The sequence below is a fragment of the Xenopus tropicalis genome, chromosome 10 (assembly GCF_000004195.4).
Source record: "Xenopus tropicalis strain Nigerian chromosome 10, UCB_Xtro_10.0, whole genome shotgun sequence".
Classification (NCBI taxonomy): domain Eukaryota; kingdom Metazoa; phylum Chordata; class Amphibia; order Anura; family Pipidae; genus Xenopus; species Xenopus tropicalis.
The window spans coordinates 10,275,628-10,336,575 of NC_030686.2; the positions used below are offsets into that span (position 1 = coordinate 10,275,628).

General features: G+C 44.1%; 1 protein-coding gene across 2 annotated transcripts; it reads left to right on the forward strand.

Annotated features, from left to right (window-relative positions):
• The first annotated feature begins 20,530 nt into the window (after nt 1-20,530).
• On the forward strand, nt 20,531-60,531 carry stac2 (SH3 and cysteine rich domain 2). Of its 2 annotated transcripts, none has more exons than XM_031894716.1 (11): nt 20,531-20,707; nt 20,807-20,896; nt 46,333-46,430; nt 50,245-50,326; nt 52,225-52,343; nt 53,010-53,082; nt 53,493-53,545; nt 53,677-53,780; nt 55,052-55,103; nt 57,152-57,289; nt 59,514-60,531. In XM_031894716.1, exons 2-11 carry the CDS (start codon nt 20,890-20,892, stop codon nt 59,613-59,615), a joined length of 828 nt encoding a protein of 275 aa, XP_031750576.1. In that variant the 5' UTR covers nt 20,531-20,707; nt 20,807-20,889; the 3' UTR covers nt 59,616-60,531. The 2 variants fall into 2 exon arrangements, with proteins under 2 accessions (XP_031750576.1, XP_002940986.1); XM_002940940.5 differs by lacking the exons at nt 20,531-20,707; nt 20,807-20,896 and adding exons at nt 27,638-28,926; nt 45,885-46,188.
• The last annotated feature ends 417 nt before the right edge of the window (nt 60,532-60,948 follow it).

A 60,948-nucleotide genomic window follows, 5' to 3' on the forward strand; every position in this document is an offset into this window, starting at 1 on the left:
GCCGATCGGCCAGGTTAGAAAACTTTGATCGGGCGCCATAGAAGGCGCCTGACCAAAATTTGCCGTCAGGGCTGAATCGGCAGAAGGAGGTAGAAATCCTATTGTTTCTACCTCCTTATCTGCTGTTTCAGCCCTGACTGTGTGTGGTGGATCTGACCATGTTTCGTGCGACCGATGGTCGCACCAAATATCGTCAGATCGCCACGTGTATGGCCAGCTTTAAGGTGCCCATACACTATAAGATCCGCTCACTTGGCGATGTCACCAAGCGAGTGGATCTTCACCCGATATCCCCACCTACGGGTGGGCGATATCGGGTAGCAAGTAGCTTAAAAAAAAAAAATCCGATCGTTTGGCCCTGGTGCCAAACGATCGGATTACTTTTGCGGCCATGGGGCAGTCGGTTCAGGGACCGCATCAACGAGCCGATGTGGCCCCCGATCCGACTGGATTTTATAACCTGGCCGATCGATATCTGGCCAATTTCAGGCCAGATATCGGTCAGCCAGGCCCCTCGTTTCTGCCCCTACACGGGCCGATAAGCTGCCGAGTCTGTCCAAGGGACCCATATCGGCAGCTTCTATCGGCCCATGTATGGGGGCCTTAAATCAAGCTCATTTGGGCAGAGCTTCATGGGGTCAGTCAGTAACAGCAAATGAACATGTCCTGCATGCATTTAAATGTAATGGTCTCATATACGTTCGTATATTTTTTGTTTTTACAGATCATGGTTTTTAGCACTAAAAACTGTGAATTATACTAATTACATGAAAATTGCATAATTTATGAAATGGATTGTTCTGACACAATTTGCAATTGGTCTTCTGTTTGCATTATTTACAGTTTTTTTTAAATAATTTTGTTTTTGTTCAGTGGCTTTGCAGTTTGGAGTTTCAGCAGCTATCTGGTTGCTCGGGTGCAATTTACCTTAGCAACCAGGATGTGGTTTAAATAAAAAGACCAGAATATGAATAGGAGAGGCCTGAATAGAAGGATAAGTAATAAAAGCAACAATAACAATAAACCTTTATCCTCACAGAGCAATAGTTTTTTGTCTGCCAGGTTAATGACCCCTATTTAAAAGCTGCAAAGCGTTAGAAGAGGAAGGGAAATAATTCAAAAACTATAAAAAAGAAATAATGAAGATCAATTGAAAAAATTCAAGCTTTTCTTGTTCTTTTCATTTTTGTTCTGCATTTTAATTCGTTTGTGTTTTTTCAATTTGGACCTTATAATAAATCATTAGACACTGGTGGTTTTAATAATAATTAGTTTTTTTGTGGTTTATAAAAACCATAAATGGGCCTCCCCGCGTGCACATTGTGAGTATATTTTCATTTACTTATATCTTTATTTTGTAATGTTTTTTTACCTAATATTATTACAGGTATAGGACCCATTATCCAGAATGCTCGGGACCAAGTGTATTCCGGATAAGGGGTCTTTCCGTAATGTGGATCTCCATACCTTAAGTCTACTAAAAAATCAGTAAAGCATTAATTAAACCCTATAGGATTGTTTTGCATCCAATAAGGATTAATCAGTTATGCATTAAGGGACCCATCCCTATGGTCAGGTCCGGGCTGGTATATAAATTAGGCCCTGGCATTCCAAGTCCACAGAGGCCCAAACAGCCCCCCCAGCCCAATAAATAGTGACTGTCTGTGGCACCTTACAGCCCCCCTGGCATTCCCAGTACCCAGAGGCACAAACAGCCCCCCCCCCCCAGCCCAATAAATAGTGACTGTCTGTGGCACCTTACAGCCCCCCTGGCATTCCCAGTACCCAGAGGAACAAACAGCCCCCCAGCCCAATAAATAGTGACTGTCTGTGGCACCTTACAGCCCCCCTGGCATTCCAAGTCCACAGAGGCCCAAACAGCCCCCCCCAGCCCAATAAATAGTGACTGTCTGTGGCACCTTACAGCCCCCCTGGCATTCCCAGTACCCAGAGGCCCAAACAGCCCCCCCAGCCCAATAAATAGTGACTGTCTGTGGCACCTTACAGCCCCCCTGGCATTCCCAGTACCCAGAGGCCCAAACAGCCCCCCCAGCCCAATAAATAGTGACTGTCTGTGGCACCTTACAGCCCCCCTGGCATTCCAAGTCCACAGAGGCCCAAACAGCCCCCCCAGCCCAATAAATAGTGACTGTCTGTGGCACCTTACAGCCCCCCTGGCATTCCCAGTACCCAGAGGCACAAACAGCCCCCCCCCCCCAGCCCAATAAATAGTGACTGTCTGTGGCACCTTACAGCCCCCCTGGCATTCCCAGTACCCAGAGGAACAAACAGCCCCCCAGCCCAATAAATAGTGACTGTCTGTGGCACCTTACAGCCCCCCTGGCATTCCAAGTCCACAGAGGCCCAAACAGCCCCCCCCAGCCCAATAAATAGTGACTGTCTGTGGCACCTTACAGCCCCCCTGGCATTCCCAGTACCCAGAGGCCCAAACAGCCCCCCCAGCCCAATAAATAGTGACTGTCTGTGGCACCTTACAGCCCCCCTGGCATTCCCAGTACCCAGAGGCCCAAACAGCCCCCCCAGCCCAATAAATAGTGACTGTCTGTGGCACCTTACAGCCCCCCTGGCATTCCCAGTACCCAGAGGCACAAACAGCCCCCCCAATAAATAGTGACTGTCTGTGGCACCTTACAGCCCCTCTGGCATTCCCAGTACCCAGAGGCACAAACAGCCCCCCCAGCCCAATAAATAGTGACTGTCTGTGGCACCTTACAGCCCCCCTGGCATTCCCAGTACCCAGAGGCACAAACAGCCCCCCAGCCCAATAAATAGTGACTGTCTGTGGCACCTTACAGCCCCCCTGGCATTCCCAGTACCCAGAGGCCCAAACAGCCCCCCCAGCCCAATAAATAGTGACTGTCTGTGGCACCTTACAGCCCCCCTGGCATTCCCAGTACCCAGAGGCACAAACAGCCCCCCAGCCCCCCAGCCCAATAAATAGTGACTGTCTGTGGCACCTTACAGCCTCCCTGGCATTCCCAGTACCCAGAGGCACAAACAGCCCCCCCAGCCCAATAAATAGTGAGTCTGTGGCACCTTACAGCCCCCCTGGCATTCCCAGTACCCAGAGGCACAAACAGCCCCCCCAATAAATAGTGACTGTCTGTGGCACCTTACAGCCCCTCTGGCATTCCCAGTACCCAGAGGCACAAACAGCCCCCCCAGCCCAATAAATAGTGACTGCCTATGGCACCTTACAGCCCCCCTGGCATTCCCAGTACCCAGAGGCACAAACAGCCCCCCCAGCCCAATAAATAGTGACTGTCTATGGCACCTTACAGCCCCCCTGGCATTCCCAGTACCCAGAGGCACAAACAGCCCCCCCCCCAGCCCAATAAATAGTGACTGTCTGTGGCACCTTACAGCCCCCCTGGCATTCCCAGTACCCAGAGGCACAAACAGCCCCCCCAGCCCAATAAATAGTGACTGTCTGTGGCACCTTACAGCCCCCCTGGCATTCCCAGTACCCAGAGGCACAAACAGCCCCCCAGCCCAATAAATAGTGACTATCTATGGCACCTTACAGCCCCCCTGGCATTCCCAGTACCCAGAGCACAAACAGCCCCCCAGCCCAATAAATAGTGACTGTCTGTGGCACCTTACAGCCCCCCTGGCATTCCCATTACCCAGAGGCACAAACAGCCCCCCCAGCCCAATAAATAGTGACTGTCTGTGGCACCTTACAGCCCCCCTGGCATTCCCAGTACCCAGAGCACAAACAGCCCCCCCCCAGCCCAATAAATAGTGACTGTCTGTGGCACCTTACAGCCCCCCTGGCATTCCCAGTACCCAGAGGCACAAACAGCCCCCCCAGCCCAATAAATAGTGACTGCCTGTTGCACCTTATAGCCCCCCTGGCATTCCCAGTACCCAGAGGCCCAAACAGCCCCCCCCAGCCCAATAAATAGTGACTGCCTATGGCACCTTACAGCCCCCCTGGCATTCCCAGTACCCAGAGGCCCAAACAGCCCCCCCAGCCCAATAAATAGTGACTGCCTATGGCACCTTACAGCAGCCCCACTGGCATTTGCCTGAACCCACAGATTGCCAGTCCAGGCCTGCCTATGGCTAGGTGCTGGGAGGTCACAACAACACAATGTCATCTGCTGGGTATATACAACACGGATATAGGCTGTACATAGTTATATAACACGTAGAATTCCCCTGCACCGTTTCCATTCCAGTATCTCAATGCATGGTAGCACAATGGGCAGGAGCAGTGGGACTTTGTTTGTGGCTAAACACACAGATCTGCTCTTGCACATCTCTGGGCCACGCCACAATCTGTAGTGTGTACTGTACACAGGAGCAGGACTGCGGAACTATTTACTGTAAACAGCCAGATCTGAAGAGCATAGGCAAGACACAAGAGTATACATTATGGTATATGTGGCAGTGAGAGGCAACAGGGCATGTGTAGAAAGGAAAGAAATGTGGTTCTGTGGATATAGAGACCAGGGATAATCTTCATGCAATTCAGGCAACACAATGTGTAAGCTTGAAAAATGAGTAAAACTGGTAAAGATAATGATTATTATGTATAAAGGGTATAAGAGAGAAATAACAAAGATCAGAGAATGGCTCATACAGTGATATGGAAACATTCACCAAGAATAGTGCACAATAATTAGTCATTAATAATAGTGTATAGCATTTGAACATAAGCAAAGTGGCATTTTACTGCCTGGCAGTTGCAACCTTAGTGAGTGGGGCCCATAATATTTGAGCTGCGTGATGCACAAGGTGTGATTAATGAATGGAAATCAGATTACAGAAGGTGAACTGTGTATGCAAATGGAAAATGTGCTTAATTAAATCTATGCCTATACAGGTATGGGACCTGCTATCCAAAATGCTGGGGACCTGGGGTTTTCTGGATGAGGGATCTTTCTGTAATTTGGATCTCCATACATTGTCTTATTTGCTTATAATAGAGTCTATAGAAGATGGCCTTTTTGTAATTCGGAACTTTCTGGATAACGGGTTTCCGGATAATGGATCCCATACCTGTACCACTCACTTAGCTGCTGTGGCATAACTTTCAAAGAAAAAAATCAGATTGACTAATGAGATGGGGTCCCCTCAAGACCTGGGGTCCAGCTTCACCAAGGGGTCTATGGGGCCCTTATTTACACCAATTCTAGGCTAAACATTTCCATAACTGTACAGCTTATTGCCTCTGGCACCAACCCGTGGCCAGCAGTGACATGTGAGAATAAAGTATCCCCTGGTGACAAGCAATGGAGGGTTTTAAGTCACATGCTAGTCTGGATGTAGGGGAACATTAATTCCTTGTAGATTGTAAGCTCTTTTGGGCAGGGCCCACTTCACCTCGTATCTTGTAACCTTGTATCGGTTATTGATTGCTTTATATGTTACTCTGTATGTCCAATGTATGTAACCCACTTATTGTACAGCGCTGCGGGATATGTTGGCGCTTTATAAATAAATGTTAATAATAATAATAATAATAATAATTATACTGTTTAAAATAATGCACAAGGCATCCTCTACAACTATTATATGTGCGATAGAAGGTCACTCTAAGGGGCACATTTATGAAAATGCGTTTTTTCTGGCCGTGAAACGCAATATGGTAGAAATTTGAAGTAACCACCATAATTTCTGTAGTTCTGAAATGTCTCGACAATGCTTTTATCATTCATACGAAAATATCGTAATTGCATTCAGAAAGTCACTAAATTTTTTTTCCCGAAAAGTTTGTAAGCGTCACGAAAACCTTTCTGGCTTTGGAAGCCTTCCATAGGACTCAATGGCACTCGACAGATCAAACCTGGCGAAAATATAGTCCCGATGAAGTGTAACCAAAGCGTCAACGAATTCAGAAAGGTTTGTTTTTTTAGTGGAAATTTACCAAAAACCACAAAAAACTCAACAAATTTTTCGCATATACCCCGAAATGTTCTATAATTTAGAAAAAATACGAATATACCTCGAAATTGTTTAGTAAATGGGCCCCTATATATAATGGTGTCAGGTCCAAACTGGGATTTAAAACACACAAGGAGATTAGTCACCCAGCAAAGAATCTCCTTTGGCTTTCCAAAGTCGCCCAAAGTTTCCCTGCAAGGCAAGCTCAGGCGATTGTGGAAAGCTGATGCATCATGTGTTTTTCTGCTGGTGATTTAAAGTATCGCTGGTAGGAAAGTGTTCAAAGAGATAAGTTGACACCGCTAGAGTAGATTAATCGCAGGGCCACTCATGTCCGTGTGTGTCATCGGCCTAAGAGGGGAGCTGTGTGAAATAAATGGGGAACTGTGCCTGATCAAAGGGGTAACTGTGTGCAATAAGAGTGGGGAGCTACGTGCAATAAAGTGGGAAATCAGAGGGAGAAAATGTGTAATAAGGGGGAGCTATTTGGATAAAAGGGGGAACTTTGGGCAATAAAAGTAGGAACTGTGCGTGATCAGAGGGGGGCTGTGTGCGGTAAAAGGCGGAATTATGTGCAATAAGAGGGGGAGCTGTTTGATAAGAGAGGGGGGCTGTGTGTAATAAAAGGGGGAGCTGTGTACAATAGGACAGGGATAGTTAGGGAGCTGTGTGTGATAGTTAGGGAGCTGTGTGTGATAAGAAGGGGAGCTGTGTGTAATAAAAAGGGGAGCTGTATGTAATAAGAAGGGGAGCTGTGTGTAATAAGAAGGGGAGCTGTGTGTGCGATGAGGGCATTGTGTGTAATAAGAAGGGGAGCTGTGTGTGCGATGAGGGCATTGTGTGTAATAAGAATGGGAGCTGTGTGTAATAAGAAGGGGAGCTGTGTGTAATAAGAAGGGGAGCTGTGTGTAATAAAAAGGGGAGCTGTATGTAATAAGAAGGGGAGCTGTGTGTAATAAGAAGGGGAGCTGTGTGTAATAAGAAGGGGAGCTGTGTGTGCGATGAGGGCATTGTGTGTAATAAGAGAGGGAACTGTGTGTGATAAGAAGGGGAGCTGTGTGTAATAAAAAGGGGAGCTGTGTGTAATAAGAATGGGAGCTGTGTGTAATAAGAAGGGGAGCTGTGTGTAATAAGAAGGGGAGCTGTGTGTAATAAAAATGGGAGCTGTGTGTAATAAGAAGGGGAGCTGTGTGTGATAAGAAGGGGAGCTGTGTGTAATAAGAAGGGGAGCTGTGTGTAATAAGAAGGGGAGCTGTGTGTAATACGAAGGGGAGCTGTGTGTAATACGAAGGGGAGCTGTGTGTGATAAGAAGGGGAGCTGTGTGTAATAAGAAGGGGAGCTGTGTACGATAAGAGGTAAAACTGTGAATGATACAAGAGCTGTGTTGGAGAAATGTCTGTACTAAGCAGATTCAGGGGGAAACTGAGTGCTAAAAGGAAATAAGACCATATCAGCACCAATTGATGTCTCAGTGAGCCGGGTCATCTCTGTCCCTATCACACAAATAATCTCAGCCAGTTTGTGTCAGCGTGAGGCAGTCCCCTGCTGGCTTTGTGTAACAATATATATCCCAGCGTGTAGCAGTTTATTTTACACTCCTGCATGGGAGGGGAAAGGCTGTTTATAGTACAAATAGAAAATCTGGACCCATAATACTGTCTTTTGTGCAGGTAGAGATATTTATAGTGTGTATTTGCAAGCTTTCATTTCATTACATTTTATGTGCATGGTGGGGGCGAAGGTTTTATATCTTCCCAGGGTGCAAATTTCTGCTCAAATAGAAACATATGCACTAGTTGCCAGTTTGTATCTCATATGGAAGTTTTCTCCATAGAATGGATGCTGGCTGGACTTGTGTAGACCTTGGGCAGGCAGGGTTAGGAAGCCAAAAATAGGGAAAGTGTTGCTTACTACGTAATTTTAAAACATTAGGCAGGGGTGCAATTAGGTTGTGAGCACAAAATTTATATAGATAACAACAAAAGATCCTCTGCACTCACCTATTATCTATATATACCTGTATATATAGAACATTAAGACATTCTATGCATTAAGCTACCCAGAAATGCCCTCCCCTTTAAGCAAAACAGGGATTGTGTGTCCCTATTTTGCAATATATAGGAGCCTGCACAGGGTTGGACCAGGACACCGGGAAAAAACGCGGTGGGCCCCCGGCAGCCCAGACCCGACCCTTGCTGGAGCTCCTATATATTCCTCCCCTGACGCGTTAAACTTATGAACACTCAGGGTCGGACTGGGCCCTGGCGGCCCAGACCCACCCTTGCGGCACTCCCCCTGCCTGACCGCTCCTGCCCCAATGCGTTAAATTTACGCGCTCAGGGAAGAACATCAGGTGGGGGGTCCTCCTGGGGGGGAGGCTAAGGGGTGCGGGCCCCAGTCCACACCCCAGTCCGACCCTGTGCACATTCAGGGGAGGACGTTGGTGGGGGACCCTGCGGGGGGTTAGGGAGGCTCAGGGGGGTAGGGGGAGCAGGGGACATCTGCAAGGCCTCTGGGGTGGCAGCCCCGGTGGACCCTGCACCCCCCAGTCCGGCCCTGAGCCTGCACACTCGCAGTGACAATTTGGGGGGGTTGGGGCAATGAGCACTGACAAACACATAGATGAGTAACAGTGATATAACAAGGGCCTGGACTAGGAGTAAGTAAAGGAAGAGATATGTGCCTAGCGCCCCTCTTTGGTTGCACCCTAGGCACGTACCTACCCCTAGTTCCAGCCCTGGTATAATGACTGTGATATAGTTGGCCAGCTTGAAGTATATTGCAATATATGGACAAACAATCCCTGTTTTGCTTAAAGTGGAGGGCATTGCTTGGCAGCTTAATGTACAGAATGTCTTAATGTCCTATATATATATATTGATAATGGGTGAGTGCGGAGGACCTTTTGTTTTGTCTATAGGGTTAGGAAGTCTTCATGTAACCAATGAGCCTCTAATATGTGTGAAACTGAGTACTTCTCTAGGTATCTCTCTACCTGAAGATGAAACCAGTAGTACAGGGTCCTTATCCCTTCTGTGAAGACCCTTCAGTGAAAGCGTTAAGGCCTTCACCTGTCTTATAAGACAGTCATCCCATCCAAACTGATCCCAGTGGGCCTCTTCAAACTAAAAAATCCTGCTGTCATACGCCGGCAGCCATTGGCCAACATGAATTAACAGGGGCCACAACGACCTCTTGCTTGTGTGTAGTCTACTCTCTTGTCATCGAAAAGAGCAGCGGTTGGAAACCTTCGGGGCCTGGTTTTGCTGCCTGCATGTTCTTTTTGCCCAGCAATGATAAGCTGTCTGATAACAATGCTTTACTTAGCACATTTACCTTCGAATATTCATTTTTTAATGGACTCTTGCTCCTCCTGTTTGAAATGCTAATATATGCAAATAGATTCACCTGAATATTTGAACAGACATTCATTTTGCTCAGTTTATATAAGATGATGAATTATCGCCGTTTATGCCTTGCAGCAGAGCTTTTAGTATAATGAAATTTGTCTCCGGATTCTGCGCAAATGTCTTTTTTGACCCAGTGTCCATTTCTTTTATATAATATATATGAAATCAGACTATATTATTGTCATTATTCATCAGAGTTTCCTTTAGTTAAATATTTCTAATGACCAATGTGCTGTGTGAGACCATAAATTGATGTGAGCCCTTTTGGCTACACACAGAAACGCCGGTCCACCCTCTGTTACAATATTGCTGTAATAAAAAGCTGCTGGCCCCCATGTAAAACCAGTGCAATTAGTTAGATAGGGTGACTGAGCCTATGAACTCCATCCTCTCTTAACATCTCTATTGGAAAACAAGAGGGAAGCAAGTAGCAGCTAGCCTCAGATTCAAAATAACTATGCTAGATTTTGGCTACCAAACCATTACAGTAAGTATGCTAAAAATGTCCAGTTTGAACTTTTCTCCCCCTTCAGTAAATAAGCCCTAATACCTTCTAGTTAGATACAGTAAACAGCCCTATTGGGTTTATTTAATGGTTAAATGATTCCCTTTTCTCTGTAATAATAAAACAGTACCTGTACTTGATCCCAACTAAGATATAATTACCCCTTATTGGGGGCAGAACAGCCCTATTGGGTTTATTTAATGGTTAAATGATTCCCTTTTCTCTGTAATAATAAAACAGTACCTTTACTTGATCCCAACTAAGATATAATTATCCCTTATTGGGGGCAGAACAGCCCTATTGGGTTTATTTAATGGTTAAATGATTCCCTTTTCTCTGTAATAATAAAACAGTACCTTTACTTGATCCCAACTAAGATATAATTACCCCTTATTGGGGCAGAACAGCCCTATTGGGTTTATTTCATGGTTAAATGATTCCCTTTTCTCTGTAATAATAAAACAGTACCTGTACTTGATCCCAACTAAGATATAATTACCCCTTATTGGGGCAGAACAGCCCTATTGGGTTTATTTCATGGTTAAATGATTCCCTTTTCTCTGTAATAATAAAACAGTACCTGTACTTGATCCCAACTAAGATATAATTACCCCTTATTGGGGGCAGAACAGCCCTATTGGGTTTATTTCATGGTTAAATGATTCCCTTTTCTCTGTAATAATAAAACAGTACCTGTACTTGATCCCAACTAAGATATAATTACCCCTTATTGGGGGCAGAACAGCCCTATTGGGTTTATTTCATGGTTAAATGATTCCCTTTTCTCTGTAATAATAAAACAGTACCTGTACTTGATCCCAACTAAGATATAATTACCCCTTATTGGGGCAGAACAGCCCTATTGGGTTTATTTAATGGTTAAATGATTCCCTTTTCTCTGTAATAATAAAACAGTACCTGTACTTGATCCCAACTAAGATATAATTACCCCTTATTGGGGGCAGAACAGCCCTATTGGGTTTATTTCATGGTTAAATGATTCCCTTTTCTCTGTAATAATAAAACAGTACCTGTACTTGATCCAAACTAAGATATAATTACCCCTTATTGGGGGCAGAACAGCCCTATTGGGTTTATTTAATGGTTAAATGATTCCCTTTTCTCTGTAATAATAAAACAGTACCTGTACTTGATCCCAACTAAGATATAATTACCCCTTATCGGGGGCAGAACAGTCCTATTGGGTTTATTCAATATTTAAATGATTTTTAGCAAACTTACGGTATGGAGATCCAAATTATGGAAAGACCCCTTATCCAGAAAACCCCAGGGCCCAAGCATTCTGGATAACAGGTTCCATACCTGTATGTATATGCTAAGAGCTGAATCTCAGAACAAGGAGATATTTGCACATAATTATTTAACAGCAGTTTTCCCATGCAATATGTGACCCCTGGAATCAGATATTTATTGGCTTCCTGGGAAGCTGTAGATCATTGCTGCCCCCTAGTTCTAGCAATGCCCTGAATCATAAACCTTGTCTTATAAACTATAATAAAAAGCCTGTAACTGTAATTTGACAATTTGTTGCATGAAAACCATGACTTGACATGAATTTGGAATTGTCGCACAAAAACCGGCATCAAAAGAAGTTTCTAAGGAAAGAAAGATCCTCCAGGGAAGGGAAAAGGATATCTGCCATTGACTTCTACATGATAGCTGTTGGAATGCATAGTAAATCTTGTAAAAGTTGCAACTTCTTTTTCCCGCGACTTTTAGCACTTAAAATTAAAATCCGGAAAAAAAAATCCGACGGTTAGTAAATAGCCCCCTTAGTAATACATTTCTTTCTTCCCTTTTAATGCTGCTGCTGTGTGTCTGGGGTTATTTGGCCTCTATGATAAATATGCATCAATATGGGGATTAAGTTGCACATCATATAGATTGTAAGCTCTATGGGGCAGGGACCTCCATCCTCTTTGTCTTTGGGGGCACTTATTAAAAGGCTGTGGAGCCATAGGGAGATCTAGAGAGGTGCATTACTAACAGCTGGCTTAGGATGCTGGGAGCATTGCTTTAACCCTTTCCCTGCCAAAAATGTGGAATTTCACACGGCCTTGAAGTAGCCATGGCCACAGGCAGGTGTTTTAGTGTCATAAAAACCAAATAGTAAACTCTAAGCAGTGGCAACAGGAACAAAAAAAGGAATATAGGGTTACAAACGTGTCTTTGTAAATGGATCATAAAGCTTACAGTCAGTATAATAATCTTCACATAAAGCTTTTTCATGTGTAAAGCCCAAACACACAATATTATTTACAAGGCAGATCTTGAGAGCAACACAGCCCCGTAAAAGTGTGTATTTTCTGAAGATATGCCTGCTTCCATTTCAAAACACTCCATCAATTAAAAACACAGATGGGCTGTGGAGCCATAGGGAGATCTAGACCCTAAGCTGAGTCATTTTACATGACTTTTGGGACTTTAAAACATACATCTTTACACTACATTATTTTATTATAATACATTTCAACAAGCCAGGCGAGAAATCATCCATATTACTGGCAATGGTAAAAAAAAACTGGCATGGATGGCGTTAAAGACCCTGGTGAATGGACAATGCCAAAAGACTTGGGGTAGTATTTTAAGAATAAGGGAAAAAACTATATTAACCAAGGGAAATTGTAGTTCTACATGGTGGAGGTACCTAAATATCATATTGACTGCTATTAATATGTGTTTACCAAGGATATTTATTATTTATGAAGTACCTTGTGATGAGAAAAGAGACCTCACCAAAGTCCCAGGTGAGGCTGAGTATGGTCTGCACCAAATGAGTGTTTGCTGAAAACAGTATCTGTTTGTTGTGTTTGCCACTATGGGGCTTCCAGTTCCAGCCCACCCCCAGAGCAATGCAGGGCACCTCTCCATAGCCTCACAGGTATCTGAAAACAAACAAATCAATGTTACAATCATAAACAAGGATATGAAGTAGTTGAGGTGAGGATCAAAGGCGCTGCTTAACAACTCCAGCTATGGGGCACGGGCAACAAACACATCATAGAACCCCTTTATTTGTATTAGTAACACAGGAGATCTTGTGCCAACTTCCACACTGGGGCTACTTTATAATGGTGATTTTAAGCAAAGGGCAGTCCTGGAAACTGCAAGCCTATGTATCAGGAGACATGGGATAAGTGCCAGCCGGGACACCTTTAGGTGCTGCCACAAACACCACCTTGCTAAGGGTGCAGGACAAAAGCAACCAGGCACTCTAGGGAATGGGCAAGGTAAGATAGATAATGCCTGGTGCTGTGGGGGAAGTGAGTGAGATGCCTGGTGCTGTGGGGGAGTGAGTAAGGTGCCAAGTACTGGGGGAGTGAGTGAAGTGCCGGGTGCTGAGAGAGAGGTGAGTAAGGTGCCAAGTACTGGGTGGAGTGAGTGAGATGCCTGGTGCTGAGAGAGAGGTGCGTGAAGTGCCTGGTGCTGAGAGAGAGGTGAGTGAGGTGCCAAGTACTGGGTGGAGTAAGTGAGATGCCTGGTGCTGAGAGAGGTGAGTGAGGTGCCAAGTACTGGGTGGAGTGAGATGCCTGGTGATGAGAGAGAGGTGAGTGAGGTGCCTGGTGCTGAGAGAGGTGAGTGAGGTGCCAAGTACTGGGCGGGGTGAGTGAGATGCCTGGTGCTGAGAGAGGTGAGTGAGGTGCCAAGTACTGGGTGGAGTGAGATGCCTGGTGATGAGAGAGGTGAGTGAGGTGCCAAGTACTGGGCGGAGTGAGTGAGATGCCTGGTGATGAGAGAGAGGTGAGTGAGATGCCTGGTGCTGAGAGAGAGGTGCGTGAGATGCCTGGTGCTGAGAGAGGTGAGTGAGGTGCCAAGTACTGGGTGGGGTAAGTGAGATGCCTGGTGCTGAGAGAGAGGTGAGTGAGGTGCCTGGTGCTGAGAGAGGTGAGTGAGGTGCCAAGTACTGGGTGGGGTAAGTGAGATGCCTGGTGCTGAGAGAGAGGTGAGTGAGGTGCCTGGTGCTGAGAGAGGTGAGTGAGGTGCCAAGTACTGGGTGGGGTAAGTGAGATGCCTGGTGCTGAGAGAGAGGTGAGTGAGGTGCCTGGTGCTGAGAGAGGTGAGTGAGGTGCCAAGTACTGGGTGGAGTGAGATGCCTGGTGATGAGAGAGAGGTGAGTGAGGTGCCAAGTACTGGGTGGAGTGAGATGCCTGGTGATGAGAGAGAGGTGAGTGAGGTGCCAAGTACTGGGTGGGGTAAGTGAGATGCCTGGTGCTGAGAGAGGTGAGTGAGGTGCCAAGTACTGGGTGGAGTGAGTGAGATGCCTGGTGATGAGAGAGGTGAGTGAGGTGCCAAGTACTGGGTGGAGTGAGTGAGGTGCCTGGTGCTGAGAGAGGTGAGTGAGGTGCCAAGTACTGGGTGGAGTGAGTGAGATGCCTGGTGATGAGAGAGGTGAGTGAGGTGCCAAGTACTGGGTGGAGTGAGTGAGATGCCTGGTGATGAGAGAGGTGAGTGAGGTGCCAAGTACTGGGTGGAGTGAGTGAGGTGCCTGGTGCTGAGAGAGAGGTGAGTGAGGTGCCTGGTGCTGAGAGAGAGGTGAGTGAGGTGCCTGGTGCTGAGAGAGAGGTGAGTGAGATGCCTGGTGCTGAGAGAGGTGAGTGAGGTGCCAAGTACTGGGTGGGGTAAGTGAGATGCCTGGTGCTGAGAGAGAGGTGAGTGAGGTGCCTGGTGCTGAGAGAGGTGAGTGAGGTGCCAAGTACTGGGTGGGGTAAGTGAGATGCCTGGTGCTGAGAGAGAGAGGTGAGTGAGGTGCCAAGTACTGGGCGGAGTGAGTGAGGTGCCTGGTGCTGAGAGAGAGGTGAGTGAGGTGCCTGGTGCTGAGAGAGAGGTGAGTGAGGTGCCTGGTGCTGAGAGAGGTAAGTGAGATGCCTGGTGCTGAGAGAGAGGTGAGTGAGGTGCCAAGTACTGGGCGGAGTGAGTGAGGTGCCTGGTGCTGAGAGAGAGGTGAGTGAGGTGCCAAGTACTTTGAGATAAGTGAATGAAATGTCTGGTTCAGTGAGGAGGATGAGTGAAGTTCCTGATATGTTAAGTGAGGTAGGTGAGTAATATGCCTGGTGCTATAAGAAATGTGAGTGAAGTACCCTCTTCTGTTGGGAATCTGGGCAGGGGAACCTGCTGATTTAATAGAGATGACTGGGGGCTGAGGAGTGTGGGGGAGGTGAGTGAGTGAGGTGGCTGGCACTGTAAGGGGGGGGCAGCAAGTGAAATGCCTGAGGTTCCTGACACTTTGAGGTAGGTACTTGAGCTGTGAGGAAGGTGAGTTAGTGAGTGGGTGAGTGGTGCTGGGAGAGAGGTGAGTGAGGTGCCTAGTTCTGTACGTGAGGTGAGTGAGGTGCCTGTTACCAGGAGGGAGGTGAGTGGATGAGATGCCTATAGCTGTGAAGAAGGTGAGGCGCTTGATATTGGGCAGTAAGTGGCTCTCTGAGTAAAGGTGGCCATGCATGCAGTGATATTATACAAAACAAATGTTAATGATAATGCTGAATTGTCAGATAGGGGTAACAATTCCTTCGTTTTTACCTGCTTATCTGACAATTCAGCTCTTAACATTAGTGGGGTGGACAAACAATCTTTCCTGCGAACAATGTTGTGGGAAAGATCATAATTGTAACGTGTATGGCCACCTTAGGAGAGGTGCCTGAATATGTGAGAGACTGAGTAAAATGCCCGGCGCAGAATGTGAGGTGTTTTAGTCTGTGAGGAAGATGTCTGATACTGTGGGGAAGGTGTGAGGTAGGTTCCTGCTGCTGTGAGGGAGGTGCCTGAACCTGTCAGGGAGATTCCTGTCGCTGGGGGGGGGGTACCTGTCGCTGTGAGGAGGATGAGAGGCTGAGGCCCCTGTTGTAAAGCAGATGAGGGCATTTCCCTCCAAATACACCAGTACATATTGGGTGCACTTAGTGTTGCTTTTACACTAATTCTATTTCTATTACACTAACACTATTTCTTAATGAAGAAAACAAAATAAAGTGCCATAGGCAGCTAGCACCAGCTGACAGGGTGATACAGCAATCTGAGCTGCATGCACAGTGTGTAAGCTGCAGTTATATTCATACAGCCATGCAATAGGATGCCATGGCCAGCAGAGGGGGTACAAGGCCAACCTTATCATGTGACTGGCAGACAAATACCAACAGTAAGCAGGATCCTTAGCCTAGAGGGGGTTATAGGGGGAGAGAGAAAAATGAAGATTTGTGTACCATTAGTGCTGGTATTGTGCGCAATCCCTAAAAATGGAAATATAAAAGTCAGAAGACAATCAGGGTTTTTTCTCTCTTAAAATGAAAGGAAAACTCATGATATAATAATGTACAATTTTTATGAAGCTAACCTGACTTCACTTGAGAGATCTTTCCCTCGGCTAATGGCCCAGATTCCTCTTACTGTGAATTACCAAAGCATCATCTTGTAGAAGAAAGTTGCCCCATTTTTGCCTTGAGGGCAGATTTATAAAAGCATTGTCAGTACATGTGGGCTATGGTGAGAATATGTTACTGGAAGGGGTACATGGATTTATATAATGGGAAGGGTCATAGTGGGTACTGACGTGAACTAAACTGCAGTGTTGGTCTAGGTAGAGTTATAAGCAGAGATATACAGGCTATGAGGGTATATGGCCAGTGGCAATAACCCCTCTCTGGAACCCTTATGTTTTTGATAGAGGTTGTAGAGAAGGGGTTATATGGAGCAATAGAGACAGTTATAAGAAAGGTTATATGGATAAAAAGGAGAAACAATAGGAGGCGTTATAAGGAGGGTCATATGGAGCAATGGGAGGAGCTATAGGGAGGGGTATATGGAGCAATAGGAGGAGTTTTATGGAGGGATATATGGAGCAATAGGAGGAGTTATAGGGAGGGTTATATGGAGCAATAGGAGGAGTTATAGGGAGAGTTATATGGAGCAATAGGAGGAGTTATAGGGAGAGTTATATGGAGCAATAGGAGGAGTTATAGGGAGGGTTATATGGAGCAATAGGATGAGTTTTAGGGAGGGTTATATGGAGCAATAGGTGGAGTTTTATTGAGGGTTATATGGAACAATAGGAGGAGTTATAGGGAGGGTTATATGGAGCAATAAGAGGAGTTATAGGGAGGGGTATATCGAGCAATGGGAGGAGTTATAGGGAGAGTTATATGGAGCAATAGGAGGAGCTATAGGGAGGGTTATATGGAGCAATAGGAGGAGTTTTAGGGAGAGTTATATGGAGCAATAGGAGGAGTTTTAGGGAGAGTTATATGGAGCAATAGGAGGAGTTATAGGGAGGGGTATATGGAGCAATAGGAGGAGCTATAAGGAGTGTTATATGGAGCAATAGGAGGAGTTTTAGGGAGGGTTATATGGAGCAATAGGAGGAGTTATAGGGAGGGTTATATGGAGCAATAGGAGGAGCTATAGGGAGAGTTATGTGGAGCAATAGGAGGAGCTATAGGGAGGGTTATATGGAGCAATAGGAGGAGTTTTAGGGAGAGTTATATGGAGCAGTAGGAGGAGTTATAGGGAGGGTTATATGGAGCAATAGGAGGAGTTATGGGGAGGGGTATATGGAGCAATAGGAGGAGTTATAGGGAGGGTTATATGGAGCAATAGGTGGAGTTATAGGGAGGGTTATATGGAGCAATAGGGAGGGTTATATGGAGCAATAGCAGGAGTTATAGGGAGGGTTATATGGAGCAATAGGAGGAGCTATAGGGAGTGTTATATGGAGCAATAGGAGGAGTTATAGGGAGGGTTATATGGAGCAATAGGAGGAGTTATAGGGAGGGGTATATGGAGCAATAGGAGGAGTTATAGGGAGGGTTATATGGAGCAATAGGAGGAGTTATAGGGAGGGGTATATGGAGCAATAGGAGGAGTTATAGGGAGGGTTATATGGAGCAATAGGAGGAGCTTTAGGGAGGGTTATATGGAGCAATAGGGGGAGTTATAGGGAGGGTTATATGGAGCAATAGGGGGAGTTATAGGGAGGGTTATATGGAGCAATAGGAGGAGTTATAGGGAGGGTTATATGGAACAATAGGAGGACTTATAGGGAGGTTTATATGGGACTATAGGAGGTGTTATAAGGAGGGTTATATAGAGCAGTAGGAAGCTACACATTAGAACTGCTTTCAGCTAACCTATTGTTTCTCCTACTCCCATGTAACTAGAGGAGTCCCAAGCCGGACTTGGATTTCTTACTATTGAGCGCTATTCTGATACCTACTGGGAGCTGCTATCTTGCTCCCTTCCCATTGTTCTACTGATCGGCTGCTGGGAGGGGGAATATCACTCCAACTTGCAGCGCAGCATTAAAGTGTGACAGAAAATGGCTAGCCCCATGTGACATTTCAAAATTAAATATAAAAAAAAATCTGTGTTATTAAAAAACAGATTTCTGCTGGAGAAGCTTTATTTACTGCTGCTTTTTGGAAAAAAAAAACGTTTTCCCGTGACTGTATTCCATTAAGGTTTTTTACTGAATCAATTTCCTATAGGGAGTGCTTATAAAGCAGGGACATTATGAATTAAATTTGGAGCATAAAACGGTTTAAGGGGCAATAAGGGCAATCATTGTGATCCTTCCATGGTGTATAATAATACTGGCAGAAGTGATGCAGTCTATGGGTAAAGCAGACAGACTTTCATTACCAAGGTTCCTGCTGATCACTTTGCTCATGTACAGATGTTGGCACTGAGCACGGCTGCCGATTCACGGATTATAAGAAGCCGCTTACGGAGGTAGCGCAGGGGGAGAAAGTGCTTAAGCAGCGGCTGGGTGGGCTCAGGTTATTTGGGCTACAGAGGAAGGGGGGCAACATACACACATCACTGAATGGTGAAAGGCAAAGGGGGAAAAGATATCACTTTTGATGTGCATATAATCCACTCACTGCTCACTAAACATTACAAAGTACCATTACAGCCTGCAGGGCAATATAAGCCAGTTCATAGCAAGCCTTTCAAATATACAGGGAGGTCCAATGGGGCTTTAAAACTCAAGGTGGCAAGTACAAGCCTAACCTAGAAATGTCCTATCCTATGGCACCTTCAGTCTTCACTGAACTACATCTCCCAACATTATAAGGTCTGTCGTAGCAGATGGAGCTGGTTGGGGTAGCTACAATGTTGACATTTATATTATAAACCCCTTGGGGGTCAGCCCCCACATAACAGGGTTGAACTCAATGGGTTATACTCCCCCCCCCCCCCCCCCCCTAGTTCATAAATCATCTGCAAGCCATGTAAGAGTATTTCTGATTGGCCACATGCTGTACTGTGCTGTATTGCATAGATTATAATGTGCTGAGTACATTAGTGTGCTATTGTACATCTACTCCAAACATCTGTCCTTACTGAATTATTAATATCATGATAGAACGGGAAAATTTGCACAAATCTATCAGAATTCCCACATTCATATTCCTTAAATAGAGCTATACAGATATTATACGGGCAGGTTTACTAAACCAGACACAATGACGTTAACATGCTGTAATGCTGGCCCTCCTCCCCTAAGGGGTTCTAAGCAGCTATATTAGGGAAGGAGGGCCATCTCACTGCCCTGGATATGCCCGCTACTGTTTCAAGGTGACTGTAACAATAATGATTTTCTATACCTATTAGAAGCCGGGGGCTGACAAATGTTAAACCACAGAAGTGGACTTGATCCTAATTATTTTGAAAAAATTCTGTCTTAAAGAGGACATCTACCCATCCAGGCACAACTTTATTTGAAAATTGCTTAGAATGTGCTTTTGCAATTTACAGTAATTAGCTTCTCTTTCTTTAGTTTTATGATATTAGTTGTCAAACATTATACAGCACAAAAGTGTAACTCAAGTGCCCCCTGCTGTTCTCCCATTGCTGTTATTGATGCAGGAAGCGTCTCCTGATGCTTATCTGCTCAGTTTTATCTTGTCACAGGATAGGTAAAATAATTGGGGCCAGGGTCGGTCTGGGGGGTGAAGGGCCCACCGGGGGGCCCTGCAGGTGCCCCCGCTGGCCGCATCCCCTAAGTCTCTCGGTCGGGCAGAGGGAGCGGTCGGGCAGAGGGAGCGCAGCAAGGGTCTGGTCTGGGCCACCGGGGCCCACTAGAGCTGGGGCCCACCGGGAATTTTCCCGGTGTCCTGGCGGCCCAGTCTGACCCTGATTGGGGCCATATAAGGTATATTCACTGGGGGGTGTCCCATACCTGTATTTTGAATACCATATAATCCATTATTTAAGGCTAAAATAAACTGTTTCTTTAGAAAGGGTTTATTTCCCCTTTAAAAATCTAATATCATATTATCAGCTATCTAAGGCAAAATAAAGAATATTAAAGAATCATTTTACACGTATATATTAGTCTTAGGCATGGTAACAGTAATGTACACATGTAGAGAAAAGAGAATAGAGAAATATCCCAGTTGACAATAGTCAATATGATTTGTATAAAGAGAAGATTATCTCCAGGAGCAGATGGCACACATATAACAATATCTGAAAGCATCTGGCCCCATGGAGACATCATCCCCCACCCACATTTGTGTGTTAGTGTAAATATTTTGAGAAATACAGGATACAATACAGAATGTGCATGTCTTACAGCATATGTGTGTGTGTGTATACGTGTATGAGTGTATTTGGGAGGGATCATTTATAAAGGAGACACAAAGATTGGCTCAGACACAATGACATCACCAGGGTCAAAGCTGCCTCAAAGTCACCCTTGTTGGGTGATTGCCCCCACAGGGGAGCAGGAGTAGGTATAGTCACCCATGTGCAGTCAGGTTCTGTAGCTTGGACCCTGCACACAGCTGAATTGTGACTGTGAGATGTAGTTCAGCAGCAGCGCACAGGTTGGACCATCCCCTACTGGGAGTTTGCAGCCCGCAGGTAAATTACTCCTAGGCCCAATCAAGCATTTCAGGTGCTTTATGTAAATAGCATATTTAACCCATTCTCTGCTTGTTGGTTTTTGATTTTTTTAATCAGACAACACACAGCAGGACATACCGCGTGCATCATAGAGCAACCTGGAAATGTAGAATCTACAGCTCTGGCAGTCAGGTGATTCTATGGCAGGTAAGTGGTTAAAGGGCCACTATAAAGTCACACTTTCCTGTAGAATTGTGCTTACGACAGTGAAATACCTTCAGTGGCCTAGATTCAATTTCTCTCTCTCTATAGGCAATGAGAAAGCCAAGTGAGGTATTGATGCCTTGGAGAGATCCATTTACAGCCCCGTGCCTCTGGCCAGGCCCCCCACATTATCATACGACAACCCCTTGGCTATCAGGCCATACCCCCTGGCTACCAGGCCATACCCCCTGGCTACCAGGCCATACCCCCCTGGCTAGCAGGCCATACCCCCTGGCTACCAGGCCATACCCCCCTTACTACCAGGCCATACCCCCCTGGCTACCAGGCCATACCCCCCTGGCTACCAGGCCATACCCCCTGGCTACCAGGCCATACCCCCTGGCTACCAGGCCATACCCCCTTGGTTACCAGGCCATACCCCCTGGCTACCAGGCCATACCCCCCTGGCTACCAGGCCATACCCCCCTGGCTACCAGGCCATACCCCCTGGCTACCAGGCCATACCCCCTTGGTTACCAGGCCATACCCCCTGGCTACCAGGCCATACCCCCTGGCTACCAGGCCATACCCCCCTGGCTACCAGGCCATACCCCCCTGGCTACCAGGCCACACCCCCTTGGCTACCAGGCCATACCCCCTTTCTCATTTACAGCATGTAGCAGGAAGGTGAAAAGAAAGTGTGCGGCCAACCAGTCTGGTAAACAATGGCAAGGCAGAATGCAAAGTATTATTGGCAAGTTGAGACAATAAAGGTGGCCATACTCTGGTCGATATTCCATTGTATCAGACCTATAGGCCCATGGGCTGAATGGATGAATACTGCATGATTGCCTACATAAATGCATCAATATTTAAGTTCTCTTGTTACTATATAGTACACAAATTAGGGGCCATACACACTATGGCGACCTTGTCAAACAAGTGGATCTTTCTTCTGATATGCCCATCTGCCCAATATTAGCCTAATTAGAACAACCAAAGGCAAAATTAAACCTGAATGATTGACACCTGGCCAATTTTCAGCAGGGAGACCCCAGGGGTCCCCAATACATGGACAGATTGAATTTTACTGAAAGTCTCAAATTGGCAGCTTAAATTTTCCTGTGTATGGCCACCTTTACTCATGGGTCTTATCACCCCCCCCAAATATCTATTTTACTGGCCCTACTACCCCGGCGTGTTTGAAATCATGGGTAAACTGCTTCTCCCCCCCTACCTGTCCTTACCGGGATCCCATTTTCCCAAGTACCCCAACACTCATGGCATCTACACCCCCAATAGTTACACCACTGACATGAACTATATCTCTACTAAACTACTTGCTGGGCTGTGCAGGATACAAAATCAGTACCAGGGGCATAACATGACTTTTCAAGGCCCCTCTGCAAAAATATTTTCCTTACATAACTGCGGCCTCAACCCCCGAGTCCCCAACCCCCATTCCCCAATATGTATAAGCATGTATATTATTTATGTTGGGAGTCTGTGCAAGATTTAGCGCTGCTTTGCACTTTGAGATTTATTAGTAATTAAAGGGTTGAGCTGGCAACCTTGGCGTGTGTCAGTGCACGTGAGATAAAAGCCAAGCCTGAGGCATGCTGGGAGCTCACATCCATATCCAGGCGCTTTGCTAAGTATGGTTTTGAAGTCCCAAGAGCTGCAGATTTACCCCATCAATATGCAAAGTGCTTGCAGGATGGATACAAAGCCACACTGTGCCCCATAAAAGCATGTGCATGTAGTGCAGTTCCGTGCTGGGAAAATTTGGGTCACGGCCCCACAGAATCTCTTGTCCTCGCTCTCTCCTTCCTTTTCTTTTTGCACCGGAGCTGTAACACAATCCTCAGTTTAATGGGCAAACCATTAATCCTTCTAAACTTCATGGGATCCCAGTATTTATAGTGGGGAATAATTATCAGGTCTGGACTGGCATTTCAAGTGCACAGAGGCCCAAACAGCCCCCCAGCCCAATAAATAGTGTCTGTCTATGGCACCTTACAGCCCCCCTGGCATTCCCAGTACCCAGAGGCACAAACAGCCCCCCAGCCCAATAAATAGTGACTGTCTGTGGCACCTTACAGCCCCCCTGGCATTCCCAGTACCCAGAGGCACAAACAGCCCCCCCCAGCCCAATAAATAGTGACTGTCTGTGGCACCTTACAGCCCCCCTGGCATTCCCAGTACCCAGAGGCACAAACAGCCCCCCAGCCCAATAAATAGTGTCTGTCTTTGGCACCTTACAGCCCCCCTGGCATTCCCAGTACCCAGAGGCACAAACAGCACCCCCCCAGCCCAATAAATAGTGACTGTCTGTGGCACCTTACAGCCCCCCTGGCATTCCCAGTACCCAGAGGCACAAACAGCCCCCCCCCAGCCCAATAAATAGTGACTGTCTGTGGCACCTTACAGCCCTCCTGGCATTCCCAGTACCCAGAGGCACAAACAGCCCCCCCAGCCCAATAAATAGTGACTGTCTGTGGCACCTTACAGCCCCCCTGGCATTCCCAGTACCCAGAGGCACAAACAGCCCCCCCAGCCCAATAAATAGTGACTGTCTGTGGCACCTTACAGCCCCCCTGGCATTCCCAGTACCCAGAGGCACAAACAGCCCCCCCAGCCCAATAAATAGTGACTGTCTGTGGCACCTTACAGCCCCCCTGGCATTCCCAGTACCCAGAGGCACAAACACCCCCCCCCCCAGCCCAATAAATAGTGACTGTCTATGGCATCTTACAGCCCCCCTGGCATTTTTCCAGAATTCACCGATTGCCAGTCCAGGCTCGATAATTATACTGTGTCCAATGTCATTTCTCCAGTATCTGAGTCTCCCAAGATCCATTAGGCAAAGATGCTTCAGTAAAGTCAATGCTTCTTTTCTGTGTTTTGTTGATCATACTGTATGTATGCTATAACTATATGGAATCCCATAGTTCCATTTGGATCTGATATTGTGAATTGGGGCAATACGGACTGCGGGGGGAGGGGGTTGCATAATTTCTAACATCATGCTTAGGGAATAGGGACATTGAACAAGTACAAGAGGAGTACAAGAGGGGTCCAGGCCCATATTTTGAACTGGGGCCCCTAAACCACTGTGGTACTGTGCCAAGAGCCGTTTCCCCACTGACTACTGGGAAGCATTTTGCAAGCCGCATTACACACCTTTTAAACCTCAGAACACATCAGAAGTGTCATTGCACATCATAAATAAATAATTCCCCAATCATAAGCCATGTGGTCCCCATTCCGCATGATAGCCTGCAACTGTAGGTGATCCAAATGCCTGCCATTACACATACAGTGATTTTCTATTATCCAGTCTTTAATGTAGGGGGCTGTCTAATGACTAAGAACTTGTAATCTTAAACCTGATCCTATTTAGAGAAGTAATAAAGATTACGGTGTATGCTGATACCTAACCCCTTGCGTGTGAGCCGAGATCCATCCGCTGCTCCACCAGCAGGTGGGATCTCTAAGCAAATGCTCATCGGGCTTACATTATTAAAGGACTATTAGCTTTACTCTGACTAAAATAAGAAATTCATAAACCAATATTAGTGGCTGCTTTAAGGGCTATGGCTCACAGGATGCAATCAGGAGGAAAACAGTTAAAACACCACTATTTGCCTATGGCTACTCCTCACAATAATTAATAGAAAACAGCCAGTGTAGTCAGCAGCAAACATCTCCGTAAACTACAAAATGACCATTCAGAATGTGTTTGGTGGCAGCTATATCTGTTAGGGTGGCAGCTATATCTAGTAAGGTGGCAGCTACATCTGGTAAGGTGGCAGCTATATCTGGTAAGGTGGCAGCTATATCTGGTAAGGTGGCAGCTATATCTGTTAGGGTGGCAGCTATATCTGGTAAGGTGGCAGCTATATCTGGTAAGGTGGCAGCTATATCTGGTAAGGTGGCAGCTATATCTGTTAGGGTGGCAGCTATAGCTGGTAAGGTGGCAGCTATATCTGGTAAGGTGGCAGCTATATCTGGTAAGGTGGCAGCTATATCTGGTAAGGTGGCAGCTATATCTGTTAGGGTGGCAGCTATATCTAGTAAGGTGGCAGCTGTATCTGGTAAGGTGGCAGCTATATCTGGTAAGGTGGCAGCTATATCTGTTAGGGTGGCAGCTATATCTGGTAAGGTGGCAGCTATATCTGTTAGGGTGGCAGCTATATCTGGTAAGGTGGCAGCTATATCTGTTAGGGTGGCAGCTATATCTGGTAAGGTGGCAGCTATATCTGGTAAGGTGGCAGCTATATCTGGTAAGGTGGCAGCTATATCTGTTAGGGTGGCAGCTATATCTGGTAAGGTGGCAGCTATATCTGTTAGGGTGGCAGCTATATCTGGTAAGGTGGCAGCTATATCTGGTAAGGTGGCAGCTATATCTGTTAGGGTGGCAGCTATATCTGGTAAGGTGGCAGCTATAGCCAGCACTGGTACCCCTGGAAATCAGGGCAGTCCTTAGTAGTAAAGGGACCTGGGGCAAATTGTCTGATACTGCAGGCATGTTGGCACATAATTATTATAATTGCTGCAGTCCCACTGGCACTTAATTCTCAGTATTCCTGCTGGCACAGTGGCACATAATCCCCAGAATCCCTGCACATACGCATAGATTGCTGATGTTGTTAATTATTATGCATTCGATTGGGACATAATAGCCTGTACTGCAGGTACACGGGCACATAGCGCTCAGCATTCCTCCTCTATTTGATTGCTGATTTAATTGCCAATTACTTTTATCCATATTATGATGGAGATACCTGCCATGCCAATGCCACTCTCGTCCCCTGCCTATTCTCTCATTTTCCCATACTACCTTACATACTTCCCTCCTCTCAACTGCCACTTGAACACAGACTAGGCATAATGTGATAACATTCCACTGTGTCTAGCCGCAAATGTCACAGAAAATCAAACAACCCAAATCATCTTAAAATGGGTGGCAAGGCCAAGTGGATCAGATTCATAATGGATCACGCCTAGGTACAATACTAATAGCATTAATACAGTAATATAGCTCTATAAATGTCATCAGGAGGGGCCCCAGAATAACAATGCAAAGGCAGACTCTAATATATCCCATTCCCACACCTTGTGTCTCAACCCTTTCTCCTTGTAGAGTGTAAGCTCTTTTGGGCAGGGCTCTCTTCATCTCTTGTATCGGTTATTGATTGATTTATATGTTACTCTGTATGTCCAATGTATGTAACCCACTTATTGTACAGCACTGCGGGATATATTGGCGCTTTATAAATAAATGTTAATAATAATAATAATTAAATGAATGCTCTCTAAGCATAAACACATGCTCCCCACAAAGGACTGGGGTGTGCCAGGGCAACCAGGGCTTCTACCCCTTGGGCTCCAACACCCCCTCTGGGGCCCCAACAATTGCATATACATTTACACATAGACACGTGCAATTCATTGTTCCTTTTGTATATCAGCCTGTTGGTTCCAGTGCATCGGCTCCCAGACCAGTAAATGAATGGAGCCCCATATCAATGAATGAAAGCAGCCTACCCAGCGATGGCAGCCTGGCAGCGCACCGTCTGTACCAGGGAGGCATGGCCACTTTATCACCGATACAAAAATAGACCGAGATGCAGCCACACATGAATGGAGCCCTGTCTATGATTGTTGTGCTAGTTTGGCAGCAAGACACGGCTCAGAACAGCTTGGGCTACAGAGAAGCACTTTTATCACTGGGAAACACACAGGCACAGGGATTTATTGATCTGCAGATTACACTAACCTTTTATATCGAATATAGTAAATGGCTTGAAAGCTCTAAGATGCAGCCTGCACTGGGGGTATTTATGCCTATTTATAAACGTCTGTAAGTCACTTATCATGGTCCAGTTTCCTTATGTTTATACTGGAATATTACCTGCCCAAAACTGCTCTTCCCTCACGTTAGAACCAATCACAGATGAGAATATGCTCAGTAATTAGTGCATGAACCCCCATATGTAATAAAAGGCATTAAGTTTGCCCTGGAGCAGTAACCCATAGCAACCAACAAAGTGTTTTTAAACAGGTGCCCAGTAAGGGTGAAGACACACGGAGCTACTAGTAGCAGCTACTTGTCATGGCTACAAAACCAGACAATGCTGATCATTTACTGATAATTGTCTCAGTATTGTCTATGGCAGGGTATTTTCTAGAGCAGTGGTTCTCAACCTTCCTAATGCCGCAACCCTTTAATACAGTTCCTCGTGTTGTGGTGACCCCCAACCATAAAATTATTCCTAAGACCATCGGAAATATGTGTTTTCCAATGGGCTTAGGCGACCCCTGTGAAAGGGCCGTTCGACCCCCAAAGGGGTCCCAACCCACAGGTTGAGAACTGCTGTTCTAGAGTTTAGTAGCTGTGACAAGTAGCTGCTACTAAGTAGCTCTGTGTGTCTTCACCCTAACTGCTTCCTGCTAATTGGTTGCTATGGGTTACTGCTCCTGGGCAAACTTAGTGTCTTTTATTACATAACCCCAGAAATGCAACTTAGTAGAAGTAATGCAAGCTTTCAAGGGCTCTTCTTCTTCTGTAATCCATTGAATTCGCCAATACAAGGTATCAATTCCTCTACATTTTCCCATTTTGATCAATGGCTAACCCCATCCAACACTCTGCTCCTAACATATGAAAGCAGGCAGTGGAGGAATGCTAAGGGAGGGGCCAAGCGAGGACAAGTGCCAGGAGTGGGAGGGGCCGGGGACTCAGATAGGGATAGACAGGGACAATAAGGCAGCAATGAAGGGACCAACAGGACTAACAAGATAGGTAGAGGCAGGCAGATAAGAAGACAATGAGCAGCAGAGAAAGTGAGGAACAGCATCAGATTTACAGAAAATAGGGACACAGGGACTTCAGAAGTGACGGGATGAGTGACACAGAGTGACAGAGCGTGACAGCAGGAATGATAAATCGCTGCAGTGGGGAAGAAATAAATCTTTGTAGACAAAGGCACTCCAGAAGTAGCAGCGAGGAGGAGATACTGCAGCAATGACAGGGAATGGGATAGACAGACTGCAGCAGTGATAGGAGAGAGAGAGATAGCGGCTGCAGCAGAAAGGGAGGGAGATAGAAGGAAAAGGGAGGGAGGGAGAGATTGCAGAGGAGGGAGAAAAAATAGTAAAGGAGAAGGAGCCACAGGCAGGGATTTAAAGAGCAAGACGCCAGCTGAAGTGCATTGTTGGGCACTGCTTTCCTACTGAGGCACTTCTGAGAGACTGCTGCAAAAAAAAAAATCACAAAGAAAGAAAGAAAAGGAGGGAAAGTGAGAGACTGCTTTAAGCCCAGGAGGAGACGTTTCCCAAGGCGCCGCTGCCCCATCATTCAGGTGCTGCACCTTGAGCAGAACTTGACAGCTCCCAGGAACTGATGAGTGTGGGCAAATGAGAAGAGACAGTGCCTGGTCCAGGAGAGAGGGCAAGGCATACCATCTGTAACCTTGGGAGGGACTGTTCGGGAATGGAGAGAGACTGTGCCCAGTAAAGAGACCTAGAAGCACACAACAAGCTGCAAGACTGCCCAACTAGACAGTTGCAGAGGGGAGAATTTTGTGCTGACTTGCCTGGCCCCGGTCCAAGCCACACTCAGCGCAGGAGGGACACTGTTGGAGGTTCTTTTTTTTTGTAAACACAGAAAGTAGTGAAAATAACTCAGGATTAGACAAGACGAATAACTGCTGTATATATATATACACATAGCGCATTTCCTGGCATGAATATATTCTATAGGATTTTATACTATCACAGAGTCATATCAAGCTTGCTGTCTTCTCCAAGGGACTTCACTAAAAGCAGGAGAGTCATCCAAAAGTGACTTCATGGACTGACGTCAAACAGTGACTCTTTGGGTTTCTTTTCTTTCTTTGTAATAACCAAGCACAGTCAGAATCTCAGCGGTCACCATGACGGAAATAACCGAAAGCGACCCGCAGAATACAGAGCAAAGACCCCTGGGGAGCAGCATCGGAGGAGGCTGTGGTCTGCCTGAGAGTAAGGTATCCTGAAAAGCATCATCTCTCCATTGGGCTGCCTACTCCGACTCTCTGTATCCCCCCATCATATCATAATCCCAACATCCTCTCAACATTCCATCACTCCCGCTTACTTGCACATAAATATAGGGGCCACAACAAGAGCAGGATTGGCTTTGACTGCACCCAGTCATCTATAGATCTATATCACTAACAGCACCCACTCCCTAAACCCTTCATTTAACCAATCTATTGTGTGTTTCATGCACCCAGTGACTGTAGGTGCCAAAGGCAGAGCATGGTATCTCCTCTCACTTCCAAAGTTGGTCCGATGAAGGGTATGGCATTCTAACACACAGCTCCTTAACCCTTTTCTCCCAAATTAAGTCTGGGAGTCTGCATAATAACCCAAAACAGTGATTTAGGAGTAATTACACAACTTTCGTGTATGCATTGTATGTGTATTTATAAAGTGCTACATATGTACGCAGTGCTGTACAGTAGAACAATAAATTAATACAGGTGTGGGATCCCTTATCCGGAAACCTGTTATCCAGAAAGCTCCAAATTACGGAAAGCCTGTCTCCCATAGACTCCATTTTAATCAAATAATTCAGAATTTTAAAACTGATTTCCTTTTTCTCTGTAATAATAAAACAGTACCTGTACTTGATCCCAACTAAGATATAATTACCCCTTATTGGGGCAGAACAGCCCTATTGGGTTTATTTCATGGTTAAATGATTCCCTTTTCTCTGTAATAATAAAACAGTACCTGTACTTGATCCCAACTAAGATATAATTACCCCTTATTGGGGCAGAACAGCCCTATTGGGTTTATTTCATGGTTAAATGATTCCCTTTTCTCTGTAATAATAAAACAGTACCTGTACTTGATCCCAACTAAGATATAATTACCCCTTATTGGGGGCAGAACAGCCCTATTGGGTTTATTTCATGGTTAAATGATTCCCTTTTCTCTGTAATAATAAAACAGTACCTGTACTTGATCCCAACTAAGATATAATTACCCCTTATTGGGGGCAGAACAGCCCTATTGGGTTTATTTCATGGTTAAATGATTCCCTTTTCTCTGTAATAATAAAACAGTACCTGTACTTGATCCCAACTAAGATATAAATAATACTTACTGGATGCAAAACAATCCTATTGGGTTTAATTAATGTTTTATTGATTTGTTAGTAGACTTAAGGTATGGAGATCCAAATTATGGAAAGACCCCTTATCCGGAATACCTTTGGTCCCGTGCATTCTGGATAAGGGGTCCTATACCTGTACAACAGGGGGTCATTAAAATAATAGATACAGTTGCAGTAAGTTAATAATCAAAGAGACAAGAGGATGCCCATAGAGCTTACAATCTAAATGGGAGGGTAACTTACAGACACAAATAAGTAAAGAGGATATTATTGCTGCAGGTTACAGTGGATGACACTGCAATATAAGTGCTAATATTGCCATTGGAGCAGGGCATTTCATTTTATTAAGGGCATCATGTAGATGCATCCTAAGGAGCATAGGAACCCAATTTGCTGTCCTAATCCATATGTTAAAGGGGTTATTCACCTTTAGTACGATGTTAAGTGCTCTATTCTGAGGCAGTTTGCAATTGGTCTTCATTTTTTATTATTTGCTGTTTTTTTATTATTTCCTTTTTGGTTCAGCAGCTCCCCAGTTTGGAATTTCAGCAGCTATCTGGTTGCTAGGGTCTTATTCAACTTAGCAACTAGGCAGCATGTTGAAAGAGAGAGAGGTACATGAAAAGAGGAGGGCTGCTGGGGTCAGTGACCCCTTCATTTGAAATGTGGAGTCAAAAGAGGAAGGCAAATCATTCAAAAATAGAAAAGATAAAAAATGAAGACCAATTGAAAAGTTCCTAAGAATATACCATATACGAAAAGTGAACCTGAATGTGGACCACCCCTTTAATACTCCGTGGTCTGTACCCTACAAGAAGGCAGCACATCTGCTCATTAAAAATGCCCTTTTGTCAATTCAATGGCCGGTCACACTTCCTAGAACATTGCTTTTTCAATAGTATCATTAGTTTCCCCCACATTATCCTCCATATATCAACTGCTACATGTATGGGGGTTTTGACATTATTCTTTGCTTGAGGCACAATTTATTTCTCTGTAATTATTTACAAGGCAGCTGGCTTATAAAGTTCACCTGCAAATTAATGCATCTACAGGTATGGGATCTGTTATCCGTAAACCCGTTATCCAGAAAGTGTCAAATTACAGTAAGGCCATCTCCCATAGACTCCATTATAAGCAAATAATTCTAATTTTTAAAAATGATTTCCTTTTCCTCTGTAATAATAAAACAGTACCTGTACTTGATCCCAACTAAGATATAATTACCCCTTATTGGGGGCAGAACAGCCCTATTGGGTTTATTTCATGGTTAAATGATTCCCTTTTCTCTGTAATAATAAAACAGTACCTGTACTTGATCCCAACTAAGATATAATTACCCCTTATTGGGGCAGAACAGCCCTATTGGGTTTATTTCATGGTTAAATGATTCCCTTTTCTCTGTAATAATAAAACAGTACCTGTACTTGATCCCAACTAAGATATAATTACCCCTTATTGGGGCAGAACAGCCCTATTGGGTTTATTTCATGGTTAAATGATTCCCTTTTCTCTGTAATAATAAAACAGTACCTGTACTTGATCCCAACTAAGATATAATTACCCCTTATTGGGGGCAGAACAGCCCTATTGGGTTTATTTCATGGTAAATGATTCCCTTTTCTCTGTAATAATAAAACAGTACCTGTACTTGATCCCAACTAAGATATAATTACCCCTTATTGGGGGCAGAACAGCCCTATTGGGTTTATTTAATGGTTAAATTATTCCCTTTTCTCTGTAATAATAAAACAGTACCTGTACTTGATCCCAACTAAGATATAATTACCCCTTATTGGGGGCACAACAGCCCTATTGGGTTTATTTCATGGTTAAATGATTCCCTTTTCTCTGTAATAATAAAACAGTACCTGTACTTGATCCCAACTAAGATATAATTACCCCTTATTGGGGGCAGAACAGCCCTATTGGGTTTATTTCATGGTTAAATGATTCCCTTTTCTCTGTAATAATAAAACAGTGCCGTTACTTGATGCCAACTAAAGCTGGCTATACACGTCAGATTTACCTCTTCTTCTGACGAACGTTCGGATATCGGTCGTACTAATATTCACACTGAAACTGTAGGATAAAGCCCTACAAATAACCAATGGGAGGATGTTCTGAACATGAAATAGTTGGCAGCACCAATGGTTCGAAAGTGACTCCCATTGTAGGTCCCCATAGGATATCAGCAGACACACAATAAATGATTTTATCCTTATTCGACCGAGATTTTCTAACCCGTCTCATTGAATAAACGACAGAACACAATGGTACAGAAATTATTGGGATGATAATCCAGAAAACCTTGGGTTCTGAGCATTCTGGATAATAGGCCCTATACCTGTGTATGGTTATGGTCATGGGCTGACCACATGGTACATGGCCCAATTCCTTGATCTAGTCATATGCCGGAATAGCCAAACTTGATGGCACTTGATTTGTGCACTGAGCTGGCAAAAGATTCTCTGGCTTGGGGAATCAAGTTAAAAAAAACCCAGATCTTGCCAATATTACATATAAATGAAGCCAACTGAACAATTTACAACACCCATTAAGGCTGATGGCAAATGGGATGCTTTCTCAGAGCCGGTAGAGAAGATCCTAAAACTTCCCCTTACAAGAGCAGTTTCAGCCAATGAACTGTCAGGACTGATGGTGTCGGGGGGGTTTACAATGGGGGGGGGGGGGGCAGGTTCGGGCACTTCTCGGTTGGCTGAAGAAAATGCCCCATATGTCATCAGCCTTTGGAAATCCAAACAAGCGTTCCGCCATTTTCTCATGAATAAATGACCCACAAACAGAGGACCCACATATGCTGGTAAATAAGAATCCAAGTATAGAATAACCCATTAATTACCTACCCAATAGGATTAGCAGCTCCTTACACCACCAATCTCACACATAATTAGTGCAGCCTCTCTCTGCTACATATTAGCAACGCCTAATTATACGTATGTAAATAAACACTTTGATTGAATGTAAATAAACACTTTGATTGCAATTATAAACGCACTTGGGGAAAATCAATCAGATGATGCCTTGCGAATGACAGTCAGTAAGGGAAATAATAAGTGGAACGGCCAACCAGCAGAGGTAGAACCCTATCTCAAGCAGTCGTTTTGCCAAAAAGCATTGTATGTGGGTGTTATTTTAGCTGATTACTGATTGGGAGTATTATTTATATATTCCATAAGGACTGCATTGGCTCAGGGTATGTTATTTAAGGACACCATACCGCCATTTTTGATCCATTTAACATATACCCCCTGGGCAGGCACATACTGTATGTACAATAATACTTCTGCTAAGTGTATATTATACTGTGCATACACCTTCCCAGAGTAGCAAAGGAGGACCAGTACCCCAGAAGGTGCCAGGATTCAATTTTAGTGGAAAGACATGCACCACTATAGGCCACAAGGTTAGTGAGATGCCCTACTGAGGGGGCAAACATATAGGGGCACATTTACTAATCCACAAACGTCCGAAAAGCGTCCGAATGCGTTTTTTTCGTAATGATCGGTATTTTGCGATTTTTTCGTAAATTGACGCGACTTTTTCGTAGCCATTACGACTTGCGCGAATTGTTGCGACTTTTTCGTAGCCGTCGCACCGAGTACGAAAGTTTCAGATTCATTCAAGCTTCAGTATCGTGACTTTCCTTGGGCCGGGTTGGAGCTGCAGAGTGCCATTGAGCCCTATGGGAGGCTTTCCTTGGGCCGGGTTGGAGCTGCAGAGTGCCATTGAGCCCTATGGGAGGCTTTCCTTGGGCCGGGTTGGAGCTGCAGAGTGCCATTGAGCCCTATGGGAGACTTTCCTTGGGCCAGGTTGGAGCTGCAGAGTGCCATTGAGCCCTATGGGAGACTTTCCTTGGGCCGGGTTGGAGCTGCAGAGTGCCATTGAGCCCTATGGGAGGCTTTCCTTGGGCCGGGTTGGAGCTGCAGAGTGCCATTGAGCCCTATGGGAGGCTTTCCTTGGGCCAGGTTGGAGCTGCAGAGTGCCATTGAGTCCTATGGGAGGCTTCCAAAATCATGCAAAGTCTGAAAGGTTTGCCCGCCGTTTACGAGCACTCAATATGAAAAAGTCGCGACAATATACGAGGAAGTCGTAACGGCTATGAAAAAGTCGCGACAATTTACGAAAAAGTCGTGACGCCGACGAAAAAATCGCAAAAAATACGAAAAAGACGCAAAATGTTCGTTTCCAATCCGTTTTTTTCCCATTCGGGATTCGGATTCGTGGATTAGTAAATCAGCCCCATACTGTAGGCGCCCCCACATTAAGACAAATCTATGGTTTTGGAATTTGTAGATCAAACAGATGGGGCAAACAGAAACAATAAAGGTACAGTCACAACCAAGGGAGGGGGTTGTTTATATAGGGGTCATTATCTCTAGTTAAACCCTCTCATCTAATTACAGTGGAAGTAGTAAGTGTGAAAGCAAAATGATTCTCTGTTACTGCTTTATAATTAAAAAAAAAAGACAATTGTTTTTTCTAAAGAATAGGTAGGTTGTATTTTCAGCCTAAGTTCTATTTATTTTGCTCATGTTTGAAAGAGGTATATATAGGTGTGTACTGCCCCTTTAAATGAGACACACATGGAAAGGCTCAGCTGTAGCTTTTTTTTTCCTGCCTCTTCTTGACGGAGAGAATGGGATTATCAATAAGAGAAAGGATGGCTGTGATGGAACTGTATCTTTCCTCGATTTATTGGACACGTGACTAGCACAAATAAATAATTCACAAATACTTCTGTAACCTTGGCCATTAGCAGGACCTTATTTACAGGCCCCCCCGACAAGGTCCTATGCATAAAACAAAACATTTTGTGCCCCCTAGAAAATGCTCTGTTCATGGGAATATATCATTACAGTCCCCTGGTTCAGAGCACAAAGGTTTTTAACGATACTCGAAACCTGCAGACAATGGTTTGGGTTGCAATCTGGCCAATATATTACTGACCTGCCCAGTAAAATGATGCTTGATACTATTATTGTTGAAAATGGCAGGGATAGGGCAACCCTGTGTTCTATATACGGGGTTATAGACTAACTTAATGAACCCCCGAAGTATGCACTATGCACAGATTCACATGGTTACAGACCCCCAGACTGTGTATAGGCTCTGTATATAGGGTTACAGACTCTCATAAAATACTCTAAGCATGCTTACAGAACCCCAGATAATGTCCTATGTATACAGTTACAGACCTCCAAACATTGGTCTGAGTCCAAGGTTATGGGGGTGCAACCTAGGTAGGGTTTTAGGGTTGCAACTTAGCTGGTAAAAAATATGCTTGATGTTATTTATAGGGAAGAAGAAAAAAATAAGAATATAGGATGGCCGTTATTTCTCATTCGGAAAAGGTGTCAACACTAGGGGGGAGATTTATTAAGACCCGAACGGGTCCGGCCGCGGCGTTTTCGCGCGGGCGCACGAAAAAGTCGTGCGAAAAGTCGTGCCGCTGTTTGCAATGGTTTGGTATGAAAATTACGTGACTTTCGGATCGCCAATACGATTTTTTCGTGACTAATACGATTTTTTCGTGACTAATACGATTTTTTCGTGACTAATACGATTTTTTCGTGACTAATACGATTTTTTCGTAAGCATTTTCGGGATATTTGCGATCTTCAGAAATTTTCGTTTCCAATCTGAATTTTTCCCATTCGGGATTCGAACTCGGGTTTTGATAAATCTGCCCCTAGGTATATGGTTAGACATCCCTAGAGAATGCACAGGGTTATAGGGTAAGAGGCCTCCATAGAATGTTCTATACACTGTACATTGTAACATTGTCTGGGAGTCTGTAACATGGCTATAGACTCAAAGACAATACACACGGTTACATGGCTATATACTCACAGGCAATGTTCTAGGCACAGGGTTACATGATTAAAGACTCCCAGACAATGTTCTATGTACAGGATTACATGTGTGTATACTCACAGACAATGTACTAGGCACAGGATTACATGATTAAAGACTCCCAGACAATGTTCTATGTACAGGATTACATGTGTGTATACTCACAGACAATGTACTAGGCACAGGATTACATGATTAAAGACTCCCAGACAATGTTCTATGTACAGGATTACATGTGTGTATACTCACAGACAATGTACTAGGCACAGGATTACATGATTAGAGACTCCCAGACAATATTCTAGGTACAGGTCTGTATACTCACTGACAATGTACTAGGCACAGGGTTACATGTGTGTATACTCACAGACAATGTTCTAGGCACAGGTTTACATGATTAAAGACTCCCAGACAATGTTCTATGTACAGGGTTTTATTGTTACAGATTCATCAACATCATCATCATTATCATCATTTATTTATATAATGCCAACACGTTACAAGTACTGCCAGACAATGTTCTATGTACAGGGTTACATTGTTACAGATTCAGCATCATCATCATTATCATCATTTATTTATATAATGCCAACACATTACAAGTACTGCCAGACAATGTTCTATGTACAGGGTTTTATTGTTACAGATTCAGCATCATCATCATTATCATCATTTATTTATATAATGCCAACACGTTACAAGTACTGCCAGACAATGTTCTATGTACAGGGTTACATTGTTACAGATTCAGCATCATCATCATCATTATCATCATTTATTTATATAATGCCAACACATTACAAGTACTGCCAGACAATGTTCTAGGTACAGGGTTACATGTCTGTATACTCACAGACAATGTTCTAGGCACAGGATTACATGATTAGAGACTCCCAGACAATATTCTAGGTACAGGTCTGTATACTCACTGACAATGTACTAGGCACAGGGTTACATGTCTGTATACTCACAAACAATGTTCTAGGCACAGGATTACATGATTTGAGACTCCCTGACAATGTTCTATATACAGAGTTACATTGTTACAGATTCATCATCATCATTTATTTATATAATGCCAACACGTTACAAGTACTGCCAGACAATGTTCTAGGTACAGGGTTACATGTGTGTATACTCACAGACAATGTTCTAGGCACAGGATTACGTGATTAGAGACTCCCAGGCACTATTCTAGGTACAGGGTTACATGTCTGTATACTCACAGACAAAGTTCTAGGCACAGGGTTACATGATTAAAGAATCCCAGACAATGTTCTATGTACAGGGTTACATGTCTGTATACTCACAGACAATGTTCTAGGCACAGGATTACATGATTAGAGACTCCCAGACAATATTCTAGGTACAGGTCTGTATACTCACTGACAATATACTAGGCACAGGATTCAAAGACAATGTTCTAGGCACAGGGTTACATTATTGGTAACTCCCAGACAATGTTGTATGTACAGGGTTACATTGTTACAGATTCATCATTATCATCAATTATTTATATAATTTAAATATATAATATTTATATAATATATGTTTCCATGGATACAGACTCCCAGACAATGTTCTATGCACAGGGTTACATGTTTACAGACTCACAGAGAACGTTCTATATACAGGATTGAATGGTTACAGGCTTGCTACAGAATGGTCTCTATATGGAGTTACATGGTTATAGACCTCCAAATAGTTTACTATACACAGAGTTACATTGTTACTTTACTCCCAGACAATATACTGTGTAGGGGGGTACATACTTACAGTCTGACCCCCCCCCCCCCAGACAATAATCAATGCATAATTCTTAGTCACTGATCTATTCACATTCTGCAAAACAACACTCAACAAAACAAGTAAAAAAAAACCCCAATCTTTTTCTTTTCGGAGGGGGGCCATGGTTGACATGGTTGACATGGCCCCAGAGCTTACTCCATGCACAAGGCTATTATGTACAAGGATATAACTGGAGGCAGTTCTCTGTAGCAGATGCCTTGGGGGTATATAATTATATTTAATATTTGTATTTTTTTTTTGTCTATGTAAAGTTGGGAGGAACACGAGTCAAAAAAATGTCATTACGGTAATGATGCTTCATCGTTATTTCGATATGACAATAAAACTTGAAACTATATATATATATACAGTATGTATCTAGGTAGAATAACATCTCGATGGATGGAGAGTTTTCTTTTCTCCTATCATTTCCTCCAAGCATACCTACCCTTGTTATTCTTTGTTTCTGGTGTCAGTATGAGATGGGCCGGGGGGTTTTATATTATTACCCTTGACATTTTATATACAAAGGGAATAGCAGCTGTACTATATGCATACTGTACATAAAGAAACCTATAGACTGTACCCCTGCATATAGGAGCAGGTGTCCCACAATGCTTTGCTTTATAGGGGCAATAAATCTTTGCCCAGGCAGCCATATCCTATATAAACCTACCTTCATCTTCGGCTGTTATAAGCCTGTCCCTTTAAACTGTTATCCACAAGCCCAGATTCTGGCGGAATAAATAAAACATGTAAATGGCACACAGCAAGGGTACAGCTATCTCCCTTTATGCACAAGACGTATTTGTCATATTTTCCTTTGCCTTTAGCCGGCCGATGTAAGTAAGCGGCCCCTGCAAATCCCGTCCGCAAGAAACCCACCAAGATAAGGCGCTTACACCAGAGCATCTGTATGATTTATTGTATCTGCGATATAGGCTAGGGAATGGCATGAAGGGGCCTAATTGTCATGGTAATGTACAAAAATAGGAATACATTAAGGCATAGGCCATTAATAAATATGAGAAATGTGTTGGGAATAATCCTTGGAAGTAGTGATGTCACTTGTTTCGCGTCTTATGTATATATATATTTTTATTTAATCTTATTTGTAATATAAAAAATATCTATTTCGTATATGAAATGGACATTTGTACAGATATTTTTTATTTTATCAGGTTTTATATTCAGATCAATAGAATGCAATGCATACAAACCCCTTTATAAAGAGAGGAAAAACATAATCCCTGATTGTACAGAACTGTGGAATAACACGGGGAAGGGGGAGCTGCTGTAACAAGATGCCATAGACAGTCACTATTTAATGGGCCTAAGGGGGTGGGGCACATGGCTTCAGGGGCGGGGCAGTGATGCTGGGGGATGGGTATGATGGCAAAAGAGGCAGGCACAGTAATGTTGGGTGGGGTTATGATGACAGGGCAGGGTTATTGCATTACTTAAGGTCCCCATACACAGGCCGATGCGCTCGCTTGGTGATGTCGCCAAGTGAGCGGATCTTCTCCCGATATCCCCACCTACGGGTGGGCGATATCGGGAGAATCAGGGGCGCTTCTGCCATTAGGTGAGTTGAGAAACTCACCTCAGGCGGCAGAAGCGCCCCAGTTACCAGGGGCGGAAAAAAGCTAGGAAAAAACTAGCGATCTCACCGCCCCCGGACCCGCTCCTGCGCTCAGACGGTAAGTGCTGGGGAGCGGGGAGGGGGGCGGCATCCAGGAGCCGCCTCAGGCAGCGATATGTCCAGAATCGCCCCTGGGGAGAATCCAGGCTAATTCAATCGAATTATAACAGCGGGTATAGGCAAAGTCAGTCCGGGGACTGCATCAACAAGCCGATGCGGTCCCCGATCCGACTAGATTTTCTAACCTGCCCGATCGAGATCTGCCCGATTTCAGGCCAGATATCGGTCGGGCAGGCCCGTCGGTAGTGCCCCTACACGGGCCGATTAGCTGCCAAATCTGTCTAAGGGACCAATATCGGCAGCTAGAATTGGCCCGTGTATGTGGACCTTTAGATGCAATTTGCTGGATTTCTGTTCAATTCTTAATATTTTAAAAGAGAACTAAAGCCTAACTAAAAAGGTAGGGCAAAAAATGTTGTACATTAAGTTTTGGGCGTCTGTACCAGCCCAAGGCACCCACAGCCCTTTAGCAGATGCCCCAGTAGCCCCCCATCTTCTTTTCTGCTGATTCCCTGCACATACTCTATGCTGCTGTCACTTACCTGAGCTTAGGGGCCCACTCACTATATACTGTATATATAGAATATAAATGTCACAATAAGGCTGATTAGTAATTAATACAAATAATTACTACATGGCAGCTCAGAAACCAGTAAAATAAGCATCAGAATTTAATAATCAGCCCCATAGCATCAGCTTATATTACTGGCAAACCTTATTTTCTGCCTGATAATTTGTGACGACCCCTAAGCTCAGCTTCTCACCAGCTGCTCAGTTCACTGAGCATGTGTGGTGTCACAGACACTTTCCAAGATGGGGAGCCCCTATGACAAGTTTGAAGTCCTGGATCGTTTTATAATCTTCCCTCTTAAATGAGGGATTCCAGCATATATAGAACATTATGTGTGAGCCCCATTGTAGGGTTGCCACCTCACCTCTTTAATACCGGCCACATATTAAATCCACACCCTGCATGGCTAGTTAGTAATTCATTTATATGCATGCTGCATGGCTGCACATAAATCAGCTCAGTCTGCAGCATGCATATTAAAGAATTGCTAACTAGCCATGCAGGGTGTGGATTTAATATGTGGCTGGTATTAAAGGGGTGAGGTAGCAATCCTACAAACAAGGAGGCCCATTTTTCACCCGCCAGTATTTTCTTACTCAATACACCGGTTTCAGTGTGAATCCAACTTTACAGACTCAGGTGCACATTTATAAACAAATACATTCGAATGTGAAATCTGCCGCCGCCTGAATTGGATTTTCTATCCGCACATCAAACCCATCTGCAAATTTGTAATCACAGAAGACATTCTGAATTTTTTATTTCTTTTTTGGCGCGAGCAAAAACCCAATTATCCCAGCTCCTTGCGTTGTACAGGTGGGTAGCAAAATAACCAATTACGGATTATTTTTAGGCACGGATCGGGCCACGTCACCTGTGATAAATGACCTTCCGTGTTTAAAATCCAAGTGCATTTGCTGACAGAGCAACTGCATGGGAGGGAGGTGGGAATGGGATCAGCTCCAGGGAGCGGCGAGGAGGGGAGAGAGAGTTGCGCTCGGTGGAAGGGGCTGCGGGTAGAAGCTGGGCACGAGCCTGGCACAATAGCAAAAGGCAAACATTGTGCACTTGTAAGTTCTGCTTACGCAAGGAAAGACATTATCCGCATTGTGTTAGAAAAAAACTATATATATATATATGTAAAAAATGCTGATGCACACCAGGAAAATTTCATCAAAAAAGATACTTATTAGACTTATATACCTTAAAGGTCCCGGGTGAGGGCCGAAACGTTGATCTAAATAAAATAAGTACCTTTTTTTGATGAAATTTTCCTGGTGTGCATCAGCATTTTTTACATATATACATTGTTTTTCTGATTTGCACCCAGGTTGTAATACCTATAAGTGTGTGACTCAGCCTTTTTCTATATACAGGTATGGGATCCCTTATCCAGAAACCCGTTATCCAGAAAGCCCGTCTCTCATAGACTCCATTTTAATCAAATAATTCAGAATTTTAAAACTGATTTCCTTTTTCTCTGTAGTACGGTAATAAAACAGTACCTGTACTTGATCCCAACTAAGATATAATTACCCCTTATTGGGGGCAGAACAGCCCTATTGGGTTTATTTCATGGTTAAATGATTCCCTTTTCTCTGTAATAATAAAACAGTACCTGTACTTGATCCCAACTAAGATATAATTACCCCTTATTGGGGGCAGAACAGCCCTATTGGGTTTATTTCATGGTTAAATGATTCCCTTTTCTCTGTAATAATAAAACAGTACCTGTACTTGATCCCAACTAAGATATAATTACCCCTTATTGGGGGCAGAACAGCCCTATTGGGTTTATTTCATGGTTAAATGATTCCCTTTTCTCTGTAATAATAAAACAGTACCTGTACTTGATCCCAACTAAGATATAATTACCCCTTATTGGGGCAGAACAGCCCTATTGGGTTTATTTCATGGTTAAATGATTCCCTTTTCTCTGTAATAATAAAACAGTACCTGTACTTGATCCCAACTAAGATATAATTACCCCTTATTGGGGGCAGAACAGCCCTATTGGGTTTATTTCATGGTTAAATGATTCCCTTTTCTCTGTAATAATAAAACAGTACCTTGTACTTGATCCCAACTAAGATATAAATAATCCTTATTGGATGCAAAACAATCTATCGGGTTTAATTAATGATTTATTGATTTTTTTGTAGACTTAAGGTATGGAGATCCAAATTACAGAAAGACCCCTTATCCGGAATACCCTTGGTCCCGAGCATTCTGGATAATGGGTCCTATACCTGTATATATATATATAATCAAACAAGAATGGGCCGCTTCACACAGGACTTGTGAGAACAATCATGGTTTATTAATCGTATAACAAGACTCACGTTTCGGCCGCACTTGCAGCCTTTCTCAAAGTTACAGGATAGACAGAGAAACAAACTTAAATACAAGGTGTGGCGGGAAAATACAGACAAGTGACGTAAGCATTTGACGTGTATCAAACGTGATCCAACAAAGGGGAAAAAAAAAAGCAACAAACACTATACAAAAAGCAAAATACAAATTATAAGAAGTACAACCCGATATCATCATTATTAGTGACGGGCGAAATGATTCGCCAGGCATGGATTCGCGGCAAATTTCCGCATTTCGCCATTGGCGGATTGTTTCGCGAAACGGATGAAAAAATGAGCTGCAGAATAATTCGCCGCACGTCCAAAAATTGTCGCGCGATGAAATAATAGCCGCGGGCGACAAAAGAATAGCCGTGCGACAAAATAATAGTCAAGGGCGACAAAATAATAGCTGCAGGTGACAAAAGAATAACCGCGGGTGACAAAAGAATAGCCGCCGGTGACAAAAGAATAGCCGTGCGACAAAATAATAGCCGCGGGCAACAAAATAATTGCTGCAGGCGACAAAATAATAGCCGCGGCGACAAAAGAATAGCTGGGCGACAAAAGAATAGCCGCGGGTGACAATTTTTTTTGGCGCACAACATTTTCGCCGTATCGCGGATCTTTTGAAAGATTCGCAAATTTTTTGGCGAAACGGAACAGATTCGCTCATCACTAATCATTATATAACATAGTATGAAACACAAAATGAATGCAGATGTCAACGAAAATTCATACTCATTGTGTTCATTTGTTACCAGGACTACATGCGATAGCAATGATCAGAAACAACCATACACGTCTTCCCAAACCGTGAAGTTGCAAAATAGTTACACAACATTTATTGAATAAATTAAATAAAGGAATATCAAAGGTATATTTACTAATTTCGTTTCACATTTGACCGTCATATCTAAGTTATACACGGGAGTATCTCATCGTGGGTTGTACGGAGCAATGTGTATATATATATATATAATAAGCCCTCTTTGTGGCTGTGTCCAAGCTTCCTGGCATGGAGTGGGTAAAGCAAAGAGAGAATGCTCACCTCAGCACCTGCAAATTAATGCGTCACAGCCATGCAATGCGCTATGTAAGTGTGTCAGGGTAATTACAGGCTGTATGGGCACCAATGGACACATGCTTATTAGCACATACCGTGACATGTAATTAGAAAGCCCACGCTCTGTGTCATACACACAAGCCCCCTTACTCAGCTGGAAGGTAAGGCGGCACGATACAAGGATACAAGGGTGCTGGGCCAGGGGTAGGTATTTGTGCTGGAAGTGGGGGCTGCCTGGGTGAAGTGGGTACAAAGAAGGTTATGCACAAATTCGTGGGCACATTGTGCCCAAACCCCGCAGCCAAGAAGCAATTGGATTGTATCGGTGCAGTGCAGCTATCAACAATGTAAGCAAACATCTAATTGGTTGCTATAGGTTACAGGGCTGCAGAAAGCATTCGCGCAGAACCCCCTGAAATAAAACAGCATTCCCGATCTGTCCCCATCTCTAGTTTACAAAGAACAAATATTTGATCTTCTGATGTTTGCAAAGTTGCAGCTACCGCGATAGCCATCGGGCACGGTGTCCTAGTCCACAGGTATTCAAGGTTTGCATCCCCAGTGTATGTATAGCAAACCATTGGTGTATTGGTTGTACAGTGTTTTTAGAGGGTGTTATAGAATGGCTAATTCTAAGCAACTTTCAATTGGTCTTCATTTTTTTTTTTTTTTAGTTTTTGAATTATTTGCCTTCTTCTTCTGCCTCTTTCCAGTTCTCAAATGGGGGGTCACTTACCCCAAATAAACTATTGCTCTGTAAGGCTACAATTGTATTATTATTGTTACTTTTTACTACTATTTGTGTATTCAGGTTCTCTTTTATTCCTATTCCAGTGTCTCATTAAAACCACTCCCTGGTTGCTAAGGTAATTAGGACCCTAGCAACCAGAGAGCTGCTGAAATTCCAAACTGGAGAGCTGCTGAACAAAAAGTGAAATAATTAAAAAACTACAAATAATAAAAAATAAAGACCAATTGCAAATTGTCTCTAGATGCTAACGGATACTTGCCATACATCCCATTTGCCATATCTTGACTTTTCCTTGCTACTGGGTTACTGTATAGGCTGTTACCGTATGCTGCTGTAACAGAATTCTTGTGTTGGTGGTTTCAGTATACCTGGGTGTTCTTCTACCTGTTACAATTGAATGTTTTCTATATTAGAAAGGAACAAAATGTAAATTATTTGCTTAAAAAAGAGCCTATGGGAGATGGCCTTTCTGTAATTTGGAAGTTTCTGGATAATGGGTTTCTAGATAACGGGTCCTACACCTGAATTATGTAGCAGGGTTAAAATTACAGATGCATCCAGGGCAACAAGTTTGTTCCCTGCAGAGCTTACAATCTAATTGCTCTAAACCCGAGTCACAAGAACAGTACCTATAACCACTTTGATAAGCCTCCCTATTCCCCCTCACGTTCCCCCCCCACCCCCCCGTATTTCTCATGGCCGCATAGTAACGTGACCAGTTCCCATCCCAGCAGATAAATGGCTGCTCAGAGTGAGCTCACACTTGGCATTGTCCCAGTGTCTCCGGGGGAGAGTTTGTTTAAACGCTGACTTCAGTCTATACGTATAATAGGGATGTGGCACATCTCTTACATGTGTGAGGAGATAGAAAGGGTTAAAAAGCAGAAAAAATACATTCACGGAACTTATCCAGAAAAAAATATATGGAAATGGTGGCTGTAACATATGAATGGAAATGCTTTATTTGAGATGCAGACTATAAACGCTCAATGAGACCCCCTTTGGTTCCAGGGTACCTTTATGCTTCCTACTAACACGTCTGCAGACCCAACCTTCCTATAGATCTCAGCGGCACTATACCAAGCGCTGTTAATGGTGATTTAGATCCATATTTGTCTGTGCCCTTATCTTTTTCCTGCACCTTTCCTCTCTTTATGGAACTGACTTGTTTAGTCCCCCACCCACCCCCCCATTCCGTTCTCACCCCATTAATGCTCCCTCCACTCTCCTCATTGTGTCCTTCCAGTTGTGCCTAATTCATTGTGATCCAGCTGTCAGCGGTGTGCCCTGGGCACTGGTCATTCTCCGATGATAGCTGTGACCCTTGTCACCAGTCTGTAGGGCCTGTCACATCTCATCGGCACATTTGGTTGTTCTCGGGGGGCCCTATGACCTCTTGTGAGACAGAGAGCTGCACAGTAGGACCCCAGGGTGGGGTGGAAATAGCCCCAGTACTAGAATTCTCAAAACCTCAGAATCCCCCACTTTCTCCCCTGTTTCATGTTTTTCTATTCTCTTATTTGGTTGTTCTCGGGGGGCCCTATAACCTCTTGTGAGACAGAGAGCTGCACAGTAGGACCCCAGAGTGGGGTGGAAATTGCCCCAGTACTAGAATTCTCAAAACCTCAGAATCCCCCACTTTCCCCCCTGTTTCATGTTTTTCTATTCTCTTCTTTATTATTTCCTCACTCTCTCCTTCCCTGATCTCTTCTCCAGCTTCAGCGTTTTCGCCGTTCTATCTCTCTGAAGACAATCCTACGCAGCAAGAGCGTGGAAAACTTCTTCCAGAGGCCACTCACTGAATCCAAAATACCCTCTGATGTCCTTCTCAGCCCACCTGCCCCTCCGCCTCCCCCCTCTCCACCTCCGGTCCCCAGTGAGGTTCTCCCTCAGACTGAACAGTCCCCCCACCCCTGTCACAAGCCCCTCTCTGTCCTGCAACCTGTCCAAACCCACAGTTTCCATGAACACGTCTTCAAGAAACAGTGCCCCTGCCACTTGTGCCATCAGATAATTGTCGGTAAGTGACTTTGGGGTGGTAAAAGAAAACAATGGCTTCTGCTTTTAGCCCCAACTGCTATACAAAAAAAGCAAAGGGTAATTGGTGCTTCACCTCAGGCCATCAATGGATGTGACATGTGACATTTTTCCATGTGTCTTCCAGGAAACTCCAAGCAAGGCCTGCGCTGTAAGATGTGCAAGATAGGAGTCCATCTGTGGTGCTCGGAGGAAGTATCTCATCAGCAATGTCTGGGGAAGATGGTGAGATAAGTAGAAATGTGTTAATGGTGAATGCGCCCCCCACCCATGTCTTGCCTTCTATTTGCCTCTCTCTCTTCTATAAATGTATCTGCATTTCGTTCCATCTGCTCCCTGTTATCTCCAGCAGCCCTCCTTACATATATTATCCGCTTCCAGTTAAAAGGACAGTAACATCTAGAAATAAAGAGGCTGCTTATGGATTTAAATACCAGAGAAGGGTCGTTTCTAAGAGATGTTTCTGCGGGGGGAAAATCAGTGGAATCTCTTTTTTTTCCTCAGTACTGTACAAAACGTATGGAACAAATAGTAACGTTTATTCAAGTATTGTCAAATTTCACAGATTCCAGCAATACATAAATGACTGCTTTCTAATTGTATAGAAAATGTTCCCGACTTTGATTAATATGCTCCTTTCACTTTCTGTGTTCCACTCTATTCCCCTTCTCTTAAGACTCAAACAACTCCCTTCTTCTACTGTATATCCGTGATATGTACCCACTCCCTTCTTCTACTGTATATCCATGATATGTGCCCACTCCCTTCTTCTACTGTATATCCATGATATGTGCCCACTCCCTTCTTCTACTGTATATCCATGATATGTGCCCACTCCCTTCTTCTACTGTATATCCATGATATGTACCCACTCCCTTCTTCTACTGTATATCCGTGATACGTACCCACTCCCTTCTTCTACTGTATATCCATGATATGTACCCACTCCCTTCTTCTACTGTATATCCGTGATACGTACCCACTCCCTTCTTCTACTGTATATCCGTGATACGTGCCCACTCCCTTCTTCTACTGTATATCCGTGATACGTGCCCACTCCCTTCTTCTACTGTATATCCATGATACGTGCCCACTCCCTTCTTCTACTGTATATCCATGATACGTGCCCACTCCCTTCTTCTACTGTATATCCATGATACGTGCCCACTCCCTTCTTCTACTGTATATCCATGATACGTGCCCACTCCCTTCTTCTACTGTATATCCATGATATGTGCCCACTCCCTTCTTCTACTGTATATCCATGATATGTGCCCACTCCCTTCTTCTACTGTATATCCATGATATGTGCCCACTCCCTTCTTCTACTGTATATCCATGATATGTGCCCACTCCCTTCTTCTACTGTATATCCATGATACGTGCCCACTCCCTTCTTCTACTGTATATCCATGATAGGTGCCCACTCCCTTCTTCTACTGTATATCCATGATAGGTACCCACTCCCTTCTTCTACTGTATATCCATGATACGTACCCACTCCCTTCTTCTACTGTATATCCATGATACGTACCCACTCCCTTCTTCTACTGTATATCCATGATACGTACCCACTCCCTTCTTCTACTGTATATCCATGATACGTACCCACTCCCTTCTTCTACTGTATATCCATGATATGTACCCACTCCCTTCTTCTACTGTATATCCGTGATATGTTCCCACTCCCTCTATATCTGTGATATATGATATGTGCCCACATCTCCATTTCCCTCCTGGCCTTTATATTCATTCCCTCTCTCTTCTGTATCTCCAGTCACTTTTCTACTCCAGAATAATATCTTGGCTTTTGCTGTCTTCTTTCTCCTGTATCTAATATCCTCAGCAACTTTGTTAGAACTTGGCTTCTCTGCTTTTTATGCCCCCTCTCTAAACCTCCTCTCTGCCATTTCCTATCTTCTATCTATCTATCTATCTATCTATCTATCTATCTATCTATCTACCTATCTACCTATCTATCTATCTATCTATCTATCTATCATCTATCTATCTATCTATCTATCATCTATCTATCTATCTATCTATCTATCTATCTATCTATCTATCTATCTATCTATCATCTATCTATCTATCTATCTATCATCTATCTATCTATCTATGATGCCCTCATCAACACTATTCCTCTGCTTTTATGCCCTCTCTTCAATGTCCTCTTTTTATGCCCTCTCTCTAAACTTCCACTTTTATGTTCTTGTCACTTTTCTACTCCAGAATGACCCCTCTGCCATTTCCTATCTTCTATCTATCGCTTATATCTGATGCCCACACTATATTTCTCTTTTATATGCTCACTCTTATGTTCTCTTCACTTTTCTACTCCAGAATGACCGCTCTGTTTTCCTATATTCTATCTATTTCATATATCTAATGCCCATAGAAACTCCGTTATTACTTAGTTTTTCTGCTTTTTATGTTCTCTCGCTCTATATTTCCACTCTTATGTTCTCTTCACTTTTCTACACCAGAATGACCTCTCTGCCTTTCCTTCTGTCTCTTGTAGCTGATGTCCTCAGCAACTTTATTTGAGCTTGGCTTCTCTGTTATTTATGCCCTCTCTTCTATATTTCATCTCTTATGTTCTTTTCACTTTTCTACTCCAAAATGGCCTCTCTGCCTTTCCCTATCTCTTATATCTGATGCCCTCACCAGCCATCTCATCTATATCTCTACTCTTCATTTTCCACTCCTGAATGATCTCTTTGCCTTTTCCTATCTTCTATCTATCTCTTATATCTGATGATGCCCTCATCCATTTTGTTAGAACTTGGTTTTTCTTTTTTTTAAGCCCTCTCTCTATATATCATCTCATGTGTTTTCCCTACATTTTACTTGCACACTTCACATTTTATTTGAACTGACGTATCCATTATGACCAATGTCACTTTTGGGACTTGATTACAAATCTTCTTATAATCATCTCTACCAAGGGCTGCGATGCCCCTTTCCCATCCTATTTAACATTTCAGCTTTGAATATTGTAGCTTGAGAAATTTGAAACCATCCTCAGGGATCTAGAGTAAATGATTGTATCTATGTAGAGCACTGTTGGAACATTTCATGGAGAGGAACTGGGCCAGAAATGCATATTTTCAATTCTGGAATTGCACTTGGTTCTGTTGAACATTTTAACATATCGGCTCTCCATTTGAATGTCATTAGCGATTCCTCTGTTTGCCCAACAAACAGCAGAATAGAAAAATGTTAGAGACCTTTATCTGGGGTGAAATAAGTATCTAGGGACTGAGATTACAGGTATTGGACCCCTTATCCGGAAACCCATTATCCAGAAACAAAAAGTTCAGAATTACTGAAAGGCCATCTCCCATAGACTCCATTGTAAACAAATAATTCACATTTTTAAAAATGATTTAATTTTTCTCTCTAATAATAAAACAGTACCTGTACTTGATCCCAACTAAGATATAATTACCCCTTATTGGGGCAGAACAGCCCTATTGGGTTTATTTCATGGTTAAATGATTCCCTTTTCTCTGTAATAATAAAACAGTACCTGTACTTGATCCCAACTAAGATATAACTAATCCTTATTGGAGCCAAAACAGTCCTGTTGGGTTTAATTACTGTTTAAATAATTTTATTAGCAGACTTAAGGTAGGTGATCCGAATTACGGAAAGAGCCCTTATCCGGAAAACCCCAGGTCCCGAACATTCTGAATAACAGGTCCCATACCTGTACTCACTAAAAAAGGCTTATCCCCTACACCCCAAATTCAGCTCTTGACAGCATTTACTAGTTCCCTCTGTGAGTCCACTCTTCATCCACCATTACTTACATCCTACAAACCCTTTCACCATGTATAATCCCTTTCCCTGTGACTCCAGAGCTGACTGTCGTCTGTATTCTGCTGCCGCCCCTCTGCAGGTTTTTCTTTTTCCAGCTCAGCTCAGTGTAAATGCTCTTCTCCCCTGCTGCCTCCAACTAATAGGTTTTTGAGATTTTAATCTCCATCTCCTTTACAAATTCCTCCTACCAACATATCTTCTGGTTTTTTTTTAGTCTTCATCATTCAGACGAAACTTCAGCTCTCCTCTCCTGATACATGAAACTCAGTCCAGCCCAAAGGAAATCCCTCCGCCTGGTAAGAGACAATACTATATGCATTGGCCTACTAGAAGGAAAAGGCCCGGGATAGAATAAGAAGCAAGAAAATAATAATAAAAATCTAGTTTCACAGCTATCTGTATTGCAGTTGCCAGAGTGAAGGGTCTGTTTGAAGTTCACCCACTCCCCCAAGGCTATTCTTTCTGTATCATTAGATATCAGTATAGTGTAACTATGGAATCTGTGTGTGGGTTTCACTCTACAAAAAAGTAGTACCATGCGTCAGCAGGAAAATAAGATCCTATTTATAAACATACCTGGGAACTTCCACACTGAGCTGACCTGGGGATAATTAGTCTTAACATTAACAGCGTCAACTCTTGACAGCACTGTGTTGTCGTACAAATAAATCAATGTCACATAAAAAAATACAGATACGAATGGTAGAGAAGGGCCTGATCATTGGAGACTGAACAATATGGAGGGCTGCGTTTTGTTTGAACCCACTGTTGCTTATTTATAAGTAAATGCATTAGTAAAAATACCTTGTTTGACCACCAGTGAGCCAATAATGTGCTGGCCCCGAGACAGTCCATTTAAAAAGCTCTACCGTCTGTTGATGAGTGGGGGATAACTCTGGGCAAGAGACTGGCCTGCCTAACTGGGGCTCAAAGTAATACATTGAGGTCATAGAATAAAAAGTTAGGTTGAGATATAAAGGGGTTATGTAATAAAAGGCACTAAGTTTACCCATTAGCTGTAACTCATAGCAACCAATCAGCAAGTAGCATTTACTGGTCACCTGTTTAAAGGCATACATCTTATTGGTTGCATTCCTGGGCAAACTTAGTGCCTTTTATTACATATGGGGATTAGGGTGAATGTTTGTTTGCTTTCCTAGATATTTCTTAAAGGCAAGCCTAAAGGTGCCCATACACTATAAGATCCGCTCGCTTGGCGATGTCGCCAAGCGAGCGGATCTTCACCCGATATCCCCACCTACGGGTGGGCGATATCGGGTAGCAACTAGCTTAAAAAAAAAATAATTCAATCGTTTGGCCCTGGGGCCAAATGATCGGATTACATTTGTGGTTATGGGGCAGTTGGTTTGGGGACCGCATCAACGAGCCGATGCGGTCCCCAATCCAACTGGATTTTCTAACCTGGCCGATCGAGATCTGGCCAATTTCAGGCCAGATATTGGTCGGCCAGGCCGCTCTGTTCTGCCCATACACGGGCCGATTAGCTGCCGAATCTGTCCAAGGGACCGATATCGGCAGCTATAGTCGGCCCGTGTATGGGGACCTTAAGGGCTGTGACAGACGGGGAGATTAGTCGCCCATGACAAATTTCCCTTGTTGCGGGCGATTAATCTCCCCGAAATTCCATCCCACCTGCTAGAATGTAAATCGCCGGTGGGATGGCATACACAGCGCGGCGATTTGCCGAAGTCGCAGAACTTGCCATTTTGGGGAGATTAGTCACCCGCGACAAGGGAGATTTGTCGCGACTGACTAATCTTCTCGTCTGTCAGCCCTATAAAAGCCAGTTTGGGTCAGATTTGTTCTTGATATGAGGCATTGGTGCCTTTTCGCAGTGACTTCTACTAACCGTATAATACACATGAGCTACGAACATACATATATGAAAATATATCCTTATAAACAGTGCTAGGTGATCAGTTACAATTGGTATTCTGTGATGTCATTTATTATATCACTCTTTACAAGTTGTGTATTATAAAAGAATAAAGTATCCCCTGTTGTAAAATATAAGAATAGTAGAAGTCAACTTCCTGTATTAAACCACTTGGCCTTCAGCCTTGTTGGGTTATGTCGTCATGGAACTCCTTGGTGACTCTAATATCCTTATATTTTACAACAGGGGGTACACCATTCCATCTATCTCATTACTGGGTGCTTTCTGTTTTTTTAGCCACTGGTCCAAAAGGCAAAGTGGACCCTGTGTATGAGACACTGCGCTATGGAACCTCCCTCGCTCATTTGAACCGCTCCAGTTGTAGCAGCGTGTCAGAGTCGCCCACCCGCAGTCTGGTGAGTGGGGAAACACATACTATAAAGCAGGGGTCCTCAAACTTCTGAACCAAGGGGCCGTATCAAGGGCCCCTCAGACTGTTGGGGGGCCGGACCGCAACATCCCCCTCATAGCAAACTGTGGCCCAAACTGGTTGCATTCCCCCCCCAAACCCCCCCATCGTCCCAGGCAAACTGTGGCCCAAACTGGTCACATTCCCCCCCCAAACCCCCCTCCGTCATCGTGAAACTGAGGCCCAAAGTGGTCGCATTCCCCCCCCCCCACGCTCCGTTCGACCATCCAGTCCACCCTCCCATCTCCAGCCCTCCAATTTTCTGTCCGTCCACCGCTCCCTGCTGAGTCCTATCTCTCCCCTACCAGGGGTGAGGACGCAGCAGGGGGCTGGGTAAATTCCCCTGGGGGGCAGGATCCAGCCCGCAGGCCATAGTTTGAGGACCGCTGCTATAAAGACTTTGCCATGATGCAAAATTAGAATGCCATTAGCCATCTGCTGGAAAGTGGTCAAGTCCCATTTGGCATTCTTTGGTGGCTTTGCTACAGGTATTCTTCACTATCATAATAAAATAGCTTATGCCATTGCTCAGTATTAGGGTTACCCCATGCAGTGCTATAGAGAATTCCCCTAAAGCAGCCTTGCAATTGGCATATTGTTTTTTGCCCTGCAGAGTGAGCGGGAGGAGCGGCTAGAGGATCCAGAGGGCAGCATTCGAAGTAGCGAAGAAAGTCCCAGTCACCCAGGTGAGAAGGGCAGAGAGTGTTTTGTTACTATATATAATATATATTACTGTGTGCGGAATATGTTGGCGCTTTATAAATAAATGTTAATGTAATGTAGACTCAGCGGTTCTCAACCTGTGGGTCGGGACCCCTTTGGGGGTCGAACGACCCTTTCACGGGGGTCACTGAAGACCATCGGAAAACACATATTGTATTTCCGATGGTCTTAGGAATAATTTTATGGTTGGGGGTCACCACAACATGAGGATCTGTATTAAAGGGTCGCGGCATTAGGAAGGTTGGGACTACTGCTCTAACTGGTTTATTTTCATACTGTAGCACACCATTTTGCCCTTTAGGACCAATTTATGTGCTTTAACACTTTGTTCATGCCAACCCCACCTCAAACCATGCTGCTCTGTCCCTTGCAGTGTTTCCAGCAGAGACCGAGGCTGCAGTAAGTGAAGATGCCCGCAGCGTGTCTGTAAGTCATCATCTGTTTGTGTATATGCAGTAGGGGGTAGGCACATCAACAGTAATGAACTGGGAGGTGGGCGTTACGGATATGCTTCCTTGCACTTTTCTGCTTTCATCCCTTGCCCTTTATACCCACAGAGCTTAGCGGCTGCAGGCCGTGCCCGAAAGGAGATCTCCCCCATGTACTGCTACGTGGCACTCTACAAGTTCCTTCCTCAAGAAATCAATGACCTCCCACTGCAGTGAGTATGCCCCACTGTGCCACCTACCCTGCTCAGCTGTGGGACCCTGTGTGACCAGCCTGGCCCAGACCTGTGCTTTTTGCAATCAGGGAAATAAAGAGAATAACCTTTGGGGTTATGTAATAAGTTTGCCCACGTACAGTGACCCATAAGAACCAGTCAGCAGCTAACAGAGATGCCAACCAGGATCCCATCAAATGCTGCTGTGCCACACTCACACTCCAACCCATCACACCCTATTCCACAGAGGCCCTGCACCCCCCCAAACAGTGTTGTGTACTGGATTTAGGTAAGGTTAACATCCAGCTGGTATTTTACTAATCCAGCTGGTAAATCACCATCTAGGGCAGGGATCCCCAAACTTTCTTATTCGTCAGCCACAGTCAAATGTAAAAAGACTTGGAGAGAAACACAAGCACCATAAAAGTTCATGGAGGAGCCAAATAAGGGCTGTGATTGGCTATTAGGGGCCTCTATACACCCTATCAGCTTACAGGGGGCTTTATTTGGTAGGAAATCTTGTTTTTATTCAACCAAAACTTGCCCCCAAGTCAGGAATTCAAATATAACTCCCTGGTTTGGGGGCACTGAGAGCAACATCCAAGGGGTTGGTGAGTAACATGTTGCCCCCGAACCACTGGTTGGGGATCACTGCCCTAGGGCCAGGGCCAGAATTACAAATTTACTGGCAACATAATACCTTACAAATCCCTCCCTTTCCTGACCCTCCCACTAAAGCAGTGTTCCAACATGTTGCTCCCCAACCCCTTGGGTGTTGCTCCCAGTGGCCTCAAAGCAGGTTCTAATTTTTGAAATCCTGGCTTGGAGGCAAGTTTTGGTTTCATAAAAACCAAGCAGAGCCTTCTGTAGGCTGGGGTTAAGTAGTTCCTGCATGGTGTCTGTAAGCTGTGGAGAAGTTGTTACAATTTGTAACATCAGTGTTTTAGTCCCTCCTCCCCTGCCAGGATTACAAATGATGCAGAAAGAGAAGAACTGTATTGCAGCTGGATTTCAGCATATAATCAATTATTCATACTGTTTGAAGAAACAGATTACAGGGATATGTATATTAGGGGTTTGTGTGTTGTGTGGAGCTCATTAACAAATTGTGATTCCAAAGCTGGAGTTCCTCTTTAACCATGAACAAAATTCCCTTATTATGTCCATTTCCTCTCCTGTCTCTTCTCCTCTCCCCCCACCCTTATTTTATTCCTTATCCCCTCTCTTTCTTTTACTCTGCTTGTACTCCTCTCATCTCATCATCCCTCTAGGCCCGGGGACAGAGTAATGGTGCTGGATGACTCCAATGAGGATTGGTGGAAGGTAAGAAAACAGACTTGATGGCCATGACAAGCAGGGTCAGACTGGTCAGACTGGCCTGACAGAGTAGTAGAGAATCCCCCATCGTCCCATTCTTCCCACCATAAATCAATATGGCCTATTGCATTTAGCTCTAATTATTGTCAGTGCGGGCCCTTGATGTCAGTCAGTGTTGGGCCCTAGATCTGACAGTGATGTCGAGTGAAGGAAACAGAACCAGTGAGAGAGGGAGAAAGCAGAGAGCCAGGGAGTCAGCAGTTTAAAAGGAAGAAGAGGAGGAGGGGTAGGAGTTTCATAAGCTGTCACTGAAAATAGGTTATTTATACTTAATATCTGAGCGCCTGCTGTGGGATATGATTATAACTTGTTTTGGGTCTCCTAAGGACCCGTCTCGGCTTCCATTCTCCTTCTGACAGGCCAGCTGCATGCAGATCATTGTCCCTGTGTTAATAATCATAGTGCGGCCATGCAGATCTGCCCACACACACAGAACGGGGCCCGCAGAAGCACAGAGGGAGGTCAGCGCCGTAGGGATGGGCTGCAGGCAGGAGAAAAACATACAGAAATGGGGAGAGTGACAGCGGATGGAGGGGCAGGGTTGCTGGGTAAATCAAGAGGGAGAGAAATTAAATGGTGGAATTAAAAATAAATAAATAAAATAAACATTCAGCAAAATCTGGTCATGTGACGCTGCCAGCACAATGAACTGTGGGAAAGGATTTTGACTGTATAGCCTCCCTGCTTGTATCAATGCAACTTACAATCTCTTAGTAACAGAGTGTTTTATATATATATATATCAGAGCCGCCATTTTGTGCTGGGCTGTGTTCTCCCTCAGAGATCACCTGACAGGAAATAATGCAGTTCTAACTGTAACAGGAAGTAGGGTAGGACTGGGGGGTGCAGGGTGATGCGTTAAACTTACGCACGCTCAGGGGAGGATGTCGGGTGGGGGGCCCTTCGAGGGGGCCCAAAACCCCACCTTGCAGGGGCCCCCCTAACCCCCTTCGCAGGGCCCCCAACCCAATGTCCCCCCCTGAGTGTGCGTAAGTTTAACGTGTCAGGGGAGGAACTGTTGGGCATGGGTCGGGTCTGGGCTGCCGGGGCCCACTGGGATTTTTCCCGGTATCCCGACCCTGACAGGAAGTAGTGTGGGTGCAAAAGACAGAACTTTGTCCATTCATTGGCTGATGTGACCTAACATGTATGTGTGCCCTTAATTTGTTTGTGAATCTTTTGATCCCAGCGGGCGGCCCTTAAAGGAGAAGGAAAGGCATTTTGGCATTTTACTGCCAATAGATTCGCCACATTAGTGCCACCTAGAACAATATATTTATTCTGCACAAACCATTACCATACCCGAGTAAACAGCTTTAGAAGCTTTCTCAGTTTGCTTAAGATAGTAGCTGCCATTTTAAGTAGCTTCCTGTTTGCAGTCTAGCTATTATAGCTGAGATCACACATTCCTGGGGGAGGGAGTTCTTAGAATTCTAGCTGGAGGGGGAGCAGGAGAGAGGAGAGAACTGCGCAGACTCAGGAATTAAGGATGTTTCTGAGAGAGGAAGTCAGACACTGGAACATCATGTTTACAAAAAAAGAGACAAGAAATCCTGTGTTTCTTTTGATAGAGGAGTCAGTGCAGCATTACTGTAAGTGCTTATGGCTGTATTTACATAGACCTTTCTGATAAAGCCTGGGAGAAGCTGCAGCCTTCATTACCCATGCCTGCGCTATTGCTCTGACTGACTCCTGGCACACGTAGTTATGCTTTTTACTGTCTTGGCAATTAATTGTCACATGTCATTTGCTCTTTTAACTGACTTATCCCCCTTATCTCTACTGACAGGAGTTATTTCCCTGTCGCTGTCACTGACAACTGTTGCTATGCAGTATATATTCTATATGTAAGTTCTCTCCGGAAGCGAAAGAAGTATCTCAATCCTGACTAGAGAAAGGGGTTAATTAGTGAGGCAGTGTGACACTTTACATTCAACAAGGGATCCTCTGGGTGCCATAAATTGGTCCAAAAATATCATTTTGCTTTCTCCCAGGGGAAATGTGGGGACCGGACTGGATTCTTTCCTGCAAACTTTGTGCAGAGAGTGCGTTTGGGGGAGACGGTGTGGAAGAGCACAAAAGCGTTCCAGGGCATCAAGGAACAAGGCCAGCTCTGTCTGAAAGAAGGGCAGGTAATTACGTGGCATTTGTAAATGGGTAAATGGGCATCAGCCCACAACAGCTTCTGTGGCTATTTGACCAATCTAGTAGGCAATTTGCCAGCTAGGGCCAGTGCCGGTATTACAACCCTACCTATAATCCCTCCCATCCTTGACTCTCTTCACTGCAGATCACCCCCTTTTGGCCAGCCTCTGCCCCACCCATTACCCACACTCACCCCCCAATTTTCCCACCCAATCCACTGCCTAACCCACCTAATTTCCTGCCCCCAAACTAAAGGCCAGTATTAATACCAAAAAAAAAGGTAGCAACCGTAGCTATGGCTATTTTTCTGCCAATCTTCCCTTTCAGGAGAGGATGGCTAAATGTTTGTTGGGGGGAGGTACCTTTAAATGCCCTTCATCAGGAGAGCTTATATCTATATACTTATACAGGTATGGGGCCTGTTATCCAGAATGCTCGGGACTTGGCGTTTTCCAGATAAGGGATCTTTCCGTAATTTGGATCTCCATAAATTAAGTCTGCTAAAAATCATTTAAATGTTGAATAAGTCCAATAGGCTTGTATTGCCTCCAATGAGGATTAATTATATCTTAGTTGGGATCAAGTACAAAGTAGTGTTTTATTATTACAGAGAAAAGGGAATCATTTAACCATTAAATAAACCCAATAGGGCTGTTCTGCCCCCAATAAGGGGTAATTATATCTTAGTTGGGATCAAGTACAGGTACTGTTTTATTATTACAGAGAAAAGGGAATCATTTAACCATGAAATAAACCCAATAGGGCTGTTCTGCCCCCAATAAGGGGTAATTATATCTTAGTTGGGATCAAGTACAGGTACTGTTTTATTATTACAGAGAAAAGGGAATCATTTAACCATTAAATAAACCCAATAGGGCTGTTCTGCCCCAATAAGGGGTAATTATATCTTAGTTGGGATCAAGTACAGGTACTGTTTTATTATTACAGAGAAAAGGGAATCATTTAACCATGAAATAAACCCAATAGGGCTGTTCTGCCCCAATAAGGGGTAATTATATCTTAGTTGGGATCAAGTACAAAGTACAGGTATGGGATCCCTTATCTAGAAAACCCGTTATCCAGAAAGCTCTGAATTACAGAAAGCCCGTCTCCCATAGACTCCATTTTAATCAAATAATTCAGAATTTTAAAACTTCCTTTTTCTCTGTAATAATAAAACAGTACCTGTACTTGATCCCAACTAAGATATAATTACCCCTTATTGGGGCAGAACAGCCCTATTGGGTTTATTTAATGGTTAAATGATTCCCTTTTCTCTGTAATAATAAAACAGTACCTGTACTTGATCCCAACTAAGATATAATTACCCCTTATTGGGGGCAGAACAGCCCTATTGGGTTTATTTCCTGGTTAAATGATTCCCTTTTCTCTGTAATAATAAAACAGTACCTGTACTTGATCCCAACTAAGATATAATTACCCCTTATTGGGGGCAGAACAGCCCTATTGGGTTTATTTAATGGTTAAATGATTTCCCTTTTCTCTGTAATAATAAAACAGTACCTGTACTTGATCCCAACTAAGATATAATTACCCCTTATTGGGGCAGAACAGCCCTATTGGGTTTATTTAATGGTTAAATGATTCCCTTTTCTCTGTAATAATAAAACAGTACCTGTACTTGATCCCAACTAAGATATAAATCATCCTTATTGGATGCAAAACAATCCTATTGGGTTTAATTCATGTTTTATTGATTTTTTAGTAGACTTAGGGTATGGAGATCCAAATTATGGAAAGACCCCTTATCCGGGATACCCTTGGTCCCAAGCATCAGGATAAGGGGACCTATACCTGTTCTATTTTATTATCACAGAGAAAAAGGAAATCATTTTAAAAAATTAGAATTATTTGCTTATAATGGAGTCTATGGTAGATGGCCTTTCCATAATTAAGAGCTTTCTGGATAACGGGTTTCCGGGTAGGGGATCCCATACCTCTACATAGAAGTTGTTTTTTAGGGATGCCGCCAAGCCTCCCTAAACCATTATTATTGCCCACCTAAGCTCACTTTCTCCCCCAGCCTCCTGTCATGTAATATATTCCATTTCACTCATTCTACTCATTTCACTTCCCATTGCCCCCCGAAGGCTTTATTGATCTCACCCCTCCCACCCCCTGCAGAATTGCTAATTGCCTATTAGAGCTTTCCTCTATCCAATCATTACACAACCCTGTCTTTCTCCTCAGGTCTGTGTTGGCGTTGCGAAGCCAGAGACAGAAAGTTTCATTAAAGTATCGAGTGGGAAGAAGAAGGGCTTGGTGCCGCAGGAATGCTTGATGGAGATCTGAACGGTCGCTGCTTTATTATTTTGGGTTTTTTTTTTATAATTGGCAATAAGAACACTGGAGAATCAAGGATCCCAACATCAAAATAATAAGGCACGGAATTTGCTGCTATACCACCACTTCTAATTGTAAAAAAGGATAACCCAACTCCTGGGTGCCTTATTACCCTGGCACTGATACTATGACAAAACCTTGAATGCTGCATAGAGTCTTCCCTTCCCTGTACATATGCAAAGAATATATCTATATCCGTGCATTGTGCACAATTCCACCAGGTGTCTGGGACATCATCACTCAGGGCCAACGCTTCAGGGAAAGCCACTTAGAGACCTCATGCCACCAAATGTGACATTAACAGCACTATCCCCAATTCAAACCAGCCCTGCAAATCCATTGCCTGTGCTCTTCCAGTCAAACAGCACCTCAGGAGTTGGGTTATCTTCTCCAGCGCCGCCATTTACATTACATCCATGAAGATGGACTTTCATTGAAGATGAAAATGAAGACAAGGACTTGTTACATATTTCTAGGGGAAAGGGGTTACGGGCACACCATTAGTTTGGGGAAGGGATGTGAAGTGGAGGGTGGGATATGGTTAATGGGGACTAGTAGGGTAGGTTTGACATTTAGGGTTGCCATGTGGCTGGTAAAGATGAGGCTTGATGCCAGTGTTATTAATAGGGAAAAATGATAAAAATATAGGAAGTAGAGATGCACTAAATCCGGGATTCGGTTTGGGATTCAGCCAAGATTCTGCCTCTTTCAGCAGGATTTGGCTGAACCACAGTTCTTTTTGCCCCTTCGGTAGCTTAATTTGCAGATTTGCAAATTATGATCTAGACTTGGTTTGGTATTCAGCTGAACAGTGTCGGACTGGGACCCCAGGGACCCACCAGAAAACCTTATACCATAGGCCCACTCTCCAAACTATTTTTCCTCCTTTCCCCACCAACCTCTTTATTCTCCCAGTCCCTTTTATTTACATGCTAGCATCTATTCTTCCATTTATTTCCCATTTAGAAATAGGGAATAACCATGAAGCAGGCCATCTGGTAAAGAGCAGGAGGGCCCACTGACACCTGGGCCCCCGGGAGATTTCCTGGTATCTTGCTGGGCCAGTCCCACACTGCGGCTGAATCTTTCATGAAGGATTTGGGGTTCGGCCAAATCCCAAAATAGTGGATTCGGCACATCCCGAATAGGAAGGTCTGTGTTTTTTTTTCTAGAAAAGGTGGGAACCCTAGGGGCATTATTGGAAACACATGCAAGCATTGGGGGACAGAGGCAAGAGAAAAAAAGGGGGTGCAGAATGAGAAAGTTCAGTATATAAGATGCA

What these genes read in the sequence shown, in the direction of transcription:
- stac2 (XM_002940940.5), top strand. Translation starts at nt 28,834, where the DNA reads ATGACGGAAATAACCGAAAGCGACCCGCAGAATACAGAGCAAAGACCC. An exon ending in AGCAATGTCTGGGGAAGATG is followed by an intron (nt 46,431 to 50,244) that starts GTGAGATAAGTA and finishes GTTTTTTTTTAG; the next exon opens with TCTTCATCATTCAGACGAAA. An exon ending in ATCAATGACCTCCCACTGCA is followed by an intron (nt 53,781 to 55,051) that starts GTGAGTATGCCC and finishes TCATCCCTCTAG; the next exon opens with GCCCGGGGACAGAGTAATGG.